We start from the raw sequence: 72,089 nt of genomic DNA, 5'->3' as shown, positions 1-72,089 counted from the left end.
TTACCACCAAGGTGTAGGTACCACTACCACACCCTTAGAGTTATTGCACCAATGCTGGTCATTGTTGTCATTAACAGTTGTCATAGCAAGGTATTGCTATTGGTTGCGTCTCTCCTTTGGAAGCTTACATGGCATGGCATCTTCCAGTACCATGAAAGCTAGTCCTCAGGTCAGATCCAGGTTAGGGGTTCTCTGGGTACTGTATCCAATATTCATGGTGTCTTCTGAAATAGGGATTTACCTTTCAGCTTTGGGAGGCAACCAATGGTAGATTTTGGGAGGCAACCAATGATAGCTTACCATGTGAGTCTCTTGGACAATCCAGACCAACAATGGAAAAGGAATGTCTCATGTCTGATGTTCAGATTTTTGCTAGAAAGTCTGTAACTTTTGGGCCAGGGGTGGGCAGAGCATTGGCATCCAAATGGAAAAACAATATATGAATGTCTACACAAACATATATGTGTTATGTGTATGCACTTTTAGGTAGATAGATAGTAATATGACTTTTTAATGACTTTTTCGGAATCCTCACTATTAATTTTCCACCTCCTTCCTCCTACCACAATTATAGCCTGGTTTCTTTTTCCATTTCCCTCTTCAATTAACTTATAGCCTGGTATTACCATCTCTTTGGATCACCATGGTCTCCTTGTATTTCCTGCTTTCTGAAATCATTCTAGGTAATATATATGCACATCTGAAGTCAAGTCACTGTAGTTTTGATTGGGTTATGACAGTTGCACTTATGACAAGGTCATATTCAAGAGTATTTAGAAGATGATAAGTCCCCATCCTTTCTGATAGAAACTCAAAAGTACCCTCATATCCATTTGGGGTAAGCATTATAGTTGTCATATCTCAGAGTAGGCACTCAAATCTGAACTCAAATCTGAATCATCACGAAATATTTATATTTGGCTAAACACAAAGGGCTATTCTAAAGCTAAGTTATTAGATTCTCAAATAAAATCACAATGCCTATGATATCTTGCAGTCAGTGAAAACAGGATAGAGTTGTATGTTCACAATGTAGTTTTATGTTCACAATGTAGAGTTGTATGTTCACAGAGTAGAGTTGTATGTCCACACTGAGTGAGTGTTACCTTGGAGAGTCTTATATTTTTGGTTGTGAGCCTAGACTTTAATGGCTGAGCCATCTCTCCAGTCCACCTTGGAGATTCTTTTGGTTCAAGTTACATCTAAGCTATTCCTGATACAAAGTTGGGTCAGGTAATCTGTTCTCATACCTATCTTGAAAAGAATATGAACTATGTATGTGATAATGAAATTACTTCTAGATATGATTTATAATTACTTCCCTCTCACATGTGGAGCCTGCAAAATATTAACCTAAAAAGAGAAGAGTAATCATCAGAGACTGGAAAGACTATGTGTTTTGTGGAAGTGGAGAATGGGAGGCTTCATATGACTAGTGTGCCCATGTACATGGATGAAATACTATATAGAACTCATTAATAGGTACCATGTATAGATATTGCAAATAGATGAACTAAATACAAATTTTGATGATAGTTTTATCTAAAATATATTCTCCTCTCATTGTGAAATTTTCTTTTCTTTAATTTGGCCATTGCAAAATATATGTGGATTGTATAATTACACGGACATGTCTAGATTTAGTTCTTTTTGAACCTTTTCTTCATCCTTTGTGAATTTCACATCATGCACCCTAATCCTACTCATCTCCTTGTCCCTTCATATCCACTCTGTGTCCTTGCAAACTTTCCTGCCCAAAAGTAAAACGAAATGGGATAGAATAAAAAAATCTTGTCATGGAAGCTGTGATCTCTTATCACAGTGCGACACACAGTATACCCCTTTGTCCACACATTGCAATGGGTCATGGTCTGTTTTCAGACCTCTGGCTTCTGTTACACTATCTATACTGGATCCTCAGGGGGACTTCTCTTGGATATTCTGTTGTTGCCTTGTATCATGGAGATCCTGCAGCTTTGGATCTGCAGGACTGGCTCTCTCATGTGCTCCAGTAGATCATAGTTGGGGTAGATATTGGGATGGGTCAACACAAATCCCTGGATCTGGGCCTGGGAGGTAGTTGAGTTGGTCACCCCACCAATTCTCCTGCACCCTTGCCACCAGGGCAAGCTTTCCAACACTGCTTTGGCTGCTTCACCCAATGCTGCAGCCATCAAGGGGCAGGGTCAGCTCTCTTGATCTCATGCCCTTTGGACTGGTTCACTTGTACCTTTGCCAAAAAGGCCATCTCTATGATTCTGCCCAGGTGAGTGAGGTTCAGGGTCCATTCTCTTGAGTCTGCAGCCAGTGAAGAGCAGAGCCAAGTCTCCTACTCTCATGACCTGGGGGGCCAGCACACTTGCCTGCTCACTCACACTCCTGCCATCAGGGCCAGCTCTACTGTACTGCCCAGGCATGGTGCAGGGCCTGTTCTCCCAAGTGCTGCAACCACAGAGAGGCAGCTATATTTAGTTCTTACATGAAGTATTTCTCGCTTTATAACAGAACAGGTTCTCACTTGTGGACAACAGGTAATTTACAGGTGAAATTCAGTCCCCCAGAAGAATCTCTCTAGGTCAAGGACATAACAGGGAAGTGTGTCCTCTTCCCACGTGATCTTTCAACTTCCATTCAATCCTCTACTCTTTCTCTATCCATACAGGCAGGGAAGAGAAGGGTCCATTCTCTATCCCTGGAAATTCCTGTTTAGGAGGGATGCTCCCACCCCTGGAGAGAAGACAGTCTTACCCATGCTTGAATGCTTTCTTTCACTGTGTTAGCTCATGCATCAAACTCTGACTTTCACCATGGCTCTCAGCTAAACGGAAGGATATGACTATTCAGACATGCGGCTAAGAAGAAACTCCCACATCAGTGTGGTGAATGTAAACATCAGGAAGTTAAAGCCAGCACGATAAAGATTGTAGATAAAGACTGTATGTTGAACTTAATTAACTGGCGGCCATGATGAGACTTTGACAATGTAGACCAGTTTGCTGAATCAACTGCCATTGCACACCACTATTCTTGGTTTCACAGCATCTGTGTTCTGGAAGATTAGAGAACTTTCTAAAATGCTTTGGAAGCTTTCTCCTCCTTTACAAAGCACAGCTTTCTGAATTGACAAGGCCCTCTTGTTGCCATTACTGTTGGTAGCATCAGTTGTTGACCCTTCATCTCGATCAGGCATCTCTTGACTTTCCCATTACAACAGTCGCTTGTTTCTGTCTCTCTATCTGTTCCATTGTGTATTGTCTAGTATCCTTTATGTTCCTTTCAGAGTTTGGGGTGGGGGGTGAGCAGAGGTGATGCCCGCACACCCGGTGAAGACCTTGGGAGAATTAACATAGATTAAATGAATATATTAAAGGAAACCGGATTTCAGCAGCCTTGAATGGGAGATTGTTTCTTCTTTGTAATCAACACTTGAGTTGTAACTGATAGGAGACATTTTTAAGGAATGTCCTTTTAAAAAGCTTTAACGGCGGAAGTGTGTGTTTCCTTTACATACAGGACTCTCTTTGAGGCCTAGAACTGCTCTGAGGCTGGAGGGCCCAGCAAGGAGGTGCAAAGAATGTAGTTGAGCCTTTGAGCAGAAAAACTCACTATTGGAAAAATAGCCTATTAGGGATTGAGAAAGATGTGTGCTTCTATAAGATCTAGTTCCTGCTCTGGCCATTTACCACTCCTTTCTGCCTGTGCCTAGGCTACTGTGAGCATCTAAAAGAGTCTGAGGGATGCTACGGTCTTGATAGAGGCCAGAAAGACATTGTCTACACATTGAACTGTCCAACTGAGTCTGGGCTTCTGTTCAGGGGATGAAGACATGAGATTTGGCAAGGACATTGAAAATGTTAAAATATAACATACACTAGAAATCAACAGCATGAATAAGGTAAATAAAAAAGAATGAGAATGTGGGTAGTCATATTAGATATAAAGCGATATTTAAATGTAATCATTATAGTGTTGTTAGTTTTAACATAAGGAATAATTCAAACTGCAATGTGTCCTTTCCCCTGTCAGAGAGAGAGGGAGAAACAGAGGCAGGAGGATGGAGTAAGGGAGAGAAGAAATGGCAATGAATCTCTCATTAAAGTAATGGGAGAATAGCTTTTTGGATTGGCAGTATTGGGAGAATCACTAATTGGACTCTCTAGAGAAGCTCATCTTTGTTCTCATCAGTCATCATTTGCCAAAATGAGAACACCCAGAAAAACACCAGTGCTCAGTACATTGGAAGGAACTGAGGTCACAGAGGAGAATATAAGTGTATTCCAACTTGTTTCATCTAAAGATCAAGTTATGAAGGCTAAGAAAATTTGCTATCTAAATGTATATTGGTTATGAATTACTATAATATATAAAAGTTTGTTGTAAATAAAAAACTAAATTAAGTCATTAATGCAAATGACCCAATGTCAACTCATAAATTTCATATTAATGGCAAATCAAATCAAAATCTGATAATGTGCATGAGTTGTGGTAGCCAGAATCCAAAGGTTATGACCTAGGGCATGGTGGAAGTACAGTTAATCTGAGGTCAGGGAGATACTCTGAGGAAACAGTTCTATGAATATATGAGTCGTATGATTCAAGATTTTAAAATGTTTTTCAGTTTCAGTCAAACAATTTCTACATCAGAGTCATTGTTGAAGACCTGACCCAGAATCCAAATATAGGAATGGTGACATAATGGCAGATACAATAGTGTGTACGTTGCAGGGCATACAAGTGTTTTCAGAGGGATGCACAGATAACTGGTGGTACGTTTACGTCATCGAAACATTAGGTGGAGCTAGGAAACACCTGATGAATTACAAGACTGTTCATCATATAATATGTAAAACACACATGTGAACCTTGTACATTTTACAATGCACGTCTTTATATAAATAACAGATACACATGAGATATATTTATAGATGAAAAGATATTAGAAATCACATCAAATAAAGTTTTGTGTCCTCTTTATCATGTATAACTAGCCATTGCGTTAGTTGTAAAACCCATTAATTTATTGGATATATAGCTGTGTACAGAGTCTCATGCCTGTAATCCTAACACCCAGGTCACTGAAGCAGAAGGTCTGTGAGTCCCAGAGAAGGTCAGGCTGCAATGGAGGATCCCACCTCTAAACACAGAATCAAGAGCAGGCTGTGAATTACCTCCAAGCTCCTGATGATGTGAACAGAGACCTCTTAGCACCTTAAATGCAATAGCTCTTATTTCTGAATAGTTGTAGACTGTTTCTAATTCTTCAAAAATTGTAATGATCTCTATGTTTGTTCCTAAGTTGAATTTAGTTTAATTAGACTTAATTTTGTTTCAAACCCAAAACAGGGGGGAGTAAAGAAACTAATGTTTTTTTCTTTTTCTTTTTTGAAATTTGTAGTGAGAAAAACCAGACTTTATCCAGAGTAGAGATTTGGATTCACTATAAACAAAACAAGAAAAATAACAACAAACAAAAAGCAAGAAAACAAGGAAATAATGCATGTGGGTGGGTGTGGGATGGGGTGGGGGAATGTGGGAGATTGGAGTGTATGAGTGGGGGGTTGGGATATCTGAAGAGATGGATTCTGTAAGGTTCACAAATGATCAGGCCATAGATGGTGTGATGTCATCTGATGCTGTTGAGTCCATGTGTTCCCAGCGCCATTTGTACTCAGAGGTATTCAGAATATGTCTGCTAAAGAAATAAGGAAATTGGGCAGCACGAGAAGAAAGGTAAAGGAGGCACTGACATCAGTCACTTTGTGAGGCATTGCAGCCTGTCCTTGATTAGACTGATGAGGACAAGAAGTTTTGGAAGGAAACACAAGACTTCAGACAAACTGAGATGCGGGCAGCATGCTCCCTGCTAGCAGAGGCCTGTGCTTTTTACAAGGAGAATAATAAAGTAAATCCATTGTTGGTCTTCTGCACCCCTGAACTGTATGCTTGGGGGAGTGCTTGGGAAACACCTGAATTTGTTTCTGTCCTTTGTTCTGGGAGAATATGAAATCAGCATCCATGATGAGTCCCAAACTAGTGCAGGGGTGGAGTAATGTGTAAGAGGCTCACAGTGTGACGCACAGATAATTAAGATAAAACTGTATAGATTCTATACTCAGCATGGATGAAGTCTCTTCAGCATTGTATTTTTCCATAAGAAGGGCATTGAGGATGCTCAGCATCAGAAGGGAGGGGAAGTCCTCCCCTCAACAGCATCATTTGAGACTCGGACACGTCATCTTGCCAGCCTCTTCTGAGACGAATGGCACGGTCAGTGTTCTGCACTGCCCTGGAATATAGGAAACTGAAACATATTTTTTTAAGGAGACAGATTGCAAACAATATTCTGGAAAATCTCCAAGAAGATTCTACTTGATTTCTGGGCACTGGCTTTCTATGGTTAAAATAAACTGAGGCTAATCTTTCAGTGAGCAATAGACCGTGTAGGCTGTAACTATTTTCAAGGCTAAGGATGGACCAGTGGCAGGAGCTTTGAACTGGCCCAAAGGTAACCACCCAGAAGGTAACCTTATTAAAGTGGGCTCTGCCATGTATTCCTTCCATGACTCAATATTAACAAAACTGAAAAGTAACCAGACAGTGATGGACTGATAGAAAATATTCCTTTCTATTTTAGACACATCTCAAGTTCTAGGCTGCCCAGAACAACTCTTAGCTAACTACAACGCTACTACACAAAGTGAAGGTTAAATATTTACCCCTTGGTTGACAAAAAAGGAGGAAATGCTGTATTTTTCGAACCCGAGGCTTATATCACTATGACAAGACGACAAAATTTTGTTCCTTCAATGAAAACTACAGGATACAAAGGCCCTGGCTCTTCTTTTTCCGGTGTGCCCACCTTTATTTCCCACTCTGAGCATTTTTCCAGATGCTGTTTCTGTCCTCTTTACTCCTGTTTCTTCCCAGCCGCTGCCCAGACTGCCATCTTTCCTGCTCTGACATTCCCATTCCTCTAATAAATTGTACCTGGATTCCCCTTTGAGCCTGTCTTTAAACTCTTTTACCAATAAGACCAAAAGCCTGAAAAAACAGGTTCTGTGTCTCTACAATGACAGATTCAACTTTAAAGATCAACGATTTTAACAGTTATAATGCTGCTTGATTCGTGATGGGGCTATGTTCAGATAAACATATCACAGGCTGAACAACTGGAGCCTGTGCTCAATCCACTGAATGCAGAAAGCCTATAGAACAGCAAGCTTTCAGCAATAGAGTGCATTGCACTGTGGGAGTTTCTTCTGGTGCTCTGTGGTCCATGATGTACTGACTGGAAATTGTGGGCTCTAACTCTAACTCTTCCAGGATGTTTAGCATCCTGGAAGATGGTCCATCTTACTGGCATGTCCAGTCTTTGACATGACAGACATTGTTATCTATAAAATTCATGCTCAAGAATAGCACAATCTAGTCTAAATTTTTTTTAAAGAAATTCTGGCAATGTTTTAAGTGACTTTATACTGTCATGTTGTGCCTCATTATTGTCATCCTAAAGAGCACATCCCTGGGGGGAGGGGATTCCTCCACAGGACACACCTAACTCAATGCAGGAAACATGCATATCTGAAATCGCAAGAATAAGTCATGTGATTGTTTCTCACCCGCCCCAGCTTGAACAGAGGTAAGCCTGGCTGTCGTAAAGTGGGTTATCGTGGCAAGTTGAGGATGGCATGCATCAACATCTGCTTTCTGAAGTGTGATACAAATTTTAAAACTAATATTGTAACAATACTTTACAAATACAGAGAAGAAAACTTCCCACAACCCTCATTTTTTTGTTATTTACAGTGTTATCATCATAGTCTGACATTTATAGTTTCTAATGTGTTTTATTCTCACCTGTTTCTCTTTCCTCAATGTGAACACACATGCATACCCATATCCCAACCCTCTAACCCCTGCACAGAAGCACACGCGCACACACTTTCCAGAGATCTGTATTCTCAATAATTTTCATCCCTCTTTGGGGACACATCATTTCAAAAATACTCTCCTGATGACCCTAAAAATATTCACAAAGAAGCATTCTAGAATCCTCTAAATGGGTACAGAGTGCTGCTCAGCAGTTTAGATAAGATTCTTTAAAGCACAGCTTAGGGAAATAGTGGCTGAATTAATGCATTTAATCTGTAAATACATGATTAGCAATGCACATGCATGCAAATACAAATACAATACAATACAGTGCAAAAACCAACAGAGTCTAATAAAGAATGATTTTGTTAACCAAACCCACATGTAACTTTCAGAGACAAGGCAGCAATCCTGGCAGTAAGACTGTGAGGTGAGTTGTTCATGGCATCTAGAAACCCTAGGACCAGTGACTTTTCTAGGAGGTCACATTTTGCTGTCACAGGGTAGTGAGTGACTGGTAACTCTAAGTGTATGTGGGGACAAGAGATTAAACTCACAAACATTAATTCATTTTCTAGGGGGTGTAATGAAAAACAAAATCTCTGAAGTGAAAAAAAAAACAAAAAAAAACCAAAAAACAAACAAACAAACAAACAAACAAAAAACCCCAACCCAACCCAACCCAAAATAACAACAACAACACAAACCCAAAAGTAAAACTGAAAAAATAATGTGGGTAAAAGTTTTAATACACGGAACCAGAGACTTAGGATTGCCACATCTGAGGTCTCTTTCATCATCTGTTACCAGGATGTGGTTAGAGCAGCCTTACACCTTTGTAGAGAAGATACAACATGCTAAGGCAGGAAAAGCCAGTTACAGGTGCTGTACTGGCTAGTTTTTTGTCAACTTGACACAGCTGGAGTTATCACAGAGAAAGGAGCTTCAGTTGAGGAAATGCCTCCATGAGATCCAACTGTAAGGCATTTTCTCAATTAGTGATCAAGGAGGAATGGCCCCTTGTGGGTGGGGCCATCTCTGGGCTGGTAGTCTTGGTTCTATAAGAGAGCAGGCTGAGCAAGCCAGGGGAAGCAAGCCAGTCAAGAACATCCCTCCATGGCCTCTGCATCAGCTTCTGCTTCCTGACCTGTTTGAGTTCCAGTCCTGACTTCCTTCAGTGATGAACAGCAGTATGGAAGTGTAAGCCGAATAAACCCTTTCCTCCCCCACTTGCTTCTTGGTCATGATGTTTGTGCAGGAATAGAAACCCTGACTAAGACAGGTGCCCTGTGGAGGGTTGCCGATGCCCTGTACAGTGAGTAAATAGCTTCTCTGTGTGTGCCTTCTTCAGTTCTGGGGCTGCCTGCCCTCAGAAGGTTGGGGCTGCAATTCTCAAGCTCCTCTGCCTCAGGTCCAAATAAGCTAGAGCGCTGGCCTTTGGACAGCACTTCTCAGGATGAGTTTCATTGCAACTGTATCTTCCCAACACTGATCCGTTTTGAAAGTTAGAGGAGAGCTCAATGTATATCTTCCTGTAAACTTTAAAGATATTTTCATATTTTAGACATATTTCTCAGTTTAAAATTGTTTAGAAATACAACAAAATTTGACATCTTAATTATATTTTGCTACAAGGATGGGTGATATGAAGCACAGTGGAGATTTTGCTCAGCCATCACCAGTGTCCACCCCCGTAGCTCTTTTCATCCTGTGAAAGCAGAAGTCTGTACCCAGTGAATAGCAGCTTACATCACCCTCCCAATGGCTCCCGAAGCCCACCATCCTCTCGTCTCTGTGATGTAGACTGTTGTGTAGAGCTTGCGTGAGTGGCATCCTACAAAGCTGTCCTTCTGTGACTACTTTCCTTTGTATAGCGTATATCCCCAGGACTCCTTCAGGACATCCTGGACACTCACGACTTTCCAAGGAGATCCATCCCCTTCTTCACCATCCATCAATCACAGTTCCAGGGAGCCACCCTTCATGAAGTGCTGCTGGGAAAGTCTTTCAGCTTTCATGTCCTTTAATACAGTGGCAGTGTGACCATGTGCCTCGTGATGAATGGATGATGTGTTTCAGCTGGTGAGCTACAAAGTTCTGGGCTGGGAAAAAAGACTGTGGGCACACTCAGAGCTCTCTAGTTCTCCCACGGTGCTCAGCTTATCATTCAAAACCCCATGTATCAAATTTCTGACCTAATTGTATTTATTGTGCTACAAATGTTCAACTACCTGGTAACACTGAGTATGAGAGGGTAGCTTGAGAAACTATCCTGGATGCAGTTGGACTGGATGCAATGTCCTGCCTTGGCCGTCTTCTAGGTGCATGGTCTATATTACCAGGTTCACACTATCTAGGAATCCTAGCCACCGTGTGGTGTACCTAGTGACTGCTTCCCTGGTGTCTGAGCCCGTGTAGCTTTGAGTCTGCTGTAGGTGTAGTGGATGGATTCAAGGACAGCATTCCAGTTCAGCAAGCCTAACCATCGCCATCACTGGAGAGTAAGGAGAGACCAGGAACACTGTAACCACTCATAGACACCCAGTGCCCCCACATTTTGTCATCAGCGTCTGGAGTGTGTGTCACTGTGTGTTACTTTCAAGGCCCCTCTTTTGTACTTTAAAATAATTCAGTCCTAGATTTTGCTTCTCACAAAAAAATTGTATTGAAGGATTTTCTTTTTAAGAATGTATTTATTTCTTTAAAATATATTGCTGCACTCTGGTCTCAAAAATGGGCAGAAAGTCACTGTCTGCTTGTTTTCTAAAGATCTTAGATTTATGGGGAAAGGTGACAGATTGAACCCAGAGACTGTGTGTGAAGTACAAGGACTGTATATAGTAATCAAGTTCTTTAAGTAGGACTCACAATGTATGAGGAGACCTTGGCTACTCTTATCATAAAAATACCCCAAGGGGGTCACTATGTGTGTGACACCACATGATGATGGTTATACATCATTGCTGTATACCTTAAGTATATGCAATAATGCTTACTAAAAAGAAGTACATTGGATTAAAGGGAAATCCCTCTCATAAAAGCAAGCATCACTGTAAGATTTGTGCAGTGCAATTTAAGCAACAAACTGAAGGAACAGGAGGAGAGAAGTGAGAAGTGGGAAATCACTGATTTAACTTCTAAAGGTCTCTTAGAGTTGTATGTGGTGCTGAAGTGTTTTATATATCCTCATATTTTGAAATGCAATTATTTGCTTGGAGATAACAAGATACCCAGACAAATTTTAATGAATAAAATGTTATTGCCTAAAATAAAGCAAACCACAGACTCTTCTGATTCTGTATTGTAAGCTGCAAAAACAATACTGCAAAGTTTTCTGGAAGCATTTAGATTTAAAATTCAAGGTTTGTCTGCTGCAATATGTGTTTTAAGCAGGAAAAAGCATGATATTCTTAGAGTCTCTTAAGGCTGGAACAAGGTCAAGACTATACATTCTTTCTTGTGGAATGCTGAGTCCTTCTACCACTTGAAAAGAACATTTGCCGCGAAGCATTCGACTGATGTGAAGCATTTTAAATAATTGGTAAAAATAGTTTCCTCTGATGAGCTGTAAATTCTCACACCGCCATGCGGTGGGGCTGGTGGACAAAGGTTGGTTCATGGCTTTTGCTTTTTGGATCGTTGCTATGTGTGAAATGTCAGCTTTTGTAGTTCTTACTAGCTTGTTAAGTCTGATAAATTTCCTGCTTACTTTTATATTTCTATTGAAAAATTCTTGCACTGCATCATAGTAACTTAGTTCTTCAAGAGTTGCAGAGACATATGATGGTAACAACCAAGAAATTACCTCACAAAAAGGCAGCTATGGGACATGGCATCTATAGTGCAACCTTAATGCCTAGGCAGTATCTTTTATTTTTAACAAAGCACACCATTAGTGAGACATAATCCATGCTGTGCTGGTGCATGCTGTTAATTCTAGGACTCAGGAAGCAGAGGCACATGGATCTGTGGGAGTTTGAGGCCAGCCTGTGATGACACAGTGAATTCTAGGACATCTAGAGCAGCAGAGTGGGACCCTGTATCAAAACAAATAAATAAAAGATATTGTACATGAAACACTTTCAGTCTCGATGATATTTAGATGGCAGCTTCTCTGAGAATATGCAGACATATTTATTTTACCCACTTACTTTTCCTCAAAGTCAACAAAGTATTACTTTAAAGCCAGCATGTTTCTAATTTGGAATCAAGAACCATTTGGGACTGGGCTTGTGGAGATTATCAACATTGTTAATGATAACTTATGTAACATTACACCATGTGATAAGAAAATAAAATATATCCATACTGGGTGGGACTGGAACACACACAGTGAGAAATGAGATCTTAATAAAATGAATTTAATTCATGTGTACACCCTCCAATATACTTATAGATGACACAAGTCTATAACAACTTATTAAAATCTTACTCCAGATGCAAATTGAAGAGCTATGAATTCCCAAAAGTTTGTATTATACAGAAAGACTTGGCATTAGATCAGCAACTACCTTAAATTTTCTGATTTAAAATAAAATTTTAAACAACTCATAAGCCAACTTATTATAAGTCAAAAGCCATACAAAATATTTAGATATATTAAAGAGACAGTAGGCCAGGGTGAATTTTTTTTTATCTAGTACAACTATAAATATAAACTAAGGCATATTTTCCTGTGATAAAAACTTATGGTTAGATCCAACTAAATGTTTATCATATAATTATAAACTCATTTTGCCATAGGCTATGAAATTGAGCTTCACATACCATGTGTCTCCAAAAGGAATTAGCTCTCCATGGATTTTCCAGGTATGCCATGTATTCAGGAGAAAGGGCATCAGAAAGGAAAGAAAAGCTAAAGAGAAAAGGACTTGCACTGAAGTTTGCTGAGTTGCTCTTTCTAGGTGTGGCACGCAGGGACATCACAGTATTTCCAGAGGGTGAGCCTTAGTCCTGTGCTAAAGCACACACTTACCTAGGTCTGAAGATCCTTGTAATATATATCTCAATCCATTTATGCAGATGGAGAAGGAAATTGCATCCTACATAAGTTAATAATATCCTTAGAATTCCAACTCGACTTGGTTTCTATTCCTGAAACCACATGTATATAGGCGAAGCAAGCCTTAGGGTGGGGGTGGGGGGTAGGGTGAAGATTGGTGACTGCCACCAATAACAGTAGAAATATTTGTGGTACAAACAAGATGATTTTAGATAAAGCCTGAGCAGTGATAGAAACACAACCATTTATTTTAGCTGAAAGTCATTTTACTGGACATGTAGGTCATTCTATCACACAAATGTTTGCAACTATTGAGTGTAAAGGACATATCGGTTTCTTCCACAGACACTGAGACTTTGAGGGCTAAATTCAAAGTCAAGCACTGAAGGGAGATAGTAAAATAAAGTTATAATTAAGCATTAAAAGTATTTTAGTTACTGATGGGATATGGGAATAGAACAGTATTAGCTAAGTTTGAATAAGAATAGATGTTTTGTACGTGGTACTTGAATTGTATTTTGGATGCATGAATGAAGTGAAAGAAGTCTGCATGAAAGGGAGGACATTTGGGCTGGGTCTAAAAAAAATCATTCATTGGCTACATATGGTAGCAGGTGAGAGGAAGAAAACCATAGTCAAAAAATAAATTACCACTTCAACAGTTTTATGATACTGGGACCAATGGAGCCTAGTAATTCTGATAACAGACATAGGTTTAGGGCAAAATAGAGACAGGCTCACATCTCTGGAAGGATTAACAAATGCCAACAGGGCTACAATAAGGCCCATTACTTCTTCGACAAAAGTTTGATTGGAGTATAGCCCTCCATATTGCATCTTCAAGGCTGTGTTCACACCACAACAGCAGATCTGGGCATTTGCAACAGACACTTGCTTGTAAGGCCTGGGTTGGGGTTGTGTGTTGTCTAGATTTTTCCAGAACAGGTTGGCCAACCTCTATTCTAGGATTCTGGCTTAGTTTTTTTATTTTTTATTTTTTTTTCTAATCTAACACCAGAAAACAATATGAGAAAAGTAAGATTATCAATAAAGTAAGTCAAGACTAAACAAATGTGTTGAATCTCAATTCTAGAAACAATTGTGTTCCTATCTGGGAATAAGAACAAGGTAAAAAGACTTAAACAAAACATAAAATCAGAACGAAGACAAGACAAGATGGGAGAAAACACGGACCCTTCTCAAGTGGCTAATTTCTAAATAGAGAAAGGTCCAAAGGAACAGGAACCAAGCAGACTATTACTAGAGTAGAGATTAACACCTTAGGAGACAGTCTCAGACCCTGGTAGCAAGGTCTCATGTCCTGCTAATGGTTGTTTTCATTCAACCTCATCATGGCTGGCCATCACATCTGGCATACAATAATGCTGCTTACTATGTCTGTGTGGTTTTGGCCCTGTTGCTTTATACATTTTAAAAATAATAGACAAAAGGTGTTTTTTGTTTTTTGTTTTTGTTTGTTTGTTTTTCTTTCTTTTTAAGTTTGTGTGTGAGTAGGAATGGAGCTTTGGGAATGAGCAATGAGTTACAGAATTAAGAGTCTACACAACAAACAAAACCCAGAAAAGAAGTAGATTCGCTGCAAGGAGGAGAGAAGTAAGTCACACTGAGATCCTCAGGGGACCACGCAGAGTGACCTGAGGAGAAAAATTAAAGCTGGGGAATTCAGCATTTTATACCCAGCCAATGGCAGTTCAAAAGAGAGGAGAGCAAAGACATATTCAGTCACAAGAGTTTTTAGAAAGCTTACTTGCCAAGTACCAATTTTCAGAGAATTCTGGAAAATGTCTTCCTCAATATGAAAGTAATGAGAGAGAAAGGAGAAGGAGGAGAAGAGAAAGAGAGAACATTTCATATTTAGTCTTGGATCCCACCCCCAAGAGATCTCATAACATATTTTCAAAAATTCCGAACTTCAAAAAAATCTGAAATTCAAAACATTTTTGGTGTTATGCATTCAGACTTGGGATCATTCTGGGATTAATGGGTACCCATCAGGCTTGAGGCTTCAGCCTTTGACTGTGACTAGTTATGGTGTGACTAGTTATGGTGTGACTAGTTATGGTGTGACTAGTTATGGCCAGTATTGAAAAGGAGCTTCCTGTGTACAGTTCATTAAAGATGACTCTGTGGCGCCAAGGCTTTGTGGGAAGTTTGTCAACTGAGAGAGAGAGGCAGTCAAGAGAACTGCAGATATCTCTCCTGAGTCCTGAGGTGGTGTTCTCTGAAAGAAGTACCTGGGCCACCTGTCATCCACACTTCTTGCCTGTCTCATAAAACATTGGCTATGATGAAATGAGCCAGGTACAGCAACCAAAAGCCACACATTTTCACTCATGAGGAGCAGGTTAAAAAGTTGATTTTATAGAACTATCAGAGGCTGAGAAGGGTGAGTGAACGAAAGGAGACGGAAGTTAGTTATCAGCACCGGAACCACAGCTAGATAGGAACATAGCCAGTAGATAGCCATGGTGAGCCATAACTACCATATACTCTAAAATATCATGAGAAGAGATTTTGAATGTTCCTAACCCAGACAATTAGTATTTGATGTGATATACTTACTCATCATAAAAATGCACTAAAATCTCATATGGTAACTGTAAATTTATGTAATTATTATGTGTCAACAAAAATGAATTAATAGTAATAGTGGTAGTAGTAGTAGTAGTAGTAGTAGTAGTAGTAGTAGTAGTAGCAGCAGCAGTAGTACCCAGCAAAACTCTGCTGGGTATTAACCGCTTTGAGACCTGTGCTGACAACTGGAGTCCATATTGGCTCCACAAAGGGTCACAGCTGCTTGAACCACACAGAGACTTTTGTAACCAATTTGTCAACTCACAGCCCAGGTCCACCTCAGGGTTTGTGCTATGGTCAGTTCTGCTAGGGGTTCTTGTGATCTTCATGGTAGTCTTGACTGAATTCAGAATTAGGAGACATTGCTATAGATGTGTCTGTGAGAGCGTCTTCAGAGAGGGTTAACTGGGGAGGGAAGACACCTTGGCTATGAGATGGTCCCACCTGCCCTATCCTGAACAAAAGGGAGAGAAGGAGAAGGCCTGACGTAGGATGGCCTTCCTTCTTAGTGCTTCCTATCTTGCCCAGATGTGGATAAGCAGTATCACATTCCTGCAGGGAAGGCAACAGTTCTTGGCTGTGGGGGTAGGGGTGTGAGGCCACCACTTTAATTATCTGCGTTAGAGCAGCTAAGACATTTGTGGTCATGTGTTTATAAACGAAAATAAACTTTACAGGTGCTAAGGTTGTCCTTCAAAGTGAAATTTTGTTAGGAGTGCTTCATAATAAAACTGTCAAAATTTTCTGAAACTTTTGTAACTCATTGTTTAAGAGGCCATGTAGAAAGGAGGGAAGAAGACAACAAGTGAATCTTTGAACACATTACAGTCTTATAAACTATAAAGAATAGAAGTTAATGAAAAGGAGAGCTGATGGGTATTAACTCTGTCATCTAAGCTTGGGGACCTTGCTCCTGTCTTGGGCTGATTGGAATACTGGCTACTGACATGTAGGAGAGTGAGAGTGGGCCCGGGGCAGAACCCATCATTGTGGACAATAGATTACCAGGCTTGGTGGCACATGTCTTTAGTCTCAGCACTTGGGAGGCAGAGGCAGAGGCAGAGAGGCAGAGGCAGAGGCAGAGGCAGAGGCAGAGGCAGAGGCAGAGGCAGAGGCAGAGGCAGAGGCAGAGGCAGAGGCAGAGGCAGAGGCAGAGGCAGAGGCAGAGGCAGAGGCAGAGGCAGAGGCAGAGGCAGAGGCAGAGGCAGAGGCAGAGGCAGAGGCAGAGGCAGAGGCAGGTAGATAGATCTCTGTAAGATTGGGGCCAGCCTGGTCTACAGAGCCAGTTCCAGGCCAACCAGGGTTACATAGTCTGAAGAAGAAGGAGAGGGAGGGTGGAGGGAGGGAGAGGATAAAGAAACGCAGGAAAGGAAGGCGGAACCAGGGCAGAAGAAGAAATGTACATTAAAACAGTTCCGTGGAGTGCAGCATTTCACATTAAGGGGGAGAAATCTTAGACTTCGGCAAACATCAGCAGTATGTTGGGCAGTTTTAGCTGTCAGCATTGAGGCTGACATATTAGAGCACAGGAGGATATGACTGGTATATATCAGGTAGATATTATGGGTACTATTAAAAAATTTTCCAGGAAAACATCACTGATACCAAAGTTGAGAGACAGTGACCTAATCATGGCAAACGCGCTTGAAGAGCAAACAACTTCATCTGCCATGCAGATTCTCAGGCTGTACTGCTTTTATTTTAGTAGTTCCAGTGCTAAGGCTTACACTCATGGCCTGTGCATATTAAGCAGACGTTCTATCACTGAAGTAGAGCTCTGGTAAAGGCAGTTTGCTTAAGACTAGGATTTTACTGTTTTGATGTATGTTTCATTATTTTTTGTTTGTTTATGGGAACCTCTTTTACAACAAGATCAAATTTAAATAAAAACCAACAGACATGCAGCTCAGGTGACTTACCTGACCATCACTAATTAATCAGCTATATGTCCATTATCAGCCGATGCAAACACGTCCAAGCGTTCTGACTTTAACTTTGAATCTGGTAATCCTGCCCCATTGGGCCTTGGAGACCCTACCATATAACCATATAACCACAATGCAAGTGTCTGAAGTTAATCAGTGTGTCTGTGTCCAGTGTGGATATTTTTTAATTATTCTGTTGCTGTCAGCTCTCTGTATGACGAGAAGTGAAGACCTTGCTTACACAGCATTTACATGTGCTCGCATTTCTGCAAGCAGAACTCTGAGAAGCAGTTTCTAGATAAAACCCAGAGGGGACACCTAAACAGAAGCCTTGTCAGAATTCATAGCTACACCATCTCAGAAAGCAACAGTCAAGCCTGGGAAGATAGCTCAGTCAGTAACGTGCTTGCTGGACACACAGGGAGATGATTTCACTTCCAAGCAACCACAGAAAACCCAAGGTTTGTAGCATGAGCCTGCTGTGCCAGAGCTGTGGATGCAGAGCCAGGAGCACCCTGGAGTCTGCAGGTTCATCGAGAGACTTTCGTAAACAGTGCAGTGGAGAGTGAGGAGAAGGATGGAGAAGACACTGATGTTAAGCTCTGGCTTTCAACATGAACACTTCCCTTTACACCACATGTGGGGTGTGTGTGTGTGTGTGTGTGTGTGTGTGTGTGTGTGTGTGTGTGTAAGTGCATGTATGCATGTGCAAGCGGAAGAGTGTGCATGTATGTGTGTGTGTGCACTTGTATGTGCATGTACATGTGTGTGTGTACAAGTGCATGTGTGGATGTGCGAGAGTGTGCATGCATGCGTGTGTGTGTGTGTGTGTGTGTGTGTGTTTGAGTACACATAAACATGCAAACGCACACACATTACTACAGAAGAAGAAAAGGAAACATCAGTGACTCAGTCTTGCTCCATGGCCTTTTCCTCTGAATCATGGCAACCCTTCAGTTCTCAGAAATAAGATTTCCTGTTACTCATTGCTTTTCAGCTCTGATAATATGTCACACTGATCTAGGGTCCTGAAAAGCTGAACCCCACATAGTGTCCCCATTGGCTTGGACTGCAGTCATCTCTTTAAAGTTGCTCGACTTTCCCTAGCAGCCACAAACCTCATTTCAAACACCTCCATGAAAGCATGCCATAAGCTATACCAAGAAGAAATAATATCCAGGGAGGAACAGGAGCTGTTCAACACAACTCTGTAGTGCATATGTCGGTGGACATGTCACCTTGTTCGTTAGCATGTGTATTTTCTGAGATTTGGGTATTTCTATTTTATGTGTGAGAGGGGTTTGCCCACACTCATACATGTGTACCACCTGTGTGCCTGGTCCCTACAGAGGTCAGAAGAGGGTGCCGGATCCCTGGAGATGGTGGTTGTGAGCTCACGTGTGAGTGCTGAGAACTGTACCTGGGTCCTCTGCAAAATCAACAAGAGCTCTTAACCTCTGAGTCATCTCTCCAGCCCCCAGCATGTGCAATTCGTGTTTACCATGTCAGCTAAAATAAACTTAAATCGAAAAAGAATAAACCAATCAGTAGGTTAACTGGTTACACTGCTCACTTGGCCCTTCCTTTCAGGCTTCTGTGAGTTACAGCTTCAAACCTTTTCCTACTCCGGCTTTCAGCTCCACTGGAATTGAGATTGAGGACGCAAGATGGAAGTAGAGCTCTTCTCACAGGTAAATACAAAGAAAGTGTGCGCGTGTGCCGGGGGGAGAGGGCTGCAGTGGGGGCTCAAAAGAGAGAAGGGACCCATTTGCCACAGCATCTGGTCCCTAGGACCCCACCCCCTTGTGCGTGTGTGTGTGTGTGTGTGTGTGTGTGTGTGTGTACATGCTTGGTTCCAAAAGAACCATTCAAGCTTCCTCATATGCGAAAACAAAACACAAGAAGGAGGCAGGCACTAGTTTGCTCCTCTTGAGTCATTCTTTGACTATTGCCTCTAGGTCACTCCATACTCTGTGGAAGTCTTGGCAGGCATGTTAACAGGGGGAGATTTTTGCTACATTAAGTAAGAGTAAAGATATTCTCTGTTCACTCACTGTCTAGACATGGGAAACATCTGGGAAAGGCACCAGAATTTTCACATAAATTCCATTCCACGTGTCTCTGAGGCCCGCTCAGGAAGTGGCTCAACTGCTGGTCTTTGATAAAAGTCTGTGGACTCCCAATGCTCCCTCCGTGTGCTCCCCAGCCTGTGTTCTCGTTCCCACCCAATAAACGCGAGAGAGGCACCAGCTGGTCTTGAACTCAGCGTCCGCATAAAAATGTCCCCCCTAATGGTGAGCAGAGCTAAGCGTCTGCTGCGCGCGCGCGCGTGCGTGCGTGCGTGCGTGCGTGTGTGTGTGTGTGTGTGTGTGTGTGTGCGTTAGCATCCTGGGCTGAGTTTTGACCAATGCTCTGTTAAGTGGGAAAGCCTGTTCTCCATTTCTGAATGTTGCTTTGGTTCTCTTCTCTGGTAAAAGATGCCTGGAGCCCTGGGCTTGCTGCTCCTTCTCTCAGCTGTTAGAAGTTACAGCCGCAGTGATGCAAGCTTGCCTCCCTTGTCCTCAGAGAGTTCTCAGATCACTCAAACTCTCCAAGCAATTACTCTGTCAATTAGTCTTCCTGACAGCGTGGTGTGCTGCATGCATTATAAGACTGCCTTAAAAAATGCCAATCTCCACGTAGCCAGATACCCTGGTGAGGACAGTTACTGTGCTGCATGTGAGTTTGCAAGCTCCCCGTGTGTAAGCGGGATGGCTTCTGATCCCAGTGTTCTTCTTTGGCGTGGCTTGTTACCTCTTCCTTTTGAAATGTCACGGCGATGTTGCAGTGAGCCTATGGCAAGGAAGGGATGGCTGACATTCTGCAGGTGTCACCTACGCTGTGTGGTAGTGTCTAAAGACTTTTTTTGCTTGTAAAGTTGACAAGGCAGGGCTATACTTAAAAGGCACATTTAATACTTCTCCACGTTACTTATGCACGACTGACGACTCCAACTTGGGATGCTGTGCCAAACACCCCAAGCCTTTCTACCCCTGCTGCGGGCTGTGGCACCCAGGAGGGGTTCCTCCAGGAGAGAATGAAAATGAATGGCCCAGCAGGAAGTCCTGGGGGAGGAGCTGCAACCCCCCAAAAGACCAAGAATGGAGTAACTGCTGAGGGAGCTCTCTCCAAAAGGGATTTAAGATCTCACTGAAAATATTTGAAGAATAATCTATGTAATTTATATCCATCCTCCCTAACAATAAAGGGAGTCAATTACTTCCACGTTAACCAAGATGAAGAGGAGGAGGGTTAGGAAACACTGATCTGGAATATTTTTGCATGGATTCATTAATAACACTTAGAAACAGCAACAACAAAATACCCCCAACATCACATTCCTGTTTTTAATACAGTCCTTCCAATTGAGGAAAATGATAATTTCAATTCATCCTCCCAGGAAACTCTGAGTGGTTGGTTAGCTAGACATGGATCTTGTAGCAATCAATTCAAGGGCAGGTAAGGATTATCAAACTGTGTTACACAGAGGTGGCAGAAGACTGATCAATGAGAACCAAGCCACCCTTAAGAGAGAAAAGCAGACCTTTGAGCAGCAGAGTGTGACTGCAGGTCATTGTCATGTGCTGCATTTCTAAAGGCCAGAGAAAAAGATTTTTGAATGATTTTTTTAACCATAAATACATGTTTTAAGAATTAAATGTATTTACCTGATTAAACATTATACAAGGTTTTCATGAGAGAAACATGATATAGATACACCTAATAATATATGTAAATTTTATGTTTTTACATACCGGTTACAAATATGTTTTAAAAATTAAAAATTAAAAATAAAACAACAGTGAGACCTTAAGCACAGAATGTATTCTAGAATATAGCTACTGGTGCTCAGGAAAGACATGGAAGATTGTAGGCATTGAGAAACCGTCTGGCATGCAGGGAGTCAGTCTGCTGTAGGTGGGACACATTGCAAGTAAGAAAGGTCTGTTTGCTCTAGTGGGAAACCTGGGGGAAAACACAATGAATGGCTACAAATCCATTAGTTTGAGAATTTAACGTTCTGTGGACTTTCAGGAATAAATCAGCATCCTAGCACGTTGAGAGGGGGTATCTGTCTATCGGCTAACATTGTTTAAAATGGGGTAAACACAGTTAAAATAGAAAGAACTTGATTAATAACGAAAATCCATCTATGGAGTTAAAGCATGCTAATCTCTTGTCAGCATGATCAATGATTATGTTATTGGCTTCTCATGTGTCCTTATTTGCTCTGAAGATCAGTTAATACCTCTAAAATCTCATGGGATATTTAGTGGGGAATATGTCACCCATGGATACAGGTTGAGGCTTTAGCAGCCATGGGGTTGGTGTTGAGAGGAGGTTTTATAATAAAGATAAAGAAATCCATTTTTAGGAAAGCCACTCTTCCTGCCTGATGTAACTTCTAGGTGGTCCAGGAGCTAGCATGCAGGCTGCTTGCCATCTATGACTTCCCATAAAGCCCGAGAGCTGGCAGGTCACATGATCATACTGTAACTGTCAAGAACATAGGAACTTTATAGATAGAACTGCAAAGAAATTAGAATCATTTCCTCTGCTATATAGGTAGTAGGTTTTTTGTGGCTTTTGGTATTGTGATTTGTTTGGTACTTTCATCTTAGTTTGTATTTTACAATGACGAGAATGAGCTCGGAGCTGCCCAAATGCCAAAGTACCAATGGGTACTTAGCCACCAGGTGCATTCCCTGCCTCAATGGTAACTTTGCAATGAGATTCTGTAGTGGTAGAGAGAGGTCTAGAAGGAGGAAGGTTAATTTTTCTGTTTTTAATCATTGAATAGTTCTGTGTGTTCAAAGAATGAATATAGGAAAGGCAATCCCAGCTCTCTTATTACATGGTGCCAGGTTAAAATGAGGCAAACCTAAGTAGATGGACTAGAAAAAGCCAGTTCAAACCATTTGCCAGTTGTGGTGGCTCATGCCGGTAGGATTTGCTGAAGGAGGCAGAGGCAGGAGGATCACGAGTTCGAGGCCAGTATGGGCTAAAATGTCACCGTTCCATCTCAAACTACAACCTGTACCTATTTCTTTATAACAACTTCCTTGCAGAGTCGATGAGGAACTTGGAAAGAATGATCAGAGAGAGGTAGCTATGTCACTTCTAAGCATTAATGTACCAAAAGGAAGCTGCAAGCTCATTTGACAGTGGAAAGCTTTTTAAAAAAGCATTAGATCAGACTAGCTGCTTACTTAGAAGGAAAAATATTTTCAAAAATAAAATTTAAAGGTCTGGAGAGGTGTCTCAGTGGGTAAGATCACTGGCTGCTTTTCCAGAGGTTCTGACACCCACATGGTGGCTCTCAGCTCTGTAACTCCAGTGCTAGGGGATCCGATGCCTTCTTCTGGCATCCATTGGAATCAGGCATGAATGGGATGGACAGACATACATACAGGCAAAATATCCATATACAAAACTATAAAATAAAATAAAACCTAATGCTATTTGGCATGGCACTTCATAGAATGCTTTTGCTGGCTGCAGGATATGTTAATATTTCCCCTGAAGGAGCCCAGTTTTGATTTTATTTTTAGCATCTTTCAGCTAATACATCAAATTAGAACTTTTAAAGCCCTTCTATTTAGAAGGTACCCTCTGTGATTCAGTTCTTCCAGTGAGCACCTCGCTTCCAATGCACGTGACAGAAGCAGTCGTGTAATGAAGCGAAACCTATTTTTATTTTAATCCAGGTTCCTTGAAAATGCTAATGATTAGTGATGTGTAATGATTTAATGGGATCTCCTGGTCCCAGCTGTCTGTCTCCCTTAACAGCCTTTAAGGATTGAAAGAGGCCCTCATTTAGATGAGGAGAGGTTGAAATGTCACCAGTACACACAACAAACATACTTACAGTGCTTAGAGCTGGGTGTGGCCTCTGGTGATGTGTAGCAGTTTCTGAGTTGAAATGTTCCATACCAGAGGAAGGCTCCTTAGACTCCTCACAGGACATCCCTGAAACTTAGCAGATTTACCTTTCTCTCCAATATTATATAATCAGGAAGAACTTTTGAGGAGGAGACTCTCTGACCCACTGATCCATGGGCCTGCCTGACCTTTGTACAGAAAGCCTTAGGATACAGCTTCTGAGAATGTCAGGCTTTTCAGTGAAGCACGTGCCTGTGGTGGCCGCGACTTCAGGAAGTAGCTCTGACCTATACTCCTGTGTACAACATCAGCATACTCACTGGCTTACCAAGTTGTACTTCATTAGATTGTTATTTTGCTCTGTTGCTGGTTCTTTATCTGGGATGGATAGACATTTCTGTCACATTTCTCTAGGGGAAAGGTCTCACACAACATACAGAGAACATCAAAATTGGCAAACAGAAAGCCAGGCATGGTCATGTAGCCATGTGAATCCACTACTCGGGAGGCAGATGTAAAAATGAAGGAATGCAAGGGCAACCTGGGCTAGATGTGAGTTTGAGGGCATCCTCAGGTTCATGAGATTTCTGTCTAAAAGAAAAAAGAATATTTGAAGATAAATAGGTTAATATAGAGAAAGAAACAGATAAAAACACAGCTTACTTTGTTTTATTTTGCTTTAATGAATATCTTCCTGGTTTTGTATTTATTGCATACTTAAGTCCAGAAAAAAGAATTTTAATTTTCTTACTGATCACTGATGGTATAGCACCTGACTTCTCCAATTCCAATGGTCAGGCTACAGGGAAAGGATGTAGCAGGCACATGATGACAGACTGTGATGCTGAGCTCAAGGATGGCACAAGTGAAGAATGGGTTCCAGTGCAAAATCAGGGCCATCTCAGGGCTAGGGATCAAAAGTAGGACTTCAGATTGACATGACCCTATAGGGACATTCTGAATGGATGGATTATCATTGCTCTTGAATTCTATGCTTCTCTTTTAATGGAGAAAAGGCAGTTGACCTTATTTCTGGTTGTTGGTTCTCCCCTTTTCTATTGTCGGCCAATTCCTCAGGGATCTTTGTCTTTTGGTTACTAAAGCTCAAATTAGGAGTCTTGGTCATGCTAAGCAAACACTCTATCATTGAGCTACACACCAACCCTGTGCTAACCCAAATTCTATAGAAATCTATAGCACAGTAACAAAACAATCATAGTCATCAGATAATGTCAGGTGTTGGTATACTACATTATTTTCAACACTCAGTCATCACAGCTCCAAGGGATAGATGGGTCTAGAGAGAAGGTACGACCTTTAGATGGTGACACAGCAGTTGCATAGTAGCACTGGATTTCTGAGAGCACAGTTGGGAACTTGAATTCAGTCAGTACAACCTGTTAGTGAAGAGAGCCAGTTTCTACTGCATGGGACCATGTGTGTGTGGTCTCCTGTAAGACATCTCTACCCTCAAGGAGAAGAGAATTGCCCCTTTCTTTGACATCTCTTTCTCTGCTAATCTTTCTCCCCTGAGATGGGCAGTGAAGAAACTTCTATTGGTTTCATGGGTTGGGCATGATACCATTAGGCTATCAAGGTCATTTTCTTCTTAAGATATCCATAGAAAATGTGGAAATATATCATAAAAATATTGAGAAATCCACAGAAAAGCAAGCTGTTCAAGTTCAAAGACAACTGGGCAGGGCATCCATTAGTCAGAGAGGTGGTGAATCTCTGTAACATCTCTTGTACACATTCACTTCTGTGAACTCCTGCCAGCCTTACCACCCATCACTCTCTCTTTGCCCTGAACATCACTTCTTTCTGCTTCAGGGATCTTCTCTCAGCCAATGAACAAATGGGGGATGAGTACAATCTCTACATCATATTCAAAATGTACTATAGCCCCCCCTCTAAATTCTGCCCAGCTTCATAAAGTCATACCGAGTCATTTCTTTTTATAATATAATTTCTACTCTTTTCCCTCTCTTCTCCAGAAAGGAGTGAATTAAAAACCCTCTTCAGCCAATTATAGGAGGATGGAGATTGTCTATCCCAGTGTGATGACTCTGCCTGCTTTTCACTTGAGCTGGCATGTGTCTGTTGTAGGTTACTACTCACATGTATGTGCTTACAACTGCCAACTATTTATCCTCATGTTGTGTTTCAGAGCCGAGCATGAAGCAAATGCTTTCTGGATGCCTGATAGGCTGTTAAACTATTTCAGAAACACAACATATAACTACTTATTTTATATAATGTCTGATTTGGTCAAAAGAGCAGAAGTAGACCATGATCAAAGTCAAGTAGGTAAGATTAGTTGAAAGTACTATAAAAATTGAGACACTTATTTGAATGTTTCTTTTTTTCTTCCTTCCTTCCTTTCTTTTTTTTTCAAAGTTGGCACATGTGTAATATCTCATTAGGGTCCCTCAACAGCTCACAGAGGAGGGCACACCATTCTACTAGCATTGAGTTTTCTAAGATGAAGTGATGTGCAAGAATTCACAGGCTTGTATGGGTGAGAATTGGCCTTGAGCCCAGAGCCGATGGTTCAAAATGCATACTGCTTTCTATTGACCGTGGAACCATCCCCTTTGAAAGAACTGGAGGCTCTTTTAGAAAAACTTGAAAGAGCTGATGCAGCTGGAGGTGGGAGAGTATATCAGCTCAGGTTCATTGAAAGTGACAGAAAAATAACTCAAAAATGTATCAGGTAAAAACAAAAAGAGACTATCTTGGAGACAACTTGGGAGTGATGAGTATGTTAATTGCCCTGATTCATAAATTCAAATGAAAATAGCTTTTGTTCATCATAATTCTGTACAGTTATCATGTTAATTAAAATCAGATTGAAAGTAAAATTAATCCTAAAAGGATGATCTCTTATTTCTGGATTTGATGGCTTACCTGCAGTGGATAACTCTGTACTCTAGAAGTTCTGCTCACTCACAGAGTCCAGGAACCTCACAGCAGAACCTACAGAGCCAGGGAAACCAAATGCCTAAGGAATCCTTTGCCCTCCTGAATCCCAGCAGCCCACTGTCAGTTTGTCCCTTTGTAGCTGATGAAGCCAATACTCTCTTTGTTAAGCTGGGTCCAGTTGAGTTTCTGTCACTTTTATTTTAGCACCCACTAGGATAATAGCTTTGTCAGGTAGCTGCACTTCCAGGTAGAGCTGGATCCCAGGTGTCACTTGTAATTCTACGGGGAACTGGAAGGCATTCTCAGTGGTGAATTATGCTAGGATTAGAAATGAAGACTGATGGAGTTTAAATCAAAAGGAAATGGAATCCTTGAAAATGCTATTTGTCCTTGCTTATGTTAAAGATGTTTGGAACTGTAGCTATGAGGTGGTATTTTGTGTTCACAACAACATAGATATCTGTTGCTCTGAAAGAGAGTAACTCAAGAGTGAATGCTGTAGTGAAGAGAACCCGTGCTTATAGTAGATGGTATAAAGCCGATTTCTCAACCTGTCATCATTTTATCAAGATCCAGAGAAGACTTCTCCATGTTGTGAAGTTGAGATGTGTTAAGTGCTGGGGACTCCTGCAGACCTGGGTATCAGCTCATGTCCTTTGATCTTGATAAGTCTCTGAGATCCACTTCCCACTGAGGTCTCCATCCTGAAACCAGGTGCTTCACAGGGATAAGGATATTTGATGTGATCTGTCCTGCTTCAGCTTCTAAACCATGTGAAACTGTGTCTGATGGGATACCACTATCGACAGTTCTTACTAAGAAGTGAAGCATTCTGATGGTTGAAACCTTGAGTGTTTAATCTTTCAAGTCTCTTTAGGAACTCTCTCTCTAGTTTCCCCCCTGTCCCATCTTTGTCTCATGCCGTCCTCTCCCTCTTTCTTGCTCTTTCCCATCCTTGAATGGTATGGTGCTGAATCAGAAGCATGTATCAGGAGCTGTTCATTGGCCTGTGTTAATAGCCACTCCAAATAAGAGGCCAATCCATCTGACAGTAGCTTCAAACAAAATGAGTTTCTGGAACATTAAAGAAGGGCCAAGGATCACTGGGTCGTGCCGTACTGTCTTAGTGGCTCTATCATAGCTTATTCCTCTTGAGGGAGTTGACAAGGCTGGGCACTCAGAGTGCAGCCCTGGGGTCACCACAGGTTCACCAGCAGAGGTGAGGCAGAGCTCTCTCACACCAATGGCTGGCCTTTGATAACTAGTGCCATGAGAGGTCTGTTCTTTCTCAAGGCTCAGCCATACATTTTGGAATCCCCACAATGAATGAGAGCCCAAGCCTAGGGAACCATTTACCTTTCTGTCATGGAAAACTCAGGGTGGACAGAAGGAGAGAAAAGGGCCAGGGCCTCAGTGCAGGGCAGACAGGGGTGACTCTGTTTTGCTCTTGCAGGGACAGGAACTGTGGTTTGGTCAAGGAGCCACTTCAGTTAGGTGGGTGGAGGTGGTCTGTTTTCTCTCTTCCCTTTTAAAGCCCTTTGGTATCTTGGTCTTTCCAAGATTGCATTGGGCCATAGTGGGCAAGGACCCAATTGTCTATCACTTAAAGACTCTTTTGCAGTCTTAGACCTGCGTCTAGACTGCCATGCGTGGTAAATATATGGAAATGAGGAAGCTCAAACATTCCTTTGAACTGCAGAGTGCCAAAGAGCTACTCTACAAAAGCATTTGCCTGTAGAGATACTAGGCAGCTATTTGTGACCTGAAGAATCCTGGAACCAACACTTCTGCTCCCCAGCAGCCTTTCTGTAGAAGTTCCATCTTCAGTCTGTAAGCCCGATGGGATGTTTCAGATTTAGAAAACTTTCACAGACATGATGACAAACTGGTACCCTGGGGATGACTGTGTATGGAGACCTGCCTCTGGATTTGCTTCCTGGGAGCAGGTGGTAAAGTGGAGTTGGGGTTGCACACTGATCTGTGGACTCCCAGCAGCCTGCTGTAAACCTTCCTCAGGAGCCAGCCACACAGGAGAGTGGAGACATGATCCCATCCTTATCTCAGACCTTTTCCCAGATCTCTCACAAGGACAAGGATCCCTTTCAGGATAGTATCCATGCTAAGGTATTGAACGAAGTCAAAAGTTGCCTTTCTTAAGAAATCTTCAAAGCTACTTTGCACAAGTCTCAGTACAAGGGAGAGTTAGTGTAAGTCCAGTTTCCACTGGAAGTGACAATAAACTCTGTAAGCTAGGAACTGTTCTTCAGGCTAAGGAGATGAGCCCTCAGAGCCTCTAACTGGTCTATATGATTGATAACTCTCTCAACAGATCTGACAATATTGCATTACACATGCCTCCCCCACTGACACACACAGACACCACACACAGACACACACAGAGACAAATACACAGAGATACACAGACATAGACACAGACACACAGACAAATACACAGAGATACACACACACAGAGACAGACACAGACAGACACACAGACACACACACACACAGACACACACACACACACACACACACACACACACACATACACACAAAGACATGAGCACTGCCAGAATGCACAGAAAATACTCTTATTTGAAGAAGAAGAAAATTGCCGACAGTTTACTTCACTGGCTGCCACGGGGATGGTTTCTACCAGGAATTCTGTATCCTGCTTGCTCCTCACATTGATGTTGTGGATGGCTGAGAACACACAAGGGAAATAATTTTGAAATGAATCATAGGCAAGAGTCCCAGGAATCCACTCTCCTTTTTGATTCCTGTAACCGTTCAGTAGGCGGGATGCTGAGCCCTACACAGGATCTGGCTGGTTTCTGAGCTGCTGTAAGCCATGTTCTTTTCCCACCAGATGGTCCCCTGTACCTTAATGGAGCTCCCCATCCTGCTCTCAACTACTGAGGAAAATGAACCATTATTTTGAATGAGCCATTTCCACTGGGCGTGGGTTCCTTGGAGACTATTTTGCACAACTCTCGAGTTTAGACATTAATTATTTCATATTAACAGCTCACAGTGTTTTGCAGTTGGATTTGTTTTGTCAACTCATTTTTACCCAACTGCCTCAAAATTCTGTGGAAATAAGCAGAGAGAAACATGCTGGTTTATAAAATCAAATGTAGAAGATGCTCTGTCCTAAATTCAGCTGTGCCCTGTAATTGGCAGGGTTACAAAAGAGCTTCAGGCTAATCCCAGTCAACAAAAAATACCTTATCTCAGTCGCAGTAATTCAGTCAGCAGCAAAAACATTTGGACACACATCTAGAGTAGATTTTGATGCACAGGACAGATTCGAGGGAGGAGAGCTCCTACATCCGGTGCTCACTTACTCCTGTTAATATTTTTCATCACTGTGGTGTCTCTGAGCTGCTGAACCAATACTCATGCATTGACATTAACTAAAGGCCACAGCTTTCTAGATTTCCTTGTTTGTAGCAAATGCTTTCTCTGTACAGAATGGGGCCCCAGTTAGGTCCATCAGTGGTCACACTCTCCACTCAGCGTGGCGATTCCCAGACTCAGATGCAGAAAGGCTGTTGTCTCTTTGTTGTTTAGGATGGTTACTGCAGAGTTTTGTTTGAAGAAGTAGAGAATCTTTGGGAGACAGAGATGGAAAGAGGAGAGCAATTACCTTTCCATCATCCACCCGATCAGGTGGATTTGCTGACCCGTTTTAGGGAAAAACCTTGAAAATCTCCATCAGGATGCAGTTATGAACTTGAGAGTATACTAGGTGAAGAATTTCCAGTGTCCAGGAGAGTGTCACCTCCCACCTCTCACTCTATCTGCCTCTCTGTTATGGCCACAAAGACAGTGACCTTTAGTGACCTTTAGCCACTTACACATTGATGTATTTCCTAGGCAGGGCCTTCTATGTCATTTTTCTGTGTTATAAGATAAAAGGGAACAATTTGGGGCTATTCTCTATTTAAACAGAGTGGTCTTAGATGTAAGATAAACAAGTATGCGTAGTGAACATTTGTTTAAGTGCCTGGAGCAGTTCTGAACCATCCAAATTGATATTTCTTTTCCCTCTTAAGTAGACACTGTCAGAGAGATGGTAGTCACAGAAAGGCTTATTCAATTTATCTTTACATTTGCACCATTAATTTGAAATGACCTAAAAAAACCTGTTTCATATTTAATGTTATTTTTCAACTAGTAAAATGTGATAATGAAAAATGTAATGTCAAATATTCAGGACATGCAATTTTCTAACATGGAGGTGAATTAAACACCAAGAACTAGGCAATTTCTTATTTTTATTTAAAATATTGCTTACAATCTTAAGATTGTAAGTCTTAAGTGAACTGGGCTATCTTTTTTTCTACAGATGGTTCGGATTTATAAGCAGTATTGCATAAACAAATAAAATAATGTACAAATATCTAAACAGTTCCCTAATCTTATTCAGAAACTAATTCTCTATACACTTCTATCTTCAGGCCACACGATAGGATGGCCTCTGGGGTATTGAGCCTTGCTGTGTATGAAGGATGAGTTCCTAATCACCCACGGATACTGAAAGCACAGTTGCTCCAGCTCCTTTTATAAAGCCGTGCAGTATTTTCACATAACCTCAGTATATCTTCTTGTATATTTACTCTTCCATGGAGGGAGGCTTGCAAGGCTCACCAGGAAGTTCAGAAAGTTGTGAGACCCACAGGACCTTTCCTCAAGGTTACACAAGCAGCAACAGTTGCTGAAGAGAAGGCTCTTTCTCCAGGGAGCTGACTGAAGGTTGAGTAGAGAGCTCCAGAAATACAGCTTTCAGGAGTGGTCACTCATGCTGACTTGGGCTTTTTAATAGTACTTTGAAGTATCCAGACTCCTGTGTGTAACCCCAGGAAACCCACTGACTTACTATGCTAGGTTTGGATAACATCATTTCTTTGGGTGAAAGTTTTTTCAGCTTGTGATCTGTGCTTTGTCTGGAGGGACCAGACATTTGTCTCCCAAGAAAAATCACACCACATCACTCATACAATGTTATGGCTGTGTAAGTAGTCATTGTAGTATCTCAGGAACAATGACAAGAAGGAGATATGCACATAGTTGTCCAGCTACAGCTCTCTTAGAATATTTTTGATATGCAGTTAGATCTACAAATGTCAATTTGTACAGATTTCAGAGGACCAACGGGATGGGGTGTGTGGGTCATCCTCATTCATTTATTCCTTGATGATTCTGTAATGGTCTTTCTCTTTAGGGGTGTTGTGCTTGGTTTTGGTGATGTGATTTTTGAGTGTGCTGTGCACATCGTATGATAAGTGACTGGAGCCATGTAACATTCAGAGTTATAAGTGTATGGGTGAGATAAAATGACTTTATGTTTAACTTAGCTAATCAGTTTAATTAATTGTAATTGTTTTACAATTAGGAAGATTCCTGTCATGTAAGTGAAAATATATATTAGAGAGAGGCAGAAGCTTGAAGGTGTACTTCAATCTTTTCCAGTGAGCTCCTTTTCATTTCCTTAGGCTTTTACTGATTTCATATCTGATTATTCAATCTATTACTGTACTTGTATATTTGAAAGGAAAAACAGTCACTCTGGTATGTAGTCCAAAACTCAGGAGGCTGAGGCTGAGGCAGGAGGACTCCAGTTGTAGACCAAGCTGGGTTGCATATTGAGATTTCCAAACAAAAATTCTTACAAATAAACAGATGCCCTTGTGAAGTCTCTGGTGATGAACCGGAAGGAGCATGTCTCGAACTGCTGAGCATGGAGAAGCCATGTTCAGTTAAGCTGTATATAAGCTGTCACTTTGAGTTTATTTATTTATTTATTTATTTTTATGAGACAAATCCAGACAAACCAGTTTTAAAATTGTTGACAGCAGCAGGCAATACACACATGGTACTTGGATATATTTATAATGGCTTAAAAGTCTTTAAACAATACAATTAATTTTTTCCTGAAATTTAAATTAAAATTTAATCATAACCTACCACATCACTCTTACACATATTTGTAAGTTTTGAGGATTAATGTAGTCTAACTCTAAACACGGTTTCAATCTGGAAAATGTCTGTTTCAAGATCCACTGGGTCATCTTCCTCCTTCTTTGTTCCATGTACATGTATACGCACATGGATGTGCACACTAGTACATACCTGCATGAATGTTTTATCAAGATCTGTGTACATGCCAAGCAAGAGCCAAAGGACACTGCATCATGGGATGTGTGACTTTCTGTCCTTGGTGTCACCTTTCCTCTAAGTTGAGGTTCTAGAGCTTACACTCTTGATTAGGTAGCCCTGGATGTTCTTACAACACAAAGGCTCCTCACTTATCACTATGGTAGCCCCCTATCTCTTTTCTATATCAATAGGAGCCCTGATACAGGAGATGGACACAGTCAGACTTCCCTGGCCTCAGGCCCTGACAGCAGTCACTGGAACTGGTCCAGTTCATCCTACACAGGTGCTGCCTCTTCTCATCTCCCCTCAGCTCCATTTCTCTTTCCGCCTCAGTAGCTCCTTGAGAATCCTTTGGCTTTTCCCTTTGGAATTCAAAGCTCAAAGCTCCAATCTAATCCTGACATCTGCCTTCTGTGTATACAAAAGGAAGGAAACGCCACCAGGCGCTGACATTCTGGTTTCCCACTTTGATCCCGTGTCTTGCAAAATCTGCAGGTTTGTGTACTGCAGAAAATTTAAACCACAGGGTTTACAATGTATCATGTCAAGTCCATTGTGCCTGGGTGAAATACTCTGTCATACCGTTAGAGAAGGTGTTCATATGTAATGAGCACATTGCATCTCATTGTTCATTAGAAGTCTTTTAGGCACACTTGACACAGAAAGGTGGAAAGTATCTGGGTTGAAGCCCTTGAGTGATGGAATAGGAAGACAATTAACCTGACCACATCCAAGTGTCTGAAAAGAAAAATGAGAAGATGCTTCTGGGCCATTGTTCTGGAAATTGTTTTAAGCATGGTTCTTTGTCCTTCATATGAATCAAGGAACAGTTTCTCCACAGGGCTCATGTGTTGAGAGAATAAATTTGCATTTGCTGAAGGGTATAAGGGCCATTGTCTCCTGTTGGAACTTCTGTCCCATGTGGTCATCTTTTCTGATCCTCTTCTAATAACCCACATGAACTAAAAGTCACATTTCACGAAGTATGCTTTTTATGCCCATCTAATTTAACATCTTACATTAAAGGCAGAGAAAACCAGATGTTTCTGTCAAGTGTCCTTTTGCAGTGATCCTCATACACTACAGAACTCACCTGAGATGAAGATAAGAGCACAGCCTGGGCTTGTTTGAAGAAATGTAATCTAACCATATAGTCTGCAATGGTCCACATGTAGAAGTCTACTGACTTAATCTTCATCATGTGCATGCTCCATGCTTCAGGCTACAGCCCAGACCATAGAGTCCTCCATGCAGGCTTCAGGCTGCAGCCCAGACCATAGACGTCCTCCATGCAGGCTTCAGGCTGCAGCCCAGACCAAGGACATGCTCCATGCAGACTTGGAATGCATGTTCTTGCTCTTCAAATAAAATACAAAGCTTAGTGCTACCAAGTGATCGTCTCTCACAGGCCTATGAGGGAACAATGGTTCCAGGCTCTATATTTTGTCCTTTGGGTGAATAATTTACTCAAAGTCTCAAGTATATGATGTCACCTTTAGTTCTATGCTGTAATCCCTCATGCTTGGTTTACTGAGTCAAAGGCCTCACAAATTGGCTCTCAAATCTACTCTCTAGTTCTTGGTGCTGTGCACCCACAGACAAAGGAGAAATCTAAAATCTCTTAGGAGAATTACATCTTAGGATCCTGTGGAATTAGATGGAAGCCAGTACAGGCACGTCTGTGTTTCCTTTCATGTCAGCAATGTACACAGAGCCATGAACAAGCACATACAAACTCCCACTCCCACACAGACAGCACCACGCACAAGCACATGCAAGCGCACAGTCCTACACTACAAGGGCTGCCTTTAGGAGGTACGGCCATGACCCCATAAGCAGGCCTGGTGACTTCTTTCTGGAATCGGGGTTCAAGCAAACATTTTAGTTGGGATGGCCTTAAGGTCTCGAAACCAATTGGTTCTGTGAAGGAGCCAGAACATAGCCATGAAGAGCATGAAAAGAATGTGCTGACTCTGAAGTCTTGCAAAAGACTTCAAAAGCCCACCATGTGCAATACACAAAGTCTGGGTCTGGACTATTCCCGAGGGGCAAATCAATATGAAATTAAAAAAAATAGCTTTTCTGTTTTGTTACTATTTTCGTTATCTTTTTGTTATGCTTTGACTAGCTCAGGTTGTTTGAACACTTGCTCCCCTATTGGCGGCACTGTCTTGGAAGGTTCTAGAACTTCTAAGAGGTGAGACCTAACTGGAAGAATGGGTCACTGGGGTTCATATCCCGCCCCCTACCCCCCCCCCCCCCACCACCGAGGAGAGCAAGCAGCTGCCATGTGCTCTTCCCACACAGAGCTGTGGTTCCCTTTGCTTCCAAAGCATGAAAAGTAGACACCTCTTACTTTTCTAGATAGCCAGCCAGTTAGACTTCGTTCTACATTCTTTACTCATCTAAACATAGCACGGTCCTGATGTATTATTATTGCTCCTGTTTTACTGAGCTGAGAACAAATGTAGTAATGTCTGCTGTGAACAATTAACTTGTTCCTGTGTGAATGCTACTGAGCTTTTGTGGCGTTTTGTTATTTAATGCAAAGTTCATTTTTATTTTAAAAGTGAGTTTTAAGTCTCACCCAAGCGTTAAACCTGAATTTTGAGTGAAAGGGCCAGGAGGCAGTAAAAGAACTGTGAACACAAGACATCCATCAGACCTGACATAAAGAAGGCAGACTCTAAAAATTAGAGAAGAGGCAATGGAGCTCTTGATTAGATGGTGAGGCAGGGAAAGGGTTTGGGATCATTCCTTCATCCCTGAGGTTGAAAGATATGTGAGTGAGAGATTTGGCAGCTTTAAAAGAGACCTGAAGCAGAAGGAGGTAAACAGGGGTGGGTGAGTGGGTGGGGTGGATGAGTGGGTGCTGTGGGTGGGATGCCGAGCAAGGAGTGCTCCGCTCTTCACGACCACCCACAGTAGGAGCGATGTTTCTGTGCGACGTCTCCGTGGCATTGGTAATTGCTGTCTCTAAACTCGTATTTCCATGGTTGTCCTGTTACTATCCTACTCCCTCAGTAGGTTGTGACTCCCTTGAAGACAAGGCGACAAAAAAAGTGAAGTCGTGGTGAGATCCTGATAAAGGGCCAGAAGAAATGTGATGGCGAGTACCACATGGCCAAGCGCTGATGAGTCCTTTTGCTACGTGTTCCTAAATGAATGAGACGTGAGCGATGGATGGAGGTATATGGCGACTGGGCTACCTTCTTGTATGCATAGATGAGTTACATGACCCTTATGGAAGGATGCTTGAGAACACTGAAGCTGCCTGCCTGGAGAAAGGAGATATCCCTACTGCAGCTAGCCTAGCTCTCATCCTGGGATCATTTTGGAACAAGCTTTGGGCCTTGTGAAACAGAGCTCGGGGGTGGGGCTTCAGGCGCAGATAGAGACACAATGATTTCTAGAAATCAAAGGAAACAGTGTACATGGTGTGGGGGTATGTGGGAAGAGGGAGGGAGGGGGAGATGGTCTTGTTATACCAGTTGTGCCCACAAATCCAAATTCCAAATATCTTAATTCCAAAGAGGATTAGAGAATTGAAACCCAATCCTATGGTATTTGCTTAGATATATCTCAAAAGGACAGAGAATCTTTTTTGAAAATGTGAAAGAATGATTGAGAAGAGGAAAGGGCATATTATGTAGGGGCCAGGGCTATGATCTTGGGACATAATCCCCAGTGTACAATCTCAAATGCTGACTCCCTCCCGAATCAATTAATAAAGACTGAAATCTCAAAAATATAATTGGACAAAAGTCATTTAAAAAATTTAAATGACATTGTGTACATTTTAAGCGGAAGAACTAATAATGAAATATCAAAACAGGACAAAATAAAACAGGAGAGGCTTAAAAAATAAAAATAACTGTAATGAATACTTTTGCAAGCATAATCTCCCAAGTATACGAACAAGAGTTGCACATAGGGAACTTTTGAGCACATTAACTAGGCTCAGAAAGAATCAGGCCCCAACATGCAATGTGTAAACAGGGGTGGATTAAACAAAGCCATGCCAGACACCAGCATGAGCAGAAAAAAGGTTCAAAGTTTTACTCTCGGGGCTGGAGAGACAGTTCAGTAGTTAGGAGCACTTGTCGCTCTTACAGAGGACCAGGGCTCCACTCCCAGTACTGAAATGTGGTTCACAATCACTCATAATTTCAGTTTCAGGAAATTTAATGCCCTCTTCCGATCCCTGAAGCACCAGGTGTGTGAGTTGTCCACGTTCATGCACAAAGGCAAAACCACTCACACAGAAAATAAATTGAATAAATCTAAAACAAAATTTTAAGAAGTCTTAGCTTACTTAAATATTGACCATCAAGATATACCCAGTATGAAAATGAGACGGGAAAAGAAGACAGGAGAAAAGCTGACTACGGTGAAGTCCTTATGTATTAGGAAAAGGTTGTAAATGCTGAGAATCTTAGATTATGTTCGGAAATAAATGTGCTCAGCTTTCATTTGAGAATTTTAGCAAACACGCACTCTGAACACAATTAGTAATGAAGCTGTAGCAACCCGTCCATTCATGAAATTATGCAGGACAGTGAAGTAAAAGCACAGGAAATGAGATTGCTTTAAAAGGAGAAAATCTGTGCCACACTGCACCTCAAACCTGAAAACACAGACGAAACACCCAGAGATCAACAAAACCAATATGGCCATAGTTGGCTCAAACAAACAAACAAACAAACAAACACAACAAAAACATTCAACAAAAAGAAACCCCAAGCAACTAACTTTAGGAAGGAATGATTTTGTATTCTAGTTGTACCTGATTCTATTGTTCAATGACAAGCATAGAGACTTTTAGAGGTGACCTCTGCCCTGCAAAGGATTCAGAGAGCACAACAAAAGGACAAGGACAGTATCACGTTATTTTATGATGAGAACAGCGGAGTGACTTCAGATGAGGAGAACACAAGAGGAAGGAAACACACTCATCAACACATCTCTTAAGTTCACAGTGGAGAGTACATAGTGTCTGCAGTGGAACAGAGGCAACAAAGGCCATGAGTGAGGTGTCCCTGTAACACAGAGAGCATGCTGGGGTCTCGGGTTCTGCTATGCTGTGCCACAGTGAGTGCTAAAAAAGTCACTGTAGTTGTAGCTGCCAGAGAGGAGCCTTTGAGATGAGAAAGAAGATATATAACTTTTGTCATTTAGAACATAGACAAATTTTATAACACCAACAAAATAGTAGGTTATTATGATTTTGATATGATAATTGATAGTCACAATATAAACCACCATTTTTTATTTAGAATTTTTTTTTAACAAAAATTGTTCAAACCTATAACATTTATCAGATAGAAAACCAGAATAAATTTAAAATGTAAAAGGAAGATACTGGTGCTTGGAAAACTGTTCAAATTCTGCAGAACTCCAGTTGAGTTATTAATTGGCATTTTCAAAGAAAATCTGACCAGCTAAGCATTGGTTTACATGGAAAGGTTGGAAATATTCTAAGACCAAAGGAGAGGAGGATGGGGACAGAGGAAGGGACTAAGGAAGGCACCTCACCAGATTTAAAGCTCAAATCAGAGGGAGGAAGTCAGTGGTTGTTTCCCAGGAATGGAGACTTGATAGGGACAGGACTAGAAGCCATGTAAACCCACAAGTGTCATTTGCAAAACAGGTTCAATGACTGACTTTTAAGGGATTGGAGGGCTAGTTAGCAATACCAGCTTATTTCAGACTCTATACAATGAACTCAAATGGTTAAAGTTCAAACAGGAATGGCACAGTTGGAAATGTTTAGGTATGAATATAGGCAGTCTCTGACTTGAAATTATAGAAGACTACATTTTTGTCAATAGAATTTATTCTATTAAAATAAAATATTAAAAACACTAAAAAGGAAAAGAAGAATAAGTATATAAGAATAAGTTCTGTAAATTGTGTCTGACCAGTGACACTTAGATAAAGGGCAATGACAGATTTTTGGAGTACGATTTTGGCTACACAGAAATGATTTTGGTCAAATTTTCCCATCTAAAATCCTGTGACAAAAAGTAGTCTTAATTTTGAGTTTATTTTTGATTTCACAATATTTGCATAGGCATAATCAAGGTTGGAACTTATACGACTCCATTTTTTTTTTTTTTTTTTTTTTTTTTTTGGCTCTATCAAAATACCTGAGCCTGGGTAGTTCTCAAAGAAAAGAGATTTTATGTTCACAAGTATTGGGAGTTTAAGAGCACATTGCCTGCTTTTGTTCTGTTCCTGTGACATTGTTGCAGCAGATGATGTATAGAGGATAGAACACCTAAGAAAGAAGAGATAGTTGGACAAGACAGGAAGCCAGAGTGGAGAGCCATCTACTCTCATGAAGGGACTTGTGGTGTCCCATAGTAGTGAAGTTGATTGTTTTCAGGGACAGCGCTCTGGTGATCTGTCCACTCTGCCACCATCTCACCGAAGACCACTCTTCCAGTAAATGGGGGTTTTCATGCAAACCCAAACCATAGCAGGTCAGCAGTGCCTAGACCAAAGATGAAATTCATTGAGGTAGCTTGTGCACCATATGCTCGTGGCCGGAATATAATTTTTAGCCATGTTTTTAGTGGGCCTAAATTTTGACTGTAACTCATCATGAGAGGTGAGATGTGGAATTTTCCACTTGTGGCATTGTTGGTGGTGTCAAAAGAGTTTCAGGTTTCAGAACTTAAGATTAAGGAAACTGCCATACACAACATTATATACATGTAATTGAAAAAGATTGTACAGATACAGTGTAACAACACAAGCAGGAAATAATAAGAAAGGAATACAAGGAATTCTAATATCACAAATATGTGGATCATCTTAAATAATAACCGCAGGAGTGGAAACTGAAGCTTGATGTGAGGCTACTCTTAGTCACCAGATTGCCTGAGTGAGCAGCAAGCCTGGCTGGCACACAAGGGAGCCACACTCCTCATCACTGTTGCGGGCTAGGAGTTAGTCCAAGCCCTGTGAAAGCAATTTCATTCTGTAATGATGCTGAAATGTTCAACAGTCTTCCAGTGTGATTCCACATGAGGATGCTCTTACAGGGAGAGGCGGTGGGTGGGAGAGCCAGGAAGATGCCCCAGCTTCATCTGTACCCATACACGCGAGGAACTCCAGAGTGTCCACAATAGAGCTGGCATCTTTGTTTATGTGTTGTGATGCTGACGAGTAGACAGAATAGGCGAATTAGAGTTTCCACTTTTCACTGACAGTGAAAAACCTCACAGGCAAATACCTGGCCTAGGTGAAAAATGTGTGAAAAGGTTCTGCAGTTTGCTTTTCTGCCTGACCTCATGTGCAGCTTCACATTTTCTCGACTATCTATCTATCTATCTATCTATCTATCTATCTATCTATCTATCTATCTATCTATCACTCATCTATCACTCATCTATCACTCATCTATCACCTATCTATCTATCTATCTATCTATCTATCTATCTATCTATCTATCTATCTATCTATCTATCACTCATCTATCTATCACCTATCTATCTATCTATCTATCTATCTATCTATCTATCTATCTATCACTCATCTATCTATCTATCTATCTATCTATCTATCTATCTATCTATCTATCACCTATCTATCACTCATCTATCACTTATCTATCTATCTATCTATCTATCTATCTATCTATCTATCTATCTATCTATCTATCACCTATCACTCATCTATCACTTATCTATCTATCTATCTATCTATCTATCTATCTATCTATCTATCTATCTATCATCTATCTATCTATCTATCTATCTATCTATCTATCTATCTATCTATCATCTATCTATATGGGAGACAAGGTCTTTCTCCGTCAGTGGTTTTCAACTTCCTAATGCTATGACTCTGCAGTTTCTCATGCTGTGGTGACCCCAAACCATAAAACTATTTTTGTTGCTCCTTCGTAACTGTCAATTTGCTATTGTTATGGATCTTACCATAAATATCTTTGTTTCCTGAGGGTCTTAGATGATTCCTATAAAAGAGCTGACAACCCTGCTCTATATAGAGCAGGCTGGCCTTGAAGTCACAGACATCTGCTTGTTACTGCCTCTGAGTGCAAGGATTAAAGACCTGGGTCACCACGTCATGCTTTCTGGCTACTATTTTATTCCTTGGAATCTAACTGGAAGGGGAGAAAGTTAGACACAGTAGAACACTCCTGCGGAAATCCTGGCCAAGGATGAAGACAGCCAAGGTGAAGGGCAGCTGGGGTGGCGGTGGTGAGAGCTGAATTGGCCAACAGAGTGTGTACAAGCTTGGCTGCATAGTTGCCAGGACTCAGGGCAAAGATAACAATGTGAGGGACCTTCTGTTAGAAAATTTTAAATTTCAGACTGTCAATGGCAAAACATTAAGCCAACACAAGCCCTCATCAGCAGGGCCTTATGTCACTGCAGGTCTGAAGTGCCCAATGATACAGGACACTGATGATACTTCCTTTCTGTTTTGGAAAGCAGGTGATGTGTGGTGTTCTCCAGTAATAAAAAAGGGAGGAAAGAATTCCTCAAATAGGAAACAGGAACATCAACAGGTCCCTGGGGATGGTTAGAGGAAGGGAGCCTGCAAGGTGACATTGTGACCACCATCAGCACTGCAGAGAAATCCAAGGTTCTGTTTCTATAATGAAGGAGAGGTCAGCTGTCTGCAGAGATGGCCCACCAATCCAGCAGTATAGCAGAGACAAGGGTACACAGTGTCCTGGGGGAATTGCTTCAGAGGGGTTTGAAACAAGCATGTGCTGAGCGAGTTCTCAGAACCAGCAGGAGAGAAAGCAGCTGCTCAGGAGAGAGAGAGAGAGAGAGAGAGAGAGAGAGAGAGAGATCGCACCCACTTGGCCTAGCTGTGAGGAAAAGGTCAGAGAGAGGGCAGTGGTTGAAGGAGACTGCTGGGTCACAGATATTACAGGACACACACACACACACACACACACACACACACACACACACACACACACAGAGTCACGCAGGTATCCTGGGATGGACAGAGAGCTAAGAACCAGAAGAGCAGCATCCTGAGAGACAGAGGGGAGTCAGTTACTGTGGTGGGGAGGAGTTACGCTTTGAATGAGTTCAACTTTTCTATGGTTAAAAAGCATTAATTAATAATGACAGACAGGGTCTGGTCTGCTCGTTGACTTGGGCCAGGGAGCTGTTGGAGTACCATTTGAAGATCTCTACTCTCTGGGTGAACAGTAAGGCAAGAGGGAGGGTCAGAGGCATCTGGAAGGGTGAGATCTTCCCTTAAGGACAGAATTGGAGGACTTGAGGATTCAGGTCCCAAATGCAATCAAAGGCTGGGAGACTGGTGTTTCTATGTGATATCTTGCTCCAGGTTTTGTGTGACCAGTCTCTGTTGTGTGAGACTATTCCTCATCTTAGACAGGGAAATGACAACAGGCCAAAGTAACCATATTATTAAAGTTCGGTTCGATGGTGAACCGATGCATTTATTGGGGTGACTTATGGGAACATAGAAGGGTTCCTTATTGGGGCACAAACGACTCTAAAGCAGTCTCATCATTGGCAGCCCACCCCAGCATGAGTGACAGTTCAAGACAGCTGGAGCTCACAGTGGAACATGGAGGCAGCTTGGAGAGGACCCTTGTCCTTTGCCCTCTAATCATTACTGATAAGATATCATTATATAATTCAGGAAGGAGGGACCTTGTGACAGGGCCTTCTAGAACCTTCACCAGCTCCCTTTAGAACTCCTAGACTTTAACTTTCCTTATGTCTCAACTCAGAAGAAACTGCCACACAGTAATCTCCAGGGCTAAGTGTGTTCTGAGAAGAACTGCAGCCAAACTGATCCAAAATATGGGTATTCTACATGAAAGGGGAAGGGACATACCCCTAACCAGTTCAGACTGGATCAGCAGCCCTTTTATTTTTTATAGCTGGATATGTTGGGAATATACTTGAATAGAAACTATCTAAATTTGATTGTTACCAGAATAGTGTAGGATTATAGTATAAGTTGAGAAACTTAATGCTTTTTTCCAGACAGGAATATGTGGAGCCCCAATGCAGAGGGAGGTCCAGAGGGTTCCGAGGCTGCAAAGCAGGTCATTTGGAGATACATGTATGGGCATGCCCTTGCAGGGAAAGGAAAGGGGCTGCCAAGTGCATTATTACAGGAAGAGCTGTGTGCATAGCCGAAGGCAAGGAGGGTCTTCTATGGTAGGGAGCTTAGAGGACATCTTTCAAGGGATTGTAACAGAAGCTGCATAGAGAAGTAGATTCTTTCCGTTTCCTGGTCAAAGGTCAACAGGGTTTTTGTGGGGAGTGTTCATTTTATTTATTTGCTTTTGCATTTTGTCTCCAGAGTCCTATTTTGTTAAGCATACAAATAAACAAGTATTATTCTGACATTTTCATGCACGCACAGTGTACTTTCTGTTTGTCCTCCGTGGTTCTTTTTCATCTCTCATGGTTTCCCATTTGTTGTTGCTCTAATTCCGGGCTCTTGTGGGAATCCTAAAGATCTCTCTGTAAAATGCAGGCACCTTCCTAGAGCTGGAAGCTGTAGAAGGTGTCCTCTATCCATCCCTCAACTTCCTGTAGTTATGTACCTTTCAGCATTAGTAGGACCACAGCTTTGTCGGAAACAAGGTAGAAAAGACCTCCAGTGTGAGGTGAGATATAAGAGCGAATTCCTGAGGCAGGTGCCAAGAGGAGACACAGAAGCCCCATCCCTGTCCCTGTCTTAGGATTCTCAAGCATTTCTAGGTGACACAACAGCAGAGCATGGAGGACCAGGGTCTTCACAAGACCATCAGCTCCTGCATCCCCATTTTTAAATGGCCTGGCGACTGATTGTGAGTCCCACTGTGCAGAGTGTAGGTTCTAATGGTGTTTTATTATCACGGAGCTGTGGAAAAAGACTGTGTTCTTTCTGTTTCTGTATCCCTGGTCTTCCGGAAAAGTGCAGCTAACTATGTTTGTTCCACATCCTCCATCTCTCAGGTCTTGATTCTTCTCTAAAGCTAAACAATGTTCGGCAGCTTCAGAAAATTCAAAAGTTGACTGTGTACATCTGGGACTTCACAAAGCTCTTAAAATTCTGTCCCAAGATTCTCTCTGAAGGGAAGAAACAGACTTTTTTTTTTTTTTTTTTTTTTTTTTTTTTGGCAGGGGTGGGGATGGGGGTGGGGAGGGAGGGTGTTGGGAGTGACAGTGGCCTTCTAGTGTCTTCTAGTGTCCTTCTAGTATTCACCAGTGTACAAGGCTCTCTAAACTTCTCTCGTGAATTTCTAACCAAGCCCTATCTGTTTGCCTTTTTGATTGCTTCATTTAATTCTTGGATTTGTTAGTAACAAATAAAACTTACTGTCACAGACCAACAGCTATTGCTAGGGTTCGACTAGAGCAAAGAGACGATTTTGTGTTTTATTTTTGTTTTTCAATGTTGTTCTTTTGCTGGAGCTAGTAGGTCTGACTTTAAATACCTACTTTGTGCTTGTTTCTCTTAGGTTAAATCAGTATGACTTTTTTGAGAAAAAAAGAAACACCAAAAAAAAAAAAAAAACCACTAAAAAACTCCACTCACACACAGAAGATAGATCCAGCCGACTTAATATAAGTTTAGGTGAGGTGAAAAGAAGAGATTAGACCCATTGAAAAGTGCTTGACAAGAAATCAAAAAAAATTTTTTTTAAAGAAATTAGAATTGATGCTGCAAATCCCCTCTGCTTCTGAAATATGACCCTCTTCATTAAACACATGCATGTCTGTATTTTGTTGATGGAGCCCCCTCATTCTCTCTAAGTCAGCTCTTTGGTGTCTTTTGTAAGAGTCAGTAATCACAAAGCCTAGAGAATGCCCCATGTGGAGGGGTTTTTTGTGGGGAGAGACTAGGAAGTCCAGGTGTGGGAAGAAGGCTTGACTTAAAGAGACTTGTAGCAGATTCAGAAGGAGCCCTCCGGAGAGGACGGGCAGCTCGGCCTATGATGGGATTCCCCTCATTAGTAATTCAAACTGAGCAGCTCAGTTCACTACAGTGTATTAGTGAAACAATAGGGCCATTAAGTTTAAAGCTTAAAAACTTCTCGGTGCGCTCCCTGGGAAGAATGCATCATACCCCTTTCTTGGGTGTTTTCATAAGAACAAGTTATGACTAATTTTGCCCAGGAAATCCACCTCCGTCAGAAACCCAGATTCTTCCTGCTGAGCAGTGTATCAGATTGCTGACAACTACCATTCTCAAGATAGAAAGTATTTTCATTTTAAAACCTGCAAGAGACATTCAGATGTATAAACTTGCTCCTATACCATGGAAGAAAGTTATCTTTATCAGTAGCCATGATTGTGCCTTGACATAGCTTTTAAACATAATTTTTCCTCTTAAAGATTTAAAAAAAAATTGTGCGTGCATGTGTGTGTGTGTGTGTGTGTGTGTGTGTGTGTGTGTGTGTGTGTAGCCTTGGCTATCCTGGAACTGACTCTGTAGACCAGGCTGGCCTTGAACTCATCTACCTGTCTCTGTCTCTCAAGTGCTGGGATTAAAGGCGTATATCACCACTGCTTGGGTCAATGTAATTTTCAACAAAGCTGTCCATGTTCCACGTTGTTCTCTAAAGAGAATGCTGTAAAAATTACAGTAATCTGTAATATTATGAACCCTAAATTATGAGCAAGTGCATTGGAGAGAAACTGGGAAATCTTAACAAATATTCTGATTAAAAGTGAATTTCTAGTTTCTTAGCAGTGAATAACTTCAAGGAAAATAGTTTTGCAATAGTTCAGGTAGATGGGTTTATTTATTTGTGTCCGGATCTCATGACCACCTGAGACAATCGTGCCCAGGATCAGTCCATTGATTTATTTAACCCTTTTGTTAAGTTGTAATCATCCATTCACAGGGCACTGTGGACTCCTGAGAGGTGAGGAATAATAATGAAGGCAGAAGCAAGCAGAGAGACAACCTATGGGGAACAAGAGAATGCCTTCAAGGCTCTCTGTCTGTCTGTCTGTCTGTCTGTCTCAGAAACATCAAATAAGATACCATCCATAAAAAGAGATGGAAGGGATTTAACCCAGTTTAGCCTACTTAGGAAGTAGGTCTCAGAATACACAGTAAATGGTTGTTTAATGCTGGAGATTGACACATTTTTTTTTTTTTTTTTTTTTTTTGGTATCTGTGTACAGGGCTGGCTTGATGTACATCTGAAGATATTTGTGTGAATAGAATATTGTAGTGAGTGCAGCCAGAGCCATGCATGCAGCAATCAACTTTCTGCCAAAGGCCCAGTGCACACACTGCACACAAGGACCAGTGTATATGCTGCACTCAGGACCAGTGTCCACGATGCATACAAGGACCAGTGTCCACGATGTACACAAGGACCAGGGCCCATGCTGCACACTGCTGATACCATCCATCCTTACCATCGACTCACAGAGCAAAGCTCATCCATTTCTTCTGCAAAACATGCTAATTTAGCATACATTTTTGCTTATCAATAACATAGTCAATAATCAGACTTGCCATGCTCATAAAGAACTGTAAGTAGCAATGACTGAAAGAAAAACTCATTAACGAACACAAATTTTGAGGAATTCAATTTAGCCATTTTCCTTTTAATTTTGTTTCTGATTTTGGGTCTGTGTTGAAGCCATATCAGAAGCTCATCTATCTATAATTGTGTCGTTTATAGTCCGCCTTTGTGGTTTCTCCCAGTTTTTCCCTTTCCTCTCTGGAGTACCACTCCCATCTCACTCCAGTTATGCCGACAGTAAAAGCCCACCCAGACACCTGCAGATTTATGTCCACCTTTGTTTATTTCTGGCATTGATGACTCTCTTGATACATCCGGGACTTAGCCTGTCACCCTCCCTTTTGGTTCAGAGTTCCCCCTTGACATTTACCCATCTTGAACTTTTTTTTTAAGATGAGAACCTAAATTACCAAATACTTTTTAGTGCATTTTTTACAGAAGGGGTCAGAAAGAGGCACACACCAAGAAGGGATTTGACTACACTCAGAGTTGCCTGCCCCTTCACAAATCTTGATAACAAAATCATCCTAGAGGTCTTGTTCCTCCTTAAGTTCAGTCAGCGACATCCTGCAGTGGTCATCTTGGGGCACATTTATTTTTGGTAGCTACTGCTCTGGTTTATGTCTGGATCAGTGGTGTTCTCTCCAAGCCTTTCAAGGCCACTTCACACTTTGCTGAGCTCTTCAAGGGCTAAGTCTGAGCATTTTGTTAGAAATTACAAGTCCTGGAGTTGGAGACATGGCTCAGTGGTTACAAGCGCTTGCTGCTCTTGCAGAGGACCTGAGTTCCATTCTCAGCACCCACAGGTGTCTCACAACTATCCGTACATCTAGTTGCAGGGGATCTGATGCCCTCTTCTGGCTTCTCAGGTACTGCGTGAATGTGGAGCACTTAACATGTAAGCCAAACACTGGTACACATACACAAACAACAACAACAACAACAACAACACCTTAACAACAAAAAAGAAATCACATATCTTGCCCGAGAGAAAAGGACAATACGCTCATCTGCTCTCTTATAAACCAGCATTCGTTTGCCACAGAGACGATGGCTAGGACTTTCACTCATTTTTATGGTCTGATCTTAGTGGGATTCTGAGTAGGGAAGGAAATTCTCAAAGCAGCTGTTGCTACGGAGCTTGCCTCCTGAAGGAAAAGGATTGATTGCCCTGGTAATTGTATCCTCCATGGGAGAAGCACAGTTGTTATTCTCATCCGTAGCCAACTAATCACCCTAAATTTTACTGAGCTAATTGTCTCCATGGATATCATCTGCAATGAGAGACATCCCCGACCTGGCTTGGTCAGTCTCTGTGGAAACTTCTGGTCTCAGCTGTGGTTGCCAGCAAACCTCAACAGTAGATGGAGAAGGCCCTTGGGATTCCAGCAAATCCTTTAAGGAGAATGACTTTTTTTTAACAGCACGGGTCAAAGGAAATTGAATTTACTTTAGAGATATTTGCATCTTTATAAAATGGAAAACCTTCTGATATCCCCATTTCATGGATCAGAAACACTGAGGCTTGTACTTACGGAAACTTAAATAAGCCTCATAGAAAACGCCATCCACAAAAAGATGACTTAGGCACCGGAAAGAGCTAATGAGCCTGACACTTTAGTTCTATTTAATTAGAGATATGATGTCTCACAGTAAATCTATCAACTCCGTGGCCCAACTCATTAAAATGTATGCGTGGCATTGCATTTACAAAATGAGAAAGAGGGAATCTGATAATAAAAATGAATTATCACGTGTCATCTTATACATACAACAAGAAGGTTTATGACGCAAAGAATAAATCAGCAGAGAGGGAGGAGCGGCACCTGATGAATATGTATGTGAGGGATGAGTGTCTTATGATATACTTGGAGACCCTGAGGACTGGGAGGAAAATACAGTGGACGTGGGAGTGTGGGTGGCTGCCGCAGAGGCATTCAGATAGGGAAATAAGGAGCCAGACTGAAACTGGGGTGGGGTTGGGTGCAGGGGTGCAGGGTGGGGGGCAGTGAGATGGCTCAGTGGATAGAGGCTCTCACTGGTGCCCTGAGGTTCAGCCCATGGAAAGCAGGCAGGAGAGCGCAGATGCCACCAAGTTGTCCCTCCACATTTGTGCTGTAGCATGCATGCCCACTCCGTCCTAAGCATGCACGTGCACGTGCACAAGGCAAGCTAATTAAGTAATATTTTAAAGGTGAGATTTTGGAATTAATTTTTTTTTAATCCTTTGGGATTTCTTTCCAGCTGTAACTTTTGACTTTCCAAAACTGAAAAGAAAACAAGAGGACAAGAGAGGAGGGGAATGGATAAATAGACCCAGGAGGGGGGAGAAGAGAGGAGGGGAGGGAGGGGTGAAGAGACAAGGAGTCCGGGAAAGAGTGGTTGAAATTTTTTTTTTTTTTTGTCTTATACATTTTCTTTTTTAAAACTTTGGGTAATATGTGTCATTCCAGACATACCAAGGGCTGAGCATTAGTGACAGACTAGCATTTACTCATTTTTCATGGAATTTAAGCGGCTACTAGCAGGAGGTACTTGTGAGATGGGCTGACGTTTTAGGCTGTCTGTGTAGCTTTTGAGGTGTGAGTTTTCTTTCTTTCAGAAAGACTGGGTTGGGTTACATTCAAGGCACAGGACAATGGAAAGACAACCCTGGTCTTCTCGGAGTAGAGCACACAGTGTAAATGACTCGTGGCACAGCCTGGCATGCTTTACAGAAGACAAGCATGGCCTTCCAGAGTCAAGTCTAACGCTGTCTCTGAGGATGATGGGGGAAAAAAAAGACAATTTAGACAGACTCCACGTTACCACCTGCCACATAGCCCCTACTCTTTGTCCTGACCATGAAATTCCTGGGTCCCCTGCTATCCAATCATGGCTATCACCACTTGTCTATCTCCTAAGCCTAAATGGCTAAATTTGGGTCTCCATCGAGTAGAATCGTGACTCTTAAAGCCTTTGGAATAGAAGCTCCACTTTTCACCTGCTCACAGCCTGCAGGTGCCTGCAGGTAACCTGGTTTGAGCCAAATTGACTCTTTGGTTATCCTTTTTAATCTTCTTCTTCTTATTGTTGTTGTTGTTGTTGTTATTTTATCGAGACAGGGTTTCTCTGTGTAGCCCTGGCTGTCCTGGAATTCACTCTGTAGACCAGGCTGGTCTCGAACTTAGAAATCTGCCTGCCTCTGCCTCCCAAGTGCTGGGATTAAAGGTGTGTGCAACCACTGCCCGGCCCTTTTTAATGAGGTTCATGAAACTTGAACAGTTTAGACTCTCATTCATCATATGTAACCACTCCCAGCCCGAGTCACCTCACTGGTAATCTTGTATTCAATCCTGATGGTGATGTCTGAGTTCTTGGGCACTGAGTTCTTTTTATTATTTCTTTGGTGCCTTAGTTAGAATTTCACTGTTGTAAAGAGACACCATGACTAAGGTAATCTTATTAAGGCAAACATTTAACTGGGGCTGGCTTACAGTTTCAGAGGTCCTGCCCATTATCATCATGGTTAGAAGCATGGTATAGTTCTGGCAGACTTGGTGGTGGAGGAACCAAGAGTTCTACATCTTGATCTGAAGGCAGCCGGGAGGAGACTGAATGTATTTCACACTGAGCATAGCTTGAGCATATATAACCCCAAAACCCTGCCTCCACAGCGACACACTTCCTTTAGCAAGGCCATACCTCTTCCAATAAGGCCACACTTCCTAAGAGTGCCACTCACTATGAGCCAAGCATTCAAACACATGAATGTATGGGGGGGAGGATGGGGGATGGGGGTGGGAGTTGGGGGGGCAGGCAGGGGGTGGGGCCTGCTGAACCTATTCACACCACCACAATTGTACAATAAAAAAGGAGCAAAAGCCATAACAAGTTTACCTGTGTGCAGGTGTACCTGTCCACATGTGGGTGTGTTCCTGGGAGGGCAGGTGCCTGTGTTGGCCAGAGGTGTCAGCTCCTCTGGAGCTGGAGTGACAGGCAGTTAATTGTGAGCTGCCTGAAGTGGTTGCTAGAAGAGCAGCAAGTGCTTTTAACAGTTGAGCTCTCTCTCCCACCCTTATACCCACCCTTGACCCTTCAAAACCAGCAACAATTACTAAAACTAATTTAAATGTTGACAATAATTTGTCTCAAGTACTGAATTAGAACAGTCGGAATGGGGTCACTCCACGTTCATTATGACCTCATGGAAGAGGACTTCAGTTTCTCTTCATCTTCACTGGGAGTTGGTTGCAACATCCACCGAGTCAAGAGGGGGTGGGGAGGGGGTTTGGCATAAACGCCTGGCTGCAGAAATTTCTCTTTATTTACAAAATAACCAGCCATCTCTGAGCACATCTGTCAATACCTTCTCCCACGCCTCTGTCATCGGGCTCAGCATAATGCTCGCTGCCTCAATGGAGGAATTTGCCAGAGAAATGCCAAGTCTATACCTGCAGTGGCATTGCCAAGTTCTCCCAGCCATGCACTTTGACAAAAGAAAAAAAATGTGGCTAAGGAAAATGCTAGTCCTTAGAGAGCTGGCGTGGAGAACTGCGCAGTGATACAGTCAAGTCTCCAACCTCAAGCATCCTGAAGATATCGGTGGTGTCCCCGCCTCAGGACTCAGGGAGCGCGACCTTTGCCTGGGTGTTGATACATTGCTCCCAGACCAGGCATCTGAAGTAGGTTGATTGCTTGGATCAAAATTCACTCTGTATGTGCTCTGCTCTGGAGTGGGGTTCCCTTAGGAATGGCAGCATCTCCTGGACCAGAGCTTGGTTGCTGACAGTGGGCCAGGTACTCCTGAGGCTGGCTCTGGCTAAAGGCCACCCAGCTTTGTTCCTGGCCTAACTAATCCCTAGATACAATTAACAAAAGGATGAGAAGTGTCTTCGCAGACACCTCCCCTTTGTGTAAGGATGTTAAGAACTTTTGTTTTGATGGTGCCGAGAAAGAAGCCAGTTGCTTTGGGCTTGCCCAAATTACATCATCACTTTTCCTTTTGAAATCGGTCCTTTTATGCTAATACAGACACTTAAACAGAATCTAGAAAAATGCCAAACATCTGGTTGAGAATAAAAGTTCAGGCAAAGACAGAGATTTTCAAACAGCTGGATGTTTGGTCTAAAATAAATCAAGTAGTTGGTCTTATTGTTTTTGAGCTGTCTTCTTCAGGCTTAAACTGGATTCTCTGCAGTAACGTGGGAGACTAGAGAGAATCTTTAGGATATGAACAACTGAAAATTAGGATGTGGCTCTCAGAAATGGATTGGCAGTGGCTTTGGGTGACAGGAGACATTGGGGAGGCTTACAGCAATGCTTTTCCGGTTGGGAAGAGGTTGCTGTGGTTACATGAGAAAAGTGTGGGAGCCAGCCAGGGACCATGGAGAGGCTCTCTGCAGGCTCCTAACCCCCGACAGGTGCGGGATACACAGGCCTGCTCACTTATTAGAGTTGTGACTTTATCACATTTAATCACAGAGGGAACAACACCTACGAAAGGAGCCGGAAGGGGTGTTGGGGAGGGGGCACAAGGGAACAGAAGGGTGCTGTTGTCTTAGGGGTAGCTTCAGTCTTTGTTGCATGTATTAATTAATATGGGGTGGGGTGGGGGTTGGAAAGGCTGCACCGGGTTTATCAAAATGGTTTATTGTAAACACGTCGGCTGCCTTGCGGAGTAATTTACAGCCAAAGCAAGCCTTGCCTGCCCTGTGACTAATAGCTCAGGCAGGATGTGTGATTAGATCATAATATTTTATTGTATGGTTATTTATTTATATTTCTAGACACTAAAGCGGACTATGGGACTGAGTTGTATGCAGATTTGAAAAAAATATCAAAGGAAAAAGAATGTCACTTATTCTGGTAGCTTGCGATCTAGAAGAACAGACTGGATGGCTGCCCCATGGAAATGTGGAGAAACACGAGTTCATGTTCTGCTTGCTCAACTGCATGGTTCATGTTGACTTCTTGGAGGAGATGGCTCTAAAGTGGATGCACAAGTGAGCGGGTTAAGAATGCACCCTAACAGGATGGGTAAAGTGCACTTCCTTGGCTGGAGCAGCAACAGAAATGACAAAGTCTTTATGCCTGCTAACCTTTCTGCTTCCCCTTCTTCCATTGCACTGTGAGCAACATCACAGCTTCCAGTAAATGATTTATGTAGCTGTATCTTTAAGAGGCTGTATTTTTCTCATGGACGTGCGTCTCTCTGTAGCAAAGTAAACATCTGCTTATTTGCTTCGAATTTTATTGGCATCCTGCTTTCCCACAGCACAGTAGCTATTGAAGGACAGTTCTCTCAGCCATTCAAGGGCACCCACGGAGCAATGAGGCCACACCTGGAGCTACTGGTAGCTGCAGGACCTCTTCATGGGGCCACACAGTGACGGTCCCCAGTCATTCTTACCAATTGCTTTTATCAAATGTCAATGGTTGTTTGGAGAGTTTCCTACTCTACCCTGAAAGGAAATGGTTGCACTGGTCTCACAACTAGTCTGGCTGCAACTAGGTCTTGACCTAAGGCCAGGGGCATCCTTGCCTCTGAAGGGCTGCCAAGTGCCCTGGAGAGAGGTGGACTTCAGGAGGCCTTGCCCCGAGTTGCCACCTCATCTTCATAAGCCCGTGAATTCATATCCAGAAGTCCTTTCCCTAGCTTGTCTGGTTTCTATTCACCAGAACCTGCAACTCCAGTTGCTTTGGAGAAAGTGGCTCCGGTTTCCTTACATTTGGATGCTCCATTGTGAGACTGACCAGTTAGGGCATGCGAATGAAGACTCTGGCATGGATTTTCCTGTTCTAAGCAGGGAAAATAGTTTCTGACAGTTCCTAAAGGTCAGAAATTTCCCCCCACATGTAGCAGGAATTGTGGGTGTAGGAGGTGGGAAGTCCATGGCTCTATCCACATGAAGAGACTGCTACTGTGACCTCAATCAGTCCTGGAGTGGTAGTCCCTCTGTCAGCTATAAGGAGTGGAGCTGCCCACCGCTCTAGTGTCTTTCTCAGGAACCTTTTTTCCTGCTGGTCTCATTTCCTACTACTGACTGGTTTTTAACCAGGGTCCCCATCACCTATGCTGGGGATTGATTACGTTTGAATGCTGTACGCAGCATGTCATAAACTTCATCAGGTTTCCATGAAATGCTCATAGTAAAATAAAATACTGGAAATCTGAAGTCACCGTCACGAAAGTGAGCAAGAAGCAAACTGTTTAGCCTAGTTTATGAGACAAAATATATTTCAACACGGAATTCTTGGAGAAGGTACCTCATAGCAAAGTTTTGGTATTATGGATGCACAGGAACAAAAGGTAATGAGATGATAAAGAGGAGGAAAAAACTTCACTATGATGATGGAAACTCATAGTTTTATAAGTTGAAGGATGCCCAATTTCCAAAAAGCTTCTTTGTCTCATGGCTCTCCTAGAGTGTTACTTCTTTTTTTAAAAAAGGAATTATTTATTTTATGTATGTGAGTACACCGTTGCTGTCTCAGACACACCAGAAGAGGGCATTGTATCCCATTACACATGACTGTGAGCCACCATGTGGTTGCTGGGAATTGAACTCTGGTCCTCTGAAAGATCAGTCAATGCTCTTAACCACTGAGCCATCTCTCCAGCTCCCTGAGTGTTACTTCTAAAACAATAAAACCTCCAGTGAGAATCAAGTAGTCTATGAACTTGAACACCCAGGACTGCGAAGAACCACTGTTTAAATGAAACAGTTTTCTTCTCACTGTAAGCGGGAGAGGGAAAAACTAACTACTCTTTTTCTGGACAGGGTTGGCTTTGCTTTAGTGAGTGTAGGTTGTGTCTTGGTAGAGGAAGCTAAATTTGTTATGTTTCACACTGTTTCTGTGAGGAACTCTTGTGGAATAAAATGATGCACAGATTAACTAAAAGAGCTGCAAAGGCCTCCAATGAAGGTGGTAATAAATGCAGACCAGTAGCTGGCAGCTGATGGGTTTGTCCTATACACATGACAAACAAAGTGTCAGACTCCTGGAAGAACAAGAGTATAGATGAGAAACATCTGAATCTGTGGGGACTCTGAAGACCACCTTTCCTGTTGGCTGTTGCTGATGGCAGCTATAGCTATAATTACTTTTTTACTGCCTAAATATTTTATAGAAGCAAACTCAAGCCATAAGCCTCAAAACTGGGATTGTTTTTCTTAACCTTTTCTCCAACCACCCTGGCTGGCTTCTTTTCTTCTGATGTCTTTTGGGCTCCTTGTCATGGGTTCTTTGAGTGTGGGCTTTACAGTTCATCAGCTGGCATTAAGGATCCAGCCTTCCCATCTTGGTGTGGTCTCTGTTGATAATGATCTAGGTAGGAAGCCAGACAATGAACATGCATTAACAAATAATCAAAGCACACTTCTCTGAGTTCACGGGCACTCTACAAATCCGATTGTGAAAGGTTAAACTGTCAGGTGAATGGGACATGCAGAGATGGCTGGACTCTGTCCAATAGTACCTGGAGCAGCTGTCAGCCCAATTAAGCCAGATGTGCATTCAATGTAAACGGACCTCCCAGGGGGAATAATAACAGATTTCAGTCTCTGGCAAAGGACTAAAGGTGGGGGTGGGGATGGATTTGAGAAAGGAGAAATTAAGATCTGTGGAATGTGTCTCATGTCAATGTCATTCTTAACAAGTCCTTAGTGGCACCTTGACTGAACCTGGGTGAAACAGTCCTACAGGTAGACGATAAATGTGTCTGTGTGTAACTGAAGTCTGGGTTAGTTTTCATGCTCAGTATTGTGGAATATTTGTTAAAACTCTTTCATCTTACACACAGACATACACACAGTTTATAGCTAGTGCACACACACATTCCACACACACACATACACACACGCACTCACAGAACCTCAGTCTGACTTTAAGTTCTGAGTTATTTAAAAAATGACATTTAAGTCATGCCAACTTTGACAGACCTCAAGTGAGCATGCAAACCACGAGCCAAAAAAAGGACATCGTTTGGATGTCCTCGGATCATATGCCATCCATAGCTGAAGGCGGTTATCAGGCATGCTGTCTGTAACATTACTATTTAGAACAAACACTTTGCAAATTTACATACACGTACAATACACACATACACACACACACACACACACACACACACACACACACACACACACCACACACACACACACACACACACACACACACACACACACACACACACACACAGACTCCCAGGCAGTTTTTTCCCACCTGTGCTATAAAATGTCGTATCTCCAAAACAGACGTGTTTGAGAAGCAGACCTTTAAGCTCAGCCAGGAAAATGCTTCTCAGAAAATTTTCCTTCATGTTGCTGAATTTAGAAACTACCTTGATGAAACCAGTTTGAAGTTGCCACATCTGTATGAAAATCCAAAGAAACAATCTCTACCTTTTGGGCTCTTGACAGATACAAAAAAATCCCTCAGTTCTGATTAACATGAAGAACTATTTAGCGACTGTAGAGAAAGAATTAATTTTGAACTGGAGTGCTTGAAGTACCTTATAAATAATAATTTACTGACTGTTCATAACAACACTCTGCTGTAGGTAGAGCCTTGGCACCCTCATTTTTCAAATGAAGACCTACAAATCCAGAATGTTAACTGTTTGCTAAATCTAGACAGCTACAGTCTTAGCATTCAGAAGTATCTGGTCTATAAGGTTCATCTCTTAGAAGAAAAGTCAGACAAAAAAAAAATGAGCTGAGAGCTGGTAAAGTGTGGGTTTAACCAGAAATGGTGAACTTCCATCCCAGTGGTTGTCATGGATGCTATGGTTAGACAAGGTCATCTGAGGACGTCACAAATGCATGATCCAAAGGAGCAGCCAGTGCAATGAACAGCAGAAGATTGGGGGACTGAATATGAATCTTAAATGTTTCTCAAATAAAGAAGGAGTCAATTAAAGTACATATCTAAGTATTAATACTAAAACTGGTCCCATTTGACAATTAGCAAGGGAGGGCCTCCACATGCTCATTTGGTCCTCCAAGTACTGGACACTGATAACTGTTGGAACCGCAAAGATGGATTGGTGCCTTTTCATAGCCATGAAACTACAGAGGAATAGCATCTTCCAAGATCCACAGAACTTCAAAAGATGATCTGATTTGGAATAGGTAGAATAGACAGAACTAAGTTAAGATGAGTACTTACCATGCTGGATGTGTGCTAAATTCAGCGGCTAACATCTTTATCAGAAGAGATGTGCTCAAATGCAGAGATACACAGGGAGGGAGGGAGGCTAAAGAGACAGGGATGGGTGTGCTGTACCTGTAAACTAAGGGACATCTTGAGATGGATGTCAGCCTGGGCTATAGAGTGAGTTTCAGACCAAATTGGGCTACAGTGTAAGATCCTACACAAAAACAAAGCAAATCAGGATATTTATTGGATTAGAGATCTAGTGAGTATGGGAGCCCTAACAGGGGATGCAAATGCTGGGGACCCTACCTCCATCTTGCAACAATGTAAATCTTTTTTGAGACTAAATTTGCTCTCTGCTTATAGCTAATCATTGTAATATTTTTGCATATGTATGTATGTATGGGTATGGGCTATGTAAAATAAATTTGGACTTTTAGCTCTGAAAATTGTTCTTGAATTTTTTCTTAATCATATGAGTCATTTTATTCTTTCTTTCTCTCTTTCTCTTTCTCTCTTTCTTCCTTCCTTCCTTCCTTCCTTCCTTCCTTCCTTCCTTCCTTCCTTCCTTCCTTCCTCCCTCCCTCCCTCCCTCCCTCCCTCCCTCCCTCCCGCCCTCCCTTCCTTTCTTTCTTTCTTTCTTTCTTTCTTTCTTTCTTTCTTTCTTTCTTTCTTTCTTTCTTTCTTTCTTTCTCTCCCTCTATCCCTTCCTCTTTCCTTCCCCTTTCCTTACTCCTTTCCTTTCTTCTTTCCTCCCTCCCTCCCTCCCTCCCTCCCTCCCTCCCTCCCTCCCTCCCTTCCATTAATTCGCAACTCCTACAAATTCTGTGCCATCATTACCCTGGCACACTTTGCAGGGAGGACAGATTGTAGGGCAAAGGTTTTGTGGCTGGGTTGGTGTCCATGCATCTCTTTCCACTGCCTCCTGCAGAGTACTTCCCTGCAGGAAAGACACTAGAGCACAGGGGTGAAGGCTCCATGTAGGCCCCAGTCCCAGGGCTCCACATTCAATGAGTTGTGTGGGTGTGGCCTTGACCATGTCCCCACCCCCACTCCCATCACTGTCAGTTTGCAGAGACCTACCATTTGTTTTAGCATGAACCTGGATTGCTTGGGGATCTCACTGGGACCCCATCGGCCAACAACTCAACTGAATGTGATCTAGCCCTGCTTCTGGAAGCCTTCCCTGGCAATAAGAGATGGCCAGTTGAGACTCCATGTTCCCATTATTAGGTGTCCTCATTAGGATCACCTTCAGAGATTTTAGGCTGTTTCCCTTGCACTGTTTCCACACCATTCCCTCAAAGCACCCAATTCCAGCCACCTCTGCTCTCACTCTCTCCTTCTACTGCATCTCCTCAACTATAGGATTCTCCTGCTCCTGTCCCCACCAGCTTCCAGTCCACCCATAAAAACTATTCTATTTCCTCTTGCATTTGTTCTCCAGATTCCATCTATTTACCTAACCTCTCCGGTCTGTGGGTTATAGCTTGTTTAACATTTACTTAATGGTTAATATCCATTTACAATTGGATACATACCATATTTATCTTTCTGGGTCTGGGTTACTTCTCTCAGGATGTTTTTTCTAGTTCCATCCATTTAAATGCAAATTTCATGATGTTATTTTTCTTTTTAACAGCTGAGTATATTCCATTCTGTAAATGTACCACATTTTCTTTATCCATTCATGTGTTGAGGGACATCTAGGCTGTTTTGACTTTCTGGCTACTATGGGTAAAAGACACAGTGAACATGGTAGAGTGTTCTTATGGTAGGATAAAATGTCCTTTGGGTTTATGCTCAAGAGTGATATAGTTGGATCTTGAGGTAGATAAGTTCCCAACTTTCTGAGGAAACACTGTATTGATTTCAATAGTTTCTGTGCAAGTTTGCACTCCCACCAGTAATGGCGTAGTAGTGTTAACCTTGCTCCATGATCTTGTCAGCATGAGCTGACACTTGTCTTATTGTTCTTAGCCATTCTGCCAAGTGCATTTTATGAAATTCCCAAATAATTAATAAAAATATTATGTTGAGAGAAAAGGATGGAGTTTCAAAGTTGTTTTGATTTGCATTTTCCTGATGGCTAAGGATGTTGAACATTTCTTAAAGTATTTCTCAATACTTAAAGTTTGAGTGTTTTTTTTTCTATTGAGAATTTTCTATTTAGATCTTTACCCCATTTTTATTGGATTATTTATTTTTTTGATATTTAATTTCTTGAGTTCTTTATATATTTTGGATATTGGTCCTCTATTAGATGTGGAGTTGGTAAAAAAATTTTTTCCCATTCTTTAGGCTTCCACTCTGTCTAACTGATGGTGTCCTTTGCCTTACAGAACCATTTTCATTTCATGAGGTCCCATTAATTAATTGATTGTTGCTTTTAGTGCCTGCACTATAGGTGATCTTTACAGAAAACTGACTCCTGTGCCAGTGAAATAATTCAAAGTTATTTCCCACTTTCTCTTCTATCAGGTCCAAGATATATGATTTTATGTTGAGGTCCTTGATCCTTTTAGAGTTGAGTTTTGTGTAGGGTAATAAGAATGAATATTTTTGCTTTGTTCTACATGCAGACATCTAGTCTGACCTACAACATTTATTGAACATGCTGTCTTTTTTCCCAGTGTTTCTTTCTGGCTTCTTTATAAAAAAAATTCAAGTGTCCATATGTGTGTAGATTTATGACTGAGCCTTCAGCTGAATTCCATTGATAAAGGTGTGTATTCTTATGCCAATGACATGTGGTTTTTGTTACTATTCCTCTGCAGTACAGCTTGGAATCAGGGATGGTGATAACTCTGGAAGTTCTTTAATTGTATAGGGTTGTTGTAGGCTACCCTGAGTTTTATGTTTTTCCATATAAATCTGAGTATTGTCCTTTTAAGGTCTGTAAAGAATTCTGTTGGAATTTTGACGGGCAATGCTTTGAGTCTGTAGATTTCTTTTGGTAAGATGCCCATTTTTAGTATGTTAACCCTACTGATCTGTGAGCGTGGCAGCTCTTTTTATGGTCTAATATCTTCAATTTCTTTCTTCAAAGACTTGAAGTTTTTTTTTTATCATACAGCTCTTTCACTTGTTTGGGTAGAGTTACTCCAATATATTGTATATTATTCGTGGCTACTGTGAAAGGCATTGTTTCCCTGATTTCTTCTCAGCTCATTTGTCATTTGTATATAGGTGAATATTGTTTTTGGGTGTTTTTGTTTGTTTGTTTTCATGAATATTGTATCCAGTCACTTTGCTGAAGGTGAAGGTGTTTATCAGTTGTAGGAGTTTCCTGCTAAAATTTTTGAGGCTGCTTATGTATACTACCATATCGTCTGTGAATAGCAATACTTTGACTTTTTCCTTTCCCATCTGCATCCCTTTGAACTCTGTCAGTTGTCTTATTGCTGTAGTTAGAACTTCAAATACTATGCTGAATAGATGTGGAGAGAGTGGATAACCTTGCCTTGTACCTGAGTTTAGTGGGATTACTTGAATTTCTCTCCATTTAATTCAATGTTGGTTATGGGCTTGCTGTAAACTGCCTTTATTATCTGTAGGTATGTTCTTTGTATTCCTAATCTCCTCAGGACTTTCTTCATGACAAGGTGCTGGATTTTATTGAAGGCCTTTTTTTTTTTTTTTCATCTAATGAAATGATCATGTGGGTTTTTTCAGTTTGTTTATGTGGTAGATTATATTTACTTATTTTCATATATTTAATCATCTCTGTATGTCTGGGATGAGGCCTACTTGATTGCTGTGGATGATCTTTCTGAGGTGTTTTTGGATTTTGTATACAAGTATTTTATTGAGCGTTTTTTGAATCTATGTTCATAAGAGAAATTTGTCTATAATTCTTTCTTGGGTCTTTATGTGGTTTGAGTATCAGAGTAGCTGTGACCTCATAAAATAAACTGTTCCTTCAGTCTGTATTTTGGAAATAATTTGAGGAGTATTGACACTAACTTTTCTTTGAAAATCTGGTAGAATTCTGCACTAAAGCCACCTGGCCCTGGGCTTTTTTTTGGTTGGGAGACTTTTTATAAAATTTAACTTTTATTGATTCTTTTTGAATTTCATATTATACTCCCCAATTCCACTGATCTCCCTGTCCCTTATTAGCCCTCTCCACCCTTGAAACCTCCCAAAAGAAAAACATCTCACTGTGGAAGCTGTAGTGTGTCTTAGTAGGTCCCTTTTTGTATACCTTTCTGCCCACTTTTTTTTTTTAACTTATAAATGTTCATGAGTTATTGGTCTGATTTGAAGCCTCTGGCTTCTGCTACATTTCCAAATACATTTCCAGGACTCCTCTCAGATATACTTTTGTTGTTCTGTGTCATGGAGATCTTCGGCTTTGGATCTGCAGGACCGGCCCTTTTACACACCCAAGCAGTTCATAGATGAGATAGATATTGGAGTGGACCAATGCAAAGCCATGGATCTGGACCTGGATGGTCCTCCTCCCACCCAGCTCTCCTGTACCCACACCACTGGGTGAGCTCTCCAGCTCTGCTCATCCAGTGCTGCAACTGACAAGGGGCAGAGCCAGCTCTCCCACTCTCATGCCCCCAAGGCCTCTCATCATCACCCATGCCAGTGGGCCAGTTCTATTGTGCTATTCAAGTGAGGTTTAGGACCAACTCTCCTGAGTGCTGTAGCCAGTGATGGCCAAGAATAGCTCTCTTGCTCTCATGACTTGTGGGCCAGTTCTCTTGCCTGCTATAGGTTTTAAGGGGTAATTGGGGGGGGGGCTTTTCCTTGTCCACACCACCATATGGAAAACAGTGGCAGATCCAGCTTTCCAGTGCTCATGCCCTTGGGACTAGCTCACCCACAATGCTGCTCCCCAACTCCCACCCCTCCCCCCCGCCCCCTCCCCCCCCCCCCCCCGAGGCAGGGCCAGCTCTACTGTACTGTCCAGGCCAGGTGTAGGGCTTCCTCTCCCAAGTTCTGCAACTGGTGAAAGGCAAAGCCAGATCTTGGTTGGGAGACTTTTAACAACTAAAATAGTCATTTTGCTATGGGTTATGGATCTACTTAAATAGTTTATCTGGACTTAATTTAACTTTGATAAGTAGTATCTATCAAGAAAATGATCCATTTCTTTGATATTTTTCAACTTGATTGAGAACAGGTTTTAATGTATGTCTTTATGATTCTCTGAATTTCTTTGGTATCTGGTGTTTTTGTTTCATTTTTCATTTATGATATTGTTAATTTGCATATTCTCTATTTATGTTTTCCTTAGTATGGATAAAGATTTGTCTATCTTGTTGATTTTATCAAAGAACCAACTCTTTGTTTTTCTGATTTTCTTTCTTTCCCCCTTCCTGTTCCATTGATTTCAGCCCTCAGTTTGATTATTTCTTGCTGTCTACTCCTCTTGGGTATGCTTACTTCTTTTTGTTCTAGAGATTTAAGCTATGCTGTTAGTTGCTAGTATGAGATTTCTCCAATTTTTAATTTTTAATGTAGGCACTTAGTGCTGTGAACTTGCCTTCTTGCACTGCTTTCATTGTGTCCTTTAAGTTTGGGTATGCTGTATATTCATTTTCGTTGGATTATAAAAGTCTTGTATTTCTTCCTAATTTCTTTTTAAATCCACTTTTCATTCAGTAAAAAGTTGTTCAGTTTTTATGAATTTGTAAGCTTTCTGCTGTTTCTGTTGTTGATAGTCAGCTTTTATCTGTGCTAGTCTGATAGTAGGTAGAGAATTAGTTCAATTTTCTTGTACCTGTCGAAATTTACTTTGTGTCTCAGTATGTGTTCAATTTTGGAGAATGTTCCATGAGGTGCAAAGAAGAAGGAATATTCTTTTGTGTTTGGGCAAAATGTTTTATAAATATATTAGGTCCCTTTGGTTTGAAATGTCTGTTGAATCCAGTAGTTCTTTGTTTAGTTTTTGTCTGGATGACCTGCCCACTGGTGAGAGTGGGCATTGAAATCTCCCATTCTCAGTGAATGAATCAATATGTGACTGAAGCTGTAGTAGTGTTTCTTTTACAAACTTGAGTGCCTGTGTGTTTAGGGCAGAGATGATAAGAATTGCAACATTTTCTTGATAGATGTTTCCTTTGTGTAGTGTTCTTACCTATCTCTTTTAATTAGTTTTGATTTGAAATCTATTTTGTCAAATACTAAACAAGCTGGTTATACCAGCTTGCTTCTTAGGTCCATTTGCTTGGAATATCTTTTTACAACCCTTAACCCTGGACAATATGTATATTTGATACTGAGACGTGTCTCTTGGATGCAGCAGAGAGATGGATCCTATTTTTTCATATCCATTCTGTTAATATTTGTCTTTTGTTGGAGGTACTGAGACCATTGATACTGAGAGATATTAATGACTAATGATTGTTGGTACCTGTTATCTTGTTGTTGGTATTGTGTTTGTGTGTGTGTGTGTGTGTGTGTGTGTGTGTGTGTGTGATGTGTGTGTGTGTGTGTGTGTGTGTGTGTGTGTGTGTGTGAGAGAGAGAGAGAGAGAGAGAGAGAGAGAGAGAGAGAGAGAGAGAGAGAATGGCTCCTGTTTTTTGATGTTGGAGTCCTGGTAGTGTAGATTATTTACTTACTGGATTTTCATGGGTATAGTTAATCCCCTTTGGTTGAGGTTTTCTTTCTAGTACCTTCTGTAGGGATGGAATTTTAGATAGATACTGTTTAAATTTGACTCTATCATGAGATATCTTACTTTCTCTATCCACGGTCACTGAACATTTTGTTGGGAATAATAGGCTGGGCTAGCATCTGTGGACTCTTAGGATCTACAGTACATCAGTTTAGGTCCTTCTGGCTTTCAGAGTCTTCACTGAGAAGTCAGTGTAATTCTTAGAGGTCTGACTTTATATATTACTTGGACTTTTTTCCTTTCAAAATTTAATATTCTTTGTTTGTTCTGTATGTTAAATGTTTTGATGACTATGTGGCAAGAGGACTTTCTTCTCCAGTATAATCTGTTTGGTGTTCTGAATGTGTCTTGTACCTTTATAGGCATCTCATTCTTTATGTGAAGAAAATTCTCTTTTATAATTTTGTTGAAAATATTTTCTGGGCCTTTGATTTGGGATTCTTCACCTTCCTTTGGTTTGTTTGTTTGTTTGTTTTTTCATAGTGTCCCTGATTTCCTGGAGGTTTTGTTTTAGGAGTTTTTTAGGTTTAACACTTTCATTGACAGATACTTTTAAAATTTCTTCTATCATAGCTCCAACACCCAAGATTCTTTCTTCCATCTCTTGCATTTTGTTAAACTTTCCTCTGAAGTTCCTGTTCAAATTCCTAAATCTTCCATTTCCAGAACTCTTCTTGTGTTTTTTTTATTGATTATATTTTTATTTTCTGCTCTTGGTCTTTTATTCCTTTCCTTCAACTGCTTGTGTTTTCTTTTTCTTTAAAGGTTTTATTAATTTTTCCCAGTTTTTTGTTTGTGTTTTCCTGTATTTCTTTAAGGAATTTTCCAATTTCCCCCCAATTTCCTTCCTTCCTTTCTTCCTTCCTTTTTTTTCTTTTTTGTTTGTTTTCTTGAATTTCTCTAAGGGTTTTATTAATTTCCTCTATAAGGACCTGTATTCTCTTAATATAATTGGTTAAGGTTTTTTTCTTGTGCTTCAGCTATGTTGGAACATTCAGGGCATTAGTGGAGACATATTGCCCTGGTTCTTATTGATTTTCTTTTTACACTGGCATCTAGGCATCTGTGTTTGGGATGATAATAGGTTCAGGTGCTGATTTTGAGATCTGCCTTTATTGGGTGGGTGTTTTGTACTTTGCTTTATGTTTCCTTCTTGGACTTAAGGGAATACGATGGCTGTATGTTACCTGTTTTCCTGGCCTACTCAGCTGATGTGTTTACAGAGGATGCCTGGTGGCATTGGGGACTAGAAATTACTGGGATGAGTTGGGAGGAGGAAGGTTCTTGGAATAGGTCTTTGGATTCTTTGGGGATGGCACCAGTGAGGACAGGGAGACAATAGCAGATTTCTTGCTACAGATCTGGGGATGAAACTGGGGGCTTGGCTCTCATGTGCCATAGGAGAGGTGCGGGTCTACCTTCAGCCTATTTGTTGCCCTCAGAAGAGCGGCCCCTGGGTTAGCAGAGAGTGCCTTCTTGGGTTGGGGTCTGGTACAAAGCTACAAGTGTGTAGGAAGAAGGTTAGAAGGGGAATATCTGTAGGATTCACAAGAATTAGGAGAAGGGGGACAGAGATGGCTACCAAAGGTATTTTGATGCAAATCTGGGTATGAGAATGGAGCACTGCATCTGGGAAACAGAAAGAGAAGAGATGTGTGGACAGTCTACCTGTCTGGAAGGAGTAGAAGGGGATGCCTGCTAGAGTTGGGGACTGTGACACAGCAATGAGGAGGGGACAGTTTATGGGATCCATAGATTTTAGGGCAGATGTGAAGGAGGACTGCAGCAGGTGTTCTGTTGCAGCAATAGGCAGGAGACTGGGGCATTAGATTTGGAGGGGAAGAAGGAATTGTGAGACTTCAGTTGAATTACCTGTTTCCCTGTTCTGCTTGACTGGTGTGTCTGTTGGTATTGGAGGCTGGCATAATGGGATGAGTTGGGGGAAGGAGGGATAGGGCAAGAGAGGAAAGCAATTCTTGAATATTCTTGTGGATTTTACCTAATGGTCTTTGAAATTAGTTTTGGAAGCAATTTAAGCAAACAAAATTAAAAAGTTCAGTGAATCCCAAATGACGGTGCCAGATAATGTGTTCAGCTTCTCCCATGCAGTTCCACTCAAGGTAAAGCAATTTTAACTAAAGTAAGAATGACAAGTTTGGAGAAAATCACTACAAAATTGAATCCTTAAAGCCCACGGAAAGATGTGATTCGGCAAGTCCCTCTTTTTTTTAGAACTCTCAGTTTTCACATTAGCATAAATATGCATAAGTCAAGTCACTATGTATTTCTGCAATAAAATCATTTTCCGAGTTCTCTGTACTCATGAAGCTCCCCTAACCTATGCTCCTCCATAGACCGTATTGTCTCTATAGTTACTTCAACATAGGGGTAGCAGGAGTGCTCAGGCTTAGCTGTCTAAGGCCTGTAGATTCATCTAGAAACTGTTCTATAGAGTTATATATTACGTAGTGATAGAATCACAGGTCCAGTCTGTGTAGTCACTTGTTGACATTGTTCTATTGCAGAAATGCTTAAATAGCCAGCTTTAACTCAAGAGTTCTTTTGGATCAAATACTCCATGGGAAGGGAGACAAAAGCACACAGTGTCTTTATATTGACTTTAGCCCCCTGGCATGTAAGCTAATATCCTTTCCAAAGCCCAACAATAACTATATATTTGTGTAAGTTCTTACTTACCAATGTGTGTGAGGGAAGATGTTGACCTCTTGAACTGGCAACAAAACATTTAATAAAATCAGGAGATTAGGAAGAATATGAAGAAGATATTTTATCTACCCTGCAGTCTCAAACGCCACTATTCCAAAAAACAAGACAAAACAAAACAAAACAAAACAAAAAAATCCAGAAAAATGCCAACAATGAATAATTGGACAGCTGGAATTTTGTTTACTTATCTCAGAGAGGCAAGTGCTGAGAGTAGAATCTGCCCTGGATAAATACTTGTAGGATGATATAATAGATTGCCTAAAAGCTAGAGGTGCTAGGAGGAGATGCCACTAAAGACGAACCTTCATCATCTTTCTCTGGAATAGTAACTTTTTTGGATTTACAACTAGGACAATGCTTTTAATTTTATCTGTCTGGAACCTGGCTCTCCCAACACTACTGAAAGTCTTGGTTTTCATCAGCTTTGTTGTTTGATGGCTATTTAAAGGTCTTTGAGTACCAAATTCCAAATTCTAAGCTGTTTTTAATCATCCTTGACTTGCTATAGTGATCTGGAAGAGCGTTTTGTCTAAGATTCACTGTCCCCATCTCCAAGGACAAATGTACAAATAAAAAGCTCAAATTCTTCTGCATTGACCATGTTTTCTCTAATACACACCTGCTATTGAACACTTTGTGAGAAAGTTCCAGAGAAACCAACCAGTTTTCCTGAGAATTCCCAATTTCTAATTCACAATATATTTCTTTCTTTCTTTTTTATTTGCATTTTTCTTTTATTGAAAGTAGATTCTTTTCCTCACTTCATATATTTTGATTATGATTTCCTCTCCCTTTACTGCTTTCAGCTTCTCCTCAGCTCCCATTCCATCCAGATCCTGTCCCTGTCTGTCTCTCATTAGAAAACAAACAGGCTTTAAAGGAACATTAAACTATGCTATGCTATGATATGATATGATGTAATATGATATGATGTGATGTGATATAATAGCTAACACATCAGGGTTGGACAAGACAAACAAACAGCATGAAAAAGTCCAAGAGCAGAGCATAAGAAGCAGAGACCCACTTATTCACACATTCAGGAGTTATATAAAAACACTAAACTGGAAACCATGTGCATGCAGAGAACCTGGTACAGAGCACTGCAGGCCCTGTGCACACTGCTGACCTCTGTGGGTTCATATAAGTTTTGCTCATATTGATTTAGAGGGCCTTTTTCGCCTGATGTCCTCCATCCCTCTCTGGCTCTTACCTGCTCTCTGTCTTTTCTTCCCTGGGTTGCTCTGAGCTCTGAGGGGAGAAATTAGATGATAGCCCATTTAGAGCAGTATATTCCAAGGTTTCTTACTCTCAGCATATTGTCTGGCTGTGGATCTTTGTATTTATTCTCACTGCTACAGAAGAGAGCTTCTCTGAAGATGGCTGAGCATGTAAGACCCCCTTTCCGGGACCCCCACTCTAGTCTCAGGAGAGAGAGCACACCCAAAGAAACACAAGAATCCTTCTTGCTGCAAACACATGAGGCAGTTTAATGACAGAGCTCTGGGTCGAAACGTATCTCACGCAAGAGACAGTGGATTCGGCCCCAAGGCTCGAAAGATAGGGGTTTTTATGGGGTAAAGGGCTTAGGGGTGGGGAATTCAGTATAGAGACACACTATTGGCTTATTCAAACATCAGCAAAAGAATATGTGCAGGTCAGGGTGTCAGAGTTCTGTGAGTTGTTGACTCAGTTCAGATAGCCCTGTTGTGTCCTCACATTCCTCTTTATCTTTATGGTCAAGCTGTTCCCAGGAATGTTTTAACTACGGGGCATGCCCGGGTTTGTTTTTCTTTGTTCTCAGCCCCAGGCAGCCTCTAGGCTCACAAACAACCAGCAATTTCTGAGTACTTTATATGACTTACAGGTCTTGAAATTTCATCTTTCTTTCAAGTGTAGCACTGATTTAATTCCCTAGCTGGAATCCCTTTTCTATTTTCAAAGAAAAATCTGCCATTTTGTTTGTGCTATGACTACACACAGTCTGCACAGGAACAAAGCATTCTAAATGGAACCATCAAGAAATAGTTTTATGGCTTTATCTTTTCTTTCTTTCTACTACTCAAATTTTCACTGGTGGCTAAGAATTGGTTTAACTAATTACTGTTTGAAAATTGCTCCTCCAAATAGGATGGGCTAACTTCAGGTGCTATTACTTGTTGGATGGTTAATGCTAACACAACTAACAATGAAAATGGAGTGTCATCAGGGTACCAGTCAGTTTAAACTGTTGACATCTCCATGTAGAAAATCACCTGGGAAAGGGAGTCCCAGTGATTAGGTTGGACTGTGGGCATGTCAGGGTGGAAGGGTTCACATGTGAAGACTCAAGCTCAAAATGAGAGGCACCTGCTTCCTGGGTTTGAGTTGTGGGGTGTATAAAAAAGGAGAGATAAAATCGAAGAGCATGCATGCAAGCAAGCACCCCTCTGCCTGCTCTTCACACCCTGGAGTCCCCTGCTGCCTTTTCCTTCACTGGTGAACTAGAACCTGGAAGTGTGATCCCAGTAAGTCCTTTCTCCCTTAAAGTTGCTCCTGTCTGGCTATTTTATCACAGAGACAGAATAGAAAATCAGGGCACCCAGAGAGCTAGATTCTAACTCATATTCCTTAAACAAAACCTGGTAGGTGTATTAGCCAGGCAGGAAGATTCCTCTCAGGTTTTCACTCTGCATTTTACTTAGGTGGGGATTAAATAAATGCTGGCAGTTTTTAAAGAGAGCACATCAGGATTAGAGAGCTCAGCATAAAGCCTTCTGCTGACTCAGCCCTCACCTTTTCTTCTCTTTGTCCTCAGGGTTCCTCTGACATAGAACATCCACCTGCTGAAACTGGCAGATTCTTCTTGTGCAGGCCCACATCCTCTTGCACATCTTGAGATTCAATTTTTCTGACCTATGTCTTTAGCCAACAGGTTTTTATTCCCATTTAATCTCTACATATTCCATTAGCTCTCCTCCACCGAGTGGGCCATTTCTGTTCCTTTTGGATGTTATAATCATCCATCGAATATTTTAAATGCATTTTGGAAAGGAAAGAGCACAGTGCTGAAGTTCTGCATTGGTCAGGGTGAACTGGAGGAAGTGTTTATGTGACATCTGATCTAAAACAATCTCTACCACTAGAGAACTGTTTGCCTCTGACTATGTGGGGCCCCTACTTTGTCTATGTTTTTTTCAGGCACTGTGCTGGTCAGCCCCATACTTGTGTGGTGGTGGTGATGGTGATGGTGGTGTTCAATAATTCCTGGCCCTTGGAATCAAGGACCTTGTTTAGTCATCCCCTCTTCTGTGGATAGAAACTGTGATTTATGTCTAAGAAAATCTCACAAAGATGGCAGGACCTCCCTTCCCTAATTAAAGCTCCATCAAGTGGAAATGGTGAGGGGGTGCTTTTTTTGAGGTTACTTTATGACATGAAAGGGTGGCATTTCTTATGTTACATTAGACACACTCCTCTTCTCTTCTCTTCTCTTCTCTTCTCTTCTCTTCTCTTCTCTTCTCTTTAAATTTAAATTTACAGGCAGCTTTTATGTTTTTTGTATTTCTTCACGTTGAGTAATTTCCTATTGGCAGAGTCAGGAGGATGTTATAGGTCCAGCTCTGTTACTCTCTACCTTATTCGGCTGAGTCAGAGTCTCTCACTCAAACTGAAACTATTCCATGTCAAACCTAACATTCAGTATTTTACATTTTAAAAACCAAATAATCCTAGGACTGAATTAGTTACTTTTCCCATTACTGTAGACAAATAGCTGGTAAGAAGCGAAAAGTCAGTGGAGGAGAGCTATTTCTGAGCATAGTTTGAGAGTTCGGGAGGGCATGGAGGTAGGAGTGGCTCACAGGTGGCCTGTCAGGAAGCTGCTCAGCCAACATCTGTGCAGACCAGGACGCAAAGGATGGGCGTTGCTGGCAATACTCAGGGTTATATTTTTATTCCTTCTATTCAGTCTTGAACCCAAAGGCACGGATCATGCTCCCCACAGTCAGGACAAGTCTTAGAAACACTATCACAAACCCACTTAAAGGTGAGCTTCACTAATACCCTGGGCATTCCTTAATACAATCAAGTTGACAGTGAAGATTAGTCACCAGGAGTACTTTAGAAGGCATCCTGGCCTTTAGTCTGCCTTTCTTAATGTTTTCCAATAATCAATATTAACTGCCAATCTTTGCACACAGTGCATCCCCTTGTCCTTTTCTGTAGATTTCTAGTGGTTTGTTGTCAGCTTAGTGTGTTTTTGTTTATTGATTTTTTTCCTTTTTCCAGTGTATGTGTGTACGCATGTGAGAGGCATGCATGTGTTGCATGCCTTTGGGCACTCATGTGTGCATGCATGTGAAGGCTAGAGGTTGGTGTCAGGGATCATCACCAATCACTCTTCCATCTTATTCACTAAGGATTTCTCAGTCAAATCACAGCTTTCAGCTTTGGCTAGTCTTGGTGGCCCTTGCTTTGGCTAGACCATCTCTACCATTTATGTGGGTTTTGGGAATCTTCATGCTTTCATGGCAAGTGCTTTCTCCAGTATTGAGTGCGGGAAGTGGTGCGGCCACAGGCCCCGTGAAACCCACTTGTTTACTGCCTTGCCCGAGCATGCACAGTGAGGCTGCATGCATGGGCTGCCTGCCAGGCTGGACAGTTCCTTGTGATCCAGACCTGTCAGCCTATCTGTGAACGCCCTAAGCGTGTGCCTGGAGCTTGTGTGAATACTGATTGGATGAGGTGGGGTGGAGCTAGAAGGAGGTGAGTCAGCAGGAGAGTGAGTTGTTGTTTAGCCCTTGCCCTAGATAAAAGCCAGTAGTAGTGAGGAGAGGAGTTTAGCCCTTGCCCTTAGAAGAAGCTGCTGGGGAAGAGAGCTGTAAAAGAAAAAGCCGGAAGTAAAGTTGCTGCGTGAACCCGACTTGGTGTCTGTGTCGTTCGTGTCCCCGCGGATGGAAGGACCTGCGACACTTGAGATGAATGTATTTTTAAATGCATTAAGTTTTAAACTGATACATAGGAACTGTCTATATTGGTGGGGAACTTTGTGATGCTTCAGTACCTGAGTACATTGTACTGAATATTAATCTTCTTTATAGTGAAGACATTCAAGATTATATCTTCAAGCATTTAAAAAAAAATCTATAGTTAGTTGGAAGCAAGATGCTCTGGTAAATGTGTTGTAAAATGCTTTGTGGAAACAGGTCCTGTATTTGCTGTAGGTATCTTGCCTATCTCACCTACTGTTTGCCTGCTTATTTTCTATATGTAGCTTTAGTTTCTGATAAGCTATTTTAATTCTGAAGAAATTTACGTAATCAATTTCTCTAGGTCTTTTTTTGGGGGGGTGGGGGTTTGAGTTCTGTGGCTGGATCTTAGGGAGGAATTTTCTCAATTGAGGTTTTCTCCTCTCAGATAAGTTGATATAAAACCAGCCAGGACACATGTTAATAAAATCATACCTCATATTATACACAAGAAGCAGTAGTTGTGCCAAAGTTATAATTGCTTTTAGAAATACAAATTCAAAAGACCAACTGTAAGGCAATTTTTAAACTATTGGTGGGGGAGGGTTGGACCATTGTGAGTGGTGCTATCCTTAGGCTGGTGGTATAGGGTGCTCTATCAAAGCAGGCTGAGCAAGCCATGAGGAGCAAGCCAGTAAGCAGCATCCCTCCATGGCCTCTGCATCAGCTCTTGCCTCCAGGTTCCTGCTCTCACTGCTTTGGATGGTAAATGTTATATGGAAATGTGAGTGAAATAAACCCTTTCCTTGCCAACCTGCTTTTGGCCATGGTGTTTCAAGAAAGTAAAAATAACCCTAAGACAACATGTTAACAGAGAACACTATTGCTTTTAAGGGATATTTGTGATTTTGCTAATGAAAGATCTTTTCATGTAGTTTTTTTGTAGTGGGTATGAAGCCACGTTGATTCCAGACTTCTAAAATGAGTTGTTTATAAATAGTTACTATTATTTCTTCTGTATATGTTGCTAGTACTCACCAGTTAAACTATATTGGCTTTTTCTAAGGACCAATCTCATTCCCTTAACAGGAACATGCTTTGGTTACCATTATTGTACCTTCTAAGAAGTTGGTCTATTCTACCTAACAAGTAGAATTATTTTTCTTGGAAAAGTACAGTAAGGTTAAAGACAAACTCCTTGGGTTTAGATACACCTAGTATAACCCAGGAACCTTCTAGTAGCTGCGAGTGGAATGAGTTAGTGGGTTGGGGAGGGCATTGGCAGCCACGAGCTCTTCAGAACCAAAGGATCCTCTGCCTCAGATGCCTCTGACACGGTTGAATCTCAAGTGACTTGCAGAAATTCTCACCTAGTAAGCAGGCACCAATATTTGCTAGCTGCTTACTATGCACTCCTCTGTGGCACAGCAAAGCACAGCAATGTGGCCTCTTTCTAATGCACAGGAGCTACCTTCTAATAAAAAAGGATGCTAAATGAATTATAAACGCTTTAAACTCAATTTATATAGAGACTCTGTAGGCATTAATGTGTAATTCTTCATCCACAGGGTGAGATGTAATCAGCTTTACTGATGGAGTTATCAAGTTTTGTTACAAAGCTAAGTATATCTTGACCTCATGCTTTGTTTTCAATTACTGTTCTAGCAAATTTACCAAATCCCGTAGAGTGTTGAATTTTCCCCCATTTCTTTGTGTTGCTCTGTTTCAT

The 72,089-nt window shown here is 41.6% G+C and overlaps 2 long non-coding RNA genes across 2 annotated transcripts; one reads left to right on the top strand and one right to left on the bottom strand.

Annotated features, from left to right (window-relative positions):
• Window positions 1–24,076: 24,076 nt before the first annotated feature.
• Window positions 24,077–49,916, bottom strand: Gm41162. The gene is made up of 3 exons (XR_874658.2): window positions 49,790–49,916; window positions 26,227–26,295; window positions 24,077–24,223 (listed from the first exon to the last, which is right to left on the bottom strand). It is a non-coding gene; the product is annotated as a predicted gene, 41162 (long non-coding RNA).
• A 218-nt stretch (window positions 49,917–50,134) lies between these two features.
• On the top strand, window positions 50,135–52,139 carry Gm33472. The gene is made up of 2 exons (XR_383467.2): window positions 50,135–50,574; window positions 51,679–52,139. It is a non-coding gene; the product is annotated as a predicted gene, 33472 (long non-coding RNA).
• The last annotated feature ends 19,950 nt before the right edge of the window (window positions 52,140–72,089 follow it).

Source organism: Mus musculus, chromosome 14 (assembly GCF_000001635.26).
Source record: "Mus musculus strain C57BL/6J chromosome 14, GRCm38.p6 C57BL/6J".
Taxonomy (NCBI): domain Eukaryota; kingdom Metazoa; phylum Chordata; class Mammalia; order Rodentia; family Muridae; genus Mus; species Mus musculus.
The sequence above is the reverse complement of the archived record's forward strand: the minus strand, read 5'-3'. Positions and strand labels throughout refer to the sequence as shown.